This window comes from Primulina eburnea, chromosome 16, assembly GCF_022965805.1.
Source record: "Primulina eburnea isolate SZY01 chromosome 16, ASM2296580v1, whole genome shotgun sequence".
Taxonomy (NCBI): domain Eukaryota; kingdom Viridiplantae; phylum Streptophyta; class Magnoliopsida; order Lamiales; family Gesneriaceae; genus Primulina; species Primulina eburnea.
The window spans coordinates 28,594,608-28,666,696 of record NC_133116.1 but is presented as its reverse complement, the minus strand read 5'-3'; the positions used below and the strand labels follow the sequence as shown (position 1 = coordinate 28,666,696).

At 40.1% G+C, this 72,089-nt stretch overlaps 4 protein-coding genes and 1 long non-coding RNA gene across 5 annotated transcripts; 1 reads left to right on the top strand and 4 right to left on the bottom strand.

Annotated features, from left to right (window-relative positions):
• The first annotated feature begins 30,123 nt into the window (after nt 1-30,123).
• LOC140817567 (uncharacterized) lies at nt 30,124-31,354 on the top strand. The gene is made up of 2 exons (XR_012114805.1): nt 30,124-30,444; nt 31,138-31,354. It is a non-coding gene; the product is annotated as an uncharacterized lncRNA (long non-coding RNA).
• On the bottom strand, nt 30,908-38,654 carry LOC140817565 (histone-lysine N-methyltransferase ATX4-like). The gene is made up of 23 exons (XM_073177321.1): nt 36,968-38,654; nt 36,766-36,821; nt 36,456-36,669; nt 36,150-36,272; nt 35,983-36,051; nt 35,808-35,876; nt 35,613-35,701; nt 35,414-35,509; nt 35,174-35,309; nt 34,867-34,972; nt 34,652-34,751; nt 34,178-34,302; nt 33,880-34,025; nt 33,531-33,635; nt 33,211-33,275; nt 32,926-33,133; nt 32,685-32,768; nt 32,492-32,548; nt 32,316-32,405; nt 31,715-31,801; nt 31,489-31,563; nt 31,292-31,392; nt 30,908-31,206 (listed from the first exon to the last, which is right to left on the bottom strand). Exons 1-23 carry the CDS (start codon nt 37,865-37,867, stop codon nt 31,116-31,118), a joined length of 3,192 nt encoding a protein of 1,063 aa, XP_073033422.1. The 5' UTR covers nt 37,868-38,654; the 3' UTR covers nt 30,908-31,115.
• A 1,836-nt stretch (nt 38,655-40,490) lies between these two features.
• LOC140817566 (uncharacterized) lies at nt 40,491-43,867 on the bottom strand. The gene is made up of 4 exons (XM_073177322.1): nt 43,627-43,867; nt 41,394-41,903; nt 40,963-41,109; nt 40,491-40,875 (listed from the first exon to the last, which is right to left on the bottom strand). The coding sequence occupies exons 1-4, from the start codon at nt 43,729-43,731 to the stop codon at nt 40,807-40,809; spliced, it is 831 nt and encodes a 276-aa protein (XP_073033423.1). The 5' UTR covers nt 43,732-43,867; the 3' UTR covers nt 40,491-40,806.
• Nucleotides 43,868-47,592: 3,725 nt separating this feature from the next.
• On the bottom strand, nt 47,593-48,814 carry LOC140816150 (uncharacterized). The gene is made up of 2 exons (XM_073175227.1): nt 48,324-48,814; nt 47,593-48,157 (listed from the first exon to the last, which is right to left on the bottom strand). Exons 1-2 carry the CDS (start codon nt 48,812-48,814, stop codon nt 47,593-47,595), a joined length of 1,056 nt encoding a protein of 351 aa, XP_073031328.1.
• Nucleotides 48,815-53,087: 4,273 nt separating this feature from the next.
• On the bottom strand, nt 53,088-56,297 carry LOC140816887 (protein BOBBER 1-like). Its single transcript, XM_073176378.1, has 6 exons — nt 55,707-56,297; nt 54,438-54,610; nt 54,301-54,349; nt 53,809-53,975; nt 53,539-53,622; nt 53,088-53,449 (listed from the first exon to the last, which is right to left on the bottom strand). Exons 1-6 carry the CDS (start codon nt 56,116-56,118, stop codon nt 53,411-53,413), a joined length of 924 nt encoding a protein of 307 aa, XP_073032479.1. The 5' UTR covers nt 56,119-56,297; the 3' UTR covers nt 53,088-53,410.
• Between the last annotated feature and the right edge of the window lie 15,792 nt (nt 56,298-72,089).

Below are 72,089 nucleotides of genomic sequence, written 5' to 3'. Positions count from 1 at the left end.
GTTTCTCGTTCGAGCATAAAATACTGCTAAAAGCCCTACATCATGCAATCTTAATGAATCAAGACATAAAAACACATATTCATGTCACAATCATGCATTTAATGTATTAAAATAATTAAACACTCATTTAAAAAAAAAACCCTAGATTTTCATGCAGTCGGGTTACGTCGTTCGAATTTCTAGACCTTACAATAGAACTCTTATTATATCAAAAGAAGAAAGTCAAAATTGGGCAAAAACATCTAACTTATGAAAAAAATTGTCAATCTTATCAATAAGGTCTCAAGAAATAAGTAACATGATGACAACCATAAAAAGGGTTGGTCTTAATAATCTTCAAGATCTTGAAGAATTTTTTATAAATCTCAAAGTCGTGTATCTAATAATGAACACAACTCAAGATGATCGATCTCTAGTTACCACTAGAACATTTATCAAGAAACATCGAGAGGAGAAAGTGTGGGATCCCATGAATAAACATAGGAGAGAACCACACCGATTTCCATGTTGGAAGGGAATCACATCCAGCATGAATACGGTCAAGAAAGAATCAAATTTCCTTGCACCAAACATCATATGGGAAGACTATTTTATAACCAATATATCCTTATGAGTTTATTTTTAACCTCGATGTGATGAATTTAAAAAACGGAAAAGAGCTCATAGATGATTGAACATCAGTTATGAGAATCACAACAATAACAGTTGATCTTAACAAAGAATGATTTATTAAACTTTCAGAAATGATTTTTATATTATCAGTCAAAATCACTTGGGACATGACATCGGCATAAACAAAAGAATCAATTCTAATTAGAGAATCTCTTCGAAATTGCATGAAGAATGGCTACCCTAGTTAAAGTATAATTCATATGGGTTGACTATTTTAATAGTCATGATACGGAGAATAAAAAAAGTATAATCAATTTTTGTATAGACTTCAATTACATGATATTTGTTTAATAGATCAATACATTATGTTATTCGTTAAATATAATTTAAATAAAGGAGTTGAAAAAAATATAACAATTCAACTTTTCGTCGCCAAAATGTCAATTCCTTTTAGGGAAATGCTAATAAGAAAATACATCCCAGCAATCCATATTCTCAGACTAGAAGAGCATCTTTTCTTAAAGGAATCCACAAAGACAGAAGATGAAAAATTTTAGATCTCAACCTTATGCCAGAAGTGAAAGAAATTTTTGGAAACCATGAATAGTATGGGCTACACATAAAGGTAGTGGTGTCAATTCGAGTGGGTTGGTAGGTTGAGCAATAGTACTATTCAAAAATTGATCAACCCGAACCCAACCCGAACCTGTGCCAACCCAAAAATTCTCAACCCGAACTTGAACCCGAATCAACTCGATCAACCCATAAACTCGTATAAGCCGATTTTGAATTTTTTAAAGAAAAGATAAATAAAATTAAAAAAAATAATAATAATATTTTAATTTAAACACATAATAACAAAAGCTCCCTCATATATATGATTTAAATTTGAAAATCTAATCGTAAAAAAATAAAGTATATTTACTAAATCAAATAAATAATTATTAAAAAATAAAATTTTTCAAAATAAATATTAAATTATGAAAATTTATGATATTAATATACAATAAAAAAATTAAATTTTCGGGTCAATCCAGGTTAACCCGAACCCAACCCGATCATTTTTTTCGGGTCAGCTATCGAGTCCAACCCAATTTGACCCGAACTCGAAAACCTCAAACCCAAACCTTATTTTTTCAGGTTGAACCGTTTCGGGTTGGTGGGTCATGTCGGATTTTGGCACCCCTACATAAAGCCAAATCTTATAAATCTGGGCAAAAAAGTGTACCATCACGAAATAGAATGTTGTCCAGGCATCGAACTCATCTCGAATCACGAGACAAACACCGACAATAAAAACTTTCAGAAGAGCTCACACCAAAGTTAAAGGAAAGTTTTAAAGATTGTAATAGTTGGATATGTGCAGCAAGATGTCACAATTCGACCAAATGTCTAGAAAACAATAGAAAGGGAATAAAGTTGATGCGAACACGGATGGTCAAGCCCCAAGGAAAGCGTGGGACCCTTTAGAGTTGCCGGAAGGACCAATCACGAAGGGACGACTAACGAGATTCAAGGAAGCATTGTAGGGGCTTATGAGCAAGGAGGAAGGACTTACAAGCGAGGTGCAAAGTGCTGAAGGGTTTTTTATGCATGGGAGTGAGTTTGGGAGTCACAAGAACATTATTCAAGTGATAGATGAAGATGAGTCCAGAAGCATCGGCGCCCGAGCGGCCAAAGATTACCACCCGAGCGCCACACTTACTGTCCAAGGCGGAAATTTTCCAGAAAGCCTCGCGCCCGAGCGGTCATAAACTACCGCCCGAGCGCGAATAGTACAGAAGCCTCGCGCCCGAGCGGTCAAATTCTACCGCCCGAGCGCGAGTCAGTTGCGGGAAAATCCTAGTTTCCTTGTTAGAGTTTTGATTATTTTGGTAACTAGATTTGCAATCTTTATTTAATATGTAAGGATATTTGCACGAAATTTTGAACACTTTTCAGATTTCATTATTGATTTTTATCAAGGTTTTTGAGTTTCTCTCAAACTTTTGCAAAGCTTCGCTTTGTGTTCATCAAAAATCAAACTTATCAAGATTCGTTCTTGTGGCGTTTGTCGGTTGATTTCATACGGATTGTCAATGGCAAGTTCTTTGAAGGTTCGTTTGTTTCTCAATTGTTTAATCGTGAATATTTGTTGCTAAGTTTTATAATTTAGAGGTGAATATCACACTCCAAAACTTGATTCAAAAGATCGGGACATCAACGATTCTTTGTTCGTTAGTTACTGAATTGAGGGCGCGATTCGATTTTAATCGTGTTTGCTATTCGTTTGTACAAAGATTCACATCATTTGGTATCAGAGCCTAGGTTCATTGAATTCAAGTAAGTATCTTGTTATTCAATTTTCAGATCTGTTATTTCTTCGTCGTTTCCAGATCTTTTTTCGTTTATCGTTCTTCGCCTCTTCGTGAATCTGTGATTCTCGAAGAAAAGTTGCTTTTTTTATTTTTTTTTTTTGGTGATTTTCGAGCAAGTACTCAGCCAAAAAAAAGTACAAAAATTCCGAAAATTCACCATTATTTCTTTTTGATATCTTGTTCTACTTCCTTTAGAGAGTCATAATCAATTTCCTCTCACAGTAAAAAAAAAATTAATTATGATTATTTATCTTCAAATTGCTCGTCTACGCAGTCCAAGTGAGTCGGTCACAATCATTCACAAGTTGAAACTTGATTGTTTGATACACAACTACAAAGCTTGAGCACCTTGAGAGAGCTCTCGAATTTGAGTGACATTACTTGAGTGCGAGTGAATTTCTTGGAGTGAACGGTGAGTATTTGTTGTGTGCAAAAAAAAATTGAGAGAAAAGACGAGTGAATTTCTATGGAGTGATCGTGAGCATTCGGGTGAGGATTATTTTGTTTCTACTAAAGTTTTCTTGCAGGTACAAATTTGAAATTAAATGGAGAGGGAGGTAGGAGATAGTTCGAACCCGGGGTTGTCTAAGGTTCAAATGGAGGCGTTGTTTGGGCATTTTAGTAGGATGATGACGACTCAAATGGAGTCGTTACATGAAAGGTTGGATAAGCTTGAAGTTGGTACTAGTGGGGGTAAGGCTAAGTCTAAAGATTTGGGTAGAGGAGAAGAAGAGGAGGAATATGATTTGGAAGGAGAATAGGGGAGTCAAAATGAAAATTGGGATAGGAATGGAAGAGGTAGAGGATTCGGTAGAGGAAAAAGAGAAGCCGTGCGGGGTAGATATGATGGGAATAGGGAAGATGGTAACATGGGTAGCATTAAGATGAAAATTTCATCGTTCCATGGGAAGTCTGACCCGGAGGCGTACTTAGAGTGGGAAAAAGGGGGTAGAGTTTGTGTTTGAGTGTCACCATTACTCCGAACAAAAGAAAGTGAGGTTGGCGGTGGTATAATTCTTAGACTATGCTCTCATTTGGTGGGATCAATTAGTGACCACTAGGAGGAGGTATAATGAGAGACCCATTGAATCTTGGGATGAGATGAAGAGGGTCATGAGGAAGAAGTTTGTGCCCAATCACTACTATAGGGAGATGTTTAAGAGGCTACAAACTTTGAGGCAAGGGTTGAAGAGTATTGAGGACTACTATAAGGAGATGGAAGTAGTCATAATTAGGGCCAATGTGGAGGAAGATAGTGAGGCGACCATGGCTCGTTTTCTTTGTGGTTTGAACAGGGAAATTCAAGATCAAGTGGAGCTTCGGCACTACTTGGATCTAGACGAGATGGTGCAAATGGCCATAAAAGTGGAGCAACAACTCAAAAGGCGTGGAGTTGGCCGCACCAATCAAACTGGAGGATCATCATATTCTTGGCGGTCAAATGGGGTGAAACGTGAGGAGAATAAGTTGGTGGCCAAGCCCAAATTTGAGACCAAACAAGAGGCGCCTAAGCAAGGAGTGCAAGGTAAATCTAAAACTCCTCTTACTCGTTCTAGAGATACTAGATGCTTTAGGTGTCAAGGGTTAGGACATATTGCTAGTGAGTGCCCTAATAAAAGAGTAATGATTTTGAATGAATTTGGTGAGTATGAGTCTCAAAGTGAGGGGGAAGACGATGATGATGAGATGCCTGCGTTAGAAGATCCTGATGAGGGATATGGGGCGGTTGTAGGTGAAGCACTAGTGACTAGGCGTATCATGAGTGCCCAAGTCAAGGAGGAGGAGATTAACCAAAGGGAAAACTTGTTCCATACTGGGTGTTTTGTAAATCAAAAGGTTTGCAATTTAATCATAGATGGGGGGGAGTTGTACCAATGTAGCTAGTATTGAGATGGTTGAAAAATCGGATTTACCTACATTAAAGCATCTCCAACCATATAGGCTTCAATGATTGAACGATTGTGCGGAGGTGAAGGTGAACAAGCAAGTTTTGGTGTCTTTTTCTATTGGGAAGTATATGGATGAGGTCTTGTGTGATATGGTACCTATGCATGCATGTCATATCTTGTTGGGTAGACCTTGGCAATATGATAGGCGGGTAACACATGATGGGTTCAAGAATAGGTACTCATTTGTATTGAAGAAGGAAACCATTGTTTTACTTCCTTTGTCCCCAAAGCAAGTGTTGGAGGACCATTTGAAGAAAAAGAAGAGAGATGAGGCCGAAAAAAAGAGTGAACTAAAAAGTGAGATGGCCTTTGAAAACAAAAATGAGATGGCTGAAAAAAGAGTGATAAAAAGAGTGAGATAGCCATACAAAAGAAAAATGAGAGGAAAGAAAATGAGAGGAAAGAGGCAAAAAAAAATCATATATGGCCCAAAAAGGTGAGTTAAAACACTTGTTGCACACACATGAACCACTTGTGTTGATTCTTTATAAAGAGATCTTCTTTAACACAAGTGATATAGTCGGGTCCCTTCCGAGCATTGTTATTTCACTATTGCAGGAATTTGATGATATATTTCTGGAGGAGCTACCTCAAAGACTACCACCATTGAGGGGGATTGAGCACCAAATTGATTTGGTGCCCGGGAGTGCATTACCAAATCGTCCAGCTTATAGGAGCAATCCGGAGGAGACTAAGGAGCTTCAACGGCAGGTAAGTGAGTTGTTAGATAGGGGTTTTGTGCGTGAGTCCATGTCACCTTGTGCGGTACCTGTTTTATTAGTTCCTAAGAAAGATGGGTCATGGTGTATGTGTGTAGATTGTAGGGCAATCAATAACATAACCATTAAGTATAGGCATCCCATACCTAGGCTAGATGATATGTTAGATGAATTGCATGGTGCTTGTATCTTTAGCAAAATTGATTTGAAGAGTGGTTATCACCAAATTAGGATGAGGGAAGGTGATGAGTGGAAAATGACTTTTAAAACCAAGTATGGGTTATATGAGTGGATGGTCATACCTTTTGGCTTAACTAACGCTCCTAGCACTTTTATGAGGTTAATGAACCATGTCTTGCGTGCATACATAGGAAAATTTGTTGTTGTTTAATTTGATGATATCCTAGTATATAGCAAAGACTTGGATGAGCATGTTAATCACTTGAGACTTGTGCTAATCACACTAAGGGCTGAAAATTTATATGCTAACCTAAAGAAATGTGATTTTTGTACAAGCAAACTTGTCTTTCTTGGTTTTGTGGTAAGCTCGCAGGGGATACACATGGATGAAGACAAGGTAAGTGCTATTCGAGATTGGCCGACGCCTACTACTGTTGGTCAAGTCCGAAGTTTCCATGGACTTGCAAGCTTCTATAGGAGGTTTGTAAAGGATTTTAGTACATTGGCAGCACCGATGACGACGCTGATCAAGAAGAACGTTCCATTCCAATGGGGCGAGGAGCAAGAGAAGGCCTTTAATATTATCAAGCAAAAATTAATTAATGCTCCTTTACTTGTTTTGCCTGATTTTTCTAACACATTTGAAATTGAATGTGATGTGTCAGGTGTAGGTATTGGCGGAGTTTTGATGCAAGGAGGACGGCCAGTGGCGTACTTTAGCGAGAAGCTGAATGGAGCAGCCTTGAACTACCCCACGTATGATAAGGAGTTCTACGCACTTGTGAGGACTCTAGAGACGTGGCAGCACTACTTGATGCCTAAGGAGTTTGTGATTCACACGGATCATGAATCTCTAAAGCACCTTAAGGGTCAACAAAAGCTGAACAAGAGGCATGCCAAGTGGGTGGCATTCATAGAGACATTCCCCTACATCATCAAGTACAAACAAGGTAAGGAAAATGTAGTGGCCGACGTACTATCACGGAGGTACTTACTAATCTCTACTTTGGAGTCTAAAGTTTTGGGATTTGAGCATGTGAAAGAGTTGTATGTGCTAGATGATGATTTTAAGAATGTATTTGAAACATGTATGCATGGTCCGCATGACAAATTCTATTTGCATAATGGTTTCTTGTTTAAAGAAGATAGGTTGTGCATCCCTAGATCATCTATTCGTGAATTACTTGTTAGGGAAGCGCATGGGGGTGGCTTAATGGGACATTTTGGTGTGGCTAAAACTTTAAGTGCATTGCATGAACATTTCTATTAGCCACACATGAAATGTGACGTTGAGCGTGTTTGTGATAAGTGCATTACTTGTAGGCAAGCTAAATCTAAAACACAACCACATGACTTGTATACACCACTTCCCGTCCCTAGTGAACCTTGGGTTGATATTTATGTGGACTTTGTTTTGGGATTGCCTAGGACAAAGAAGGGGAGGGATTCTATATTTGTTGTTGTGGATAGGTTTTCTAAGATGGCACATTTTATTGCTTGTCACAAAACTGATGATGCATCTCACATTGCGGATCTATTCTTTAGAGAAGTCGTTAGGTTGCATGGCATGCCTAGGACTATTGTTTCTGATCGCGATGTCAAATTCTTGAGTTATTTTTGGAAAACGTTATGGGCTAAACTTGGCACAAAATTGTTGTTTTCTACTAAATGTCATCCACAAACGGATGGACAAACTGAAGTTGTCAATAGAACTTTAGGAACACTTTTGCGTGCTATTCTTAAAAAGAATTTAAAGAGTTGGGAAGATTGTTTGTCATTTGTTGAGTTTGCGTATAATCGTTGCATGCATTCAACTAGGGGTGTTCAAACATCGGATAAAACCGAAAATCCAAACTGAAAAAACCGAACACTAAACCGAACTGAAAACCGAATTTTATAATTCAGATATAAATGTTAAAACCGAAATTAATTTGGTTCGGTTTCGGATTATAAATGTCAAAACCGAACCGACCGAAAAAACCGAAATTTAATTAAATTAATAATTTTATTTTTATTTTATATTATTTATTGAGATGATATTAGTGAATGAAGAATTATTTTGAATAATACTTAGTTGATTATTGTTTATGTAATTCATTTGTACTTTATATTTAAATATTTTACTAAGAAATCATTTAAAAAGATAACATATTATATTTTATAATATATTTATATTGTTAATTTAAATAATTGTATCAAAACCGAATAACCGACCGAAATAACCGAACCATTTCGGTAAAAAAACCGAACCGAACCGAAGAAAAATGGTTCGGATATCGGATTATATATTTGTAAAACCGAAAACCGAAATAAAAAACCGAAAACCGAACCGAACCGACCGATGAACACCCCTACATTCAACTACGAATTACTCGCCATTTGAGATTGTTTATGGTTTTAATCCTTTGAATCCGTTGGATTTGATGTCTTTACCTGTGAGTGAAAGGTTAAGCATGGATGGCAAAAAGAAAGCTGAATTTGTTAGGAGTTTGCATGAAAAGGTCAAGGCTAATATTGAAAAGAAGAATGAGTAAAATGCCAAGGAAGCCAACAAGGGAAAGAAGAAGGTGATATTTGAGAAGGGAGATTGGGTGTGGTTACACTTGAGGAAGAAAAGGTTTCCCGAGAAGAGACGTTCAAAACTATTACCTAGGGGCAATGGACCATTTCAAGTCCTTGAAAGGATCAATGACAATGCCTACAAACTCGATCTACCAGGTGAGTATAACGTGAGTTCTACTTTTAATGTTAGTGACTTGTCGTTGTTTGATGTAGGTGATGAGCTAGATTTGAGGACAAATCCTTTTCAAGGTGGGGAGGCTGATGCGAACACGGATGGTCAAGCCCCAAGGAAAGCGTGGGACCCTTTAGAGTTGCCGGAGGGACCAATCACGAGGGGACGACTAAAGAGATTCAAGGAAGCATTGCAGGGGCTTATGAGCAAGGAGGAAGGACTTACAAGCGAGGTGCAAAGTGCTGGAGGGTTTTTGATGCATGAGAGTGAGTTTGAGAGTCACAAGAACATTATTCAAGTGATAGATGAGGATGAGTCCAGAAGCATCGGCGCCCGAGCAGCCAAAGATTACCGCCCGAGCGCCACACTTACTGTCCAAGGCGGAAATTTTCCAGAAAGCCTCGCGCCTGAGCGGTCATAAACTACCGCCCGAGCGCGAATAGTACAGAAGCCTCGCGCCCGAGCGGTCAAATTCTACCGCCCGAGCGCGAGTCAGTTGCGGGAAAATCCTAGTTTCCTAGTTAGAGTTTTGATTATTTTGGTAACTAGATTTGCAATCTTTCTTTAATATGTAAGGATATTTGCACGAAATTTTGAACACTTTTCAGATTTCATTATTGATTTTTATCAAGGTTTTTGAGTTTCTCTCAAACTTTTGCAAAGCTTCGCTTTGTGTTCATCAAAAATCAAACTTATCAAAATTCGTTCTTGTGGCGTTTTTCGGTTGATTTCATACGGTTTGTCAAGGGTAAGTTCTTTGAAGGTTCGTTTGTTTCTCAATTGTTTAATCGTGAATATTTGTTGCTAAGTTTTATAATTTAGAGGTGAATATCACACTCCAAAACTTGATTCAAAAGATCGGGACATCAACGATTCTTTGTTCGTTACTGAATTGACGGCACGATTCGATTTTAATCGTATTTGCTATTCGTTCGTACAAAGATTCACATCAAAAGTGATTTAAATCAACTTTGGATATCAAATAAGCGGTTTATTATCAAGTTCTGATTCAAATATACCAGTTTGAGGATATTCTTATGACAAAATTATATATTAAGTAGAAGAAGTTTTGAGACAATAAGAGTAAGATGGAAAGATAGAATCATAATCCGACTGAAAGACGGAATGTTTCGACACAAAAATATATGAAGATTTTTTTTGGTTTCTTTATCCACACAACTTTATCTCATAACATGCTCAAAAAGAATATGAGAGAAAATATTAGCTCACATAGATGTCAAGAATTAACTATAAAACATGTAAAAAAGTTCTTAAGAAATCTTGATCTAAGAAACAGAAAGCATCATCTAATCAATAATGTTTCCATAAGAAAAATGAAAATCCAATGGAAATTATGGAAAACCATATGGATATGCAATTAATTCTTTTTGAAGAAATAAAAAAAGAAACAAAAACTCAAACCAGAAGTAGAATGAACCATATTTTGGATTCATATTGAAGCAGTTCATATCATGTTAAAACCTAGAATAGATTCACTCATTGATATTGCTATATGTGTAAACGAACATTGAAGATTCGATACTGGGAACTACTTTAGAGAATCTATGTTGCAAGAAAAATTGTATGAGTAGTTTACCCAAAATTTGTTACAACCTGGCAAATCAATATTTCAGCCGAGCCTTGACTTTGCATAAAAAATTAGAGGAAAAATATTGATGAAAGAAGGTAATAGACCATATTTTAATACAAATCATATTTAATATGTTTTTTCTAATACGCATCATTTAGAATTGTCTATTAGAAATTATTTTACCGAAATACCTTAAAATTTGGATTAATGAGTGTGAAATTGCGATCTACAATTGAGAGTGTGCTAGGAGTTTCAATTAAACAATAGATAAATCATACAATTAAATGTGTATTTTTGAAGTATTTTATGTATCCTTCAAATACCAAAATATTACATACTAAATGTTTGAAAAAATCCTTCAACCAATTTTTTTCTTAACTCATTTAACTTGCATATATTTTAAATGCTTTACAATTTATTTATTCGATTTCTACAAAAAAATTTATTGAGTATCTTCCGCTTGGCTTGAAAACTAAACTCGATTTAATTCATCGGTGTTCAGCATTTCAAGAAACGAACTATTGTAACTCAACGATTATCCCACAATCGTTCAGATCACACGGTTTGGTTTAGTTTGGAATTTTGTAAAACATATTAAATATGGTTTGGTTCGAATATATCTAAATCCGAACCAACCGTAGGTTTTTCAAACAAAACCATATCATAGTCGAACACTCCTATATGCACGTATTAAATTAATTATAATAAAAAAATTAAAATATAGTAATTATATACAGACAATATGTAAATCTCCCAGATAGCTTAACAAGGTGTTAGATAAAAATACCTTACAATAAAACTTTTGGTGTGAAAATGAGTTCAAGGTATACTAACCATAAAACTTGTTGCTCTCATGAGCAAAAATCTGCTTTAAAAAATATATCAGATTCAGATTATCCGTCATCTACCACTTTATCAATGATACCCCATGGATGGGCCCGCTACCCCTGGCCCATCCCAAGCCCAAATGAAAGACAAGCCCATCAAGGGCCCAAGTAATCTCTTATAAATACCAGGTTTGAGTGTTCAGTTCAGGCATTCAATATATTGTTTTCAGCAGCACCCTTAGCTGCTCCCCTCATATATCCTCAGTCACTGACTTGAGCGTCGGAGGGGCTACGCCAGGACACCCTCCTGGCCCCCTCCTAACGATCTTATTTGTGATTTCAGGCTCAGGGTAATTTCAAAACCTGCGTCTGGACTAGTGACACTTGCTGGGAGCGGACCCTAAATTTCCTGTGAGTATCACTTGGCGCCGTCTGTGGGAAGATTTGAGTTGAGACGTAGAGATGGTAGGGAAGAGAAGCTACCTCAGCATCATCGCGTCCTCAGAGGGGACCCGAACAGTCTCATGCTGAGGCAAGGCAGGAACAACCCCATCAGGAGGCGAGAACAGAACAGCCTCGTCAAGAGAACAGGGTTGAGCAACCCCGTCCTAATGAAAATGTGGGGAACTTGACCCTGGAGCAGTTGGGCCACTTTATCACTCGGACAGTGGATGAGGCTATGAAGAGGAACAAAGAATCTATCTTTGCTGAAGAGCAAGCCACTCGCAAAGAGCAAGAGAAAAATGCTGAGGGCCACCAGAGCAGGGTTGAAGAGACACAGCCCCACCAAAGTGGAGAGATTGGTGAGATGACAGAAATGTGGAAAGAAATACAGATGTTGAGGCAGCAGTTGGGAAGCAGAGCGCCGACACTCAAGAGAGGAAGTCCCTTTTCACTAGCCATTTTAGAAGAAGGACTTCCTCCAAATTTTCGACAGTCGAATGTTGGAGAATATGATGGACATACCGACCCAGAAGAGCATTTGGGAAGATTTGAGAATGCGGCTCTGTTGCACCTGAAAGCGACCGGTTACGATGGCCGGAAGCGCAACGGAAGTCAAAAATTTTTATTTTCATGCTAGAAAATTCGGTCACCTCATTTTGTGCAACATTTACAATAAAAACACATTCATAGAGTGTTTAAGAATATTACCTATCAACCTCTTGAGGTTGATGTTTGGCTCCCACTTTGTTGTGAACAACAAAGCTCTTCAAAGGAAGACAAGTCTACAAGCTACCTCATTTTCTTCAAAATCAAGCCCACCACTTGCAAGGTAAACCCCCTCAAATATTGCACTAGAAATATTTGAGGATTTATCAAATAGAAGTCTTTTATTCTCCAACACTTGAAGAACAAAAGAGAGAAGAAAAATTTGAGAGAAAAATGGTATGGAATTTCGGCCAATTGGTGAGTGAAAATGAGGGAGTGAAGTGTAGTCTTGGTAGTGCAAAAAGGTGATCCACATGTCTTGCATTATTTTATTCAAAAATAATGTACACCCCTTCACCTCCCAAGCATGCAAACCCTAGTGGGCTTGCAACTTTTACAAGGCCCATGGACTCCTTTTAATTGTCTCAAACATTTTGAGCCCAATTATACTTTACTTGATTTTACTCAAGCCCACTAGTCAAATAATTATTTTCAATTGGGCTCTACAAGGCCCAATGTTATTTAATTAATCCAACACTTGAATTAATTTAATTATTTGGACTCTACTAGCCCACTAGTGTTTAATTAATGCAACACTTGAATTAATTTAATTTAGTCCATAATAATGTTTATGAAAATCACAATTTTCAAATACATTATTCACTTGGCCAAATTTTAATCTAAGAACACTTCCATAAATTAAAATTTATATTTCTCTCAGAGAAGTCATACTTCTATTTTTCTTTACGCTTATAAACACATTTATAAGCCGTTCAACACATTGAACTATTTTACTTCCCATCGGGATTTACAAAGCTAGTACTTGTGTGGCCCTCAATGGTTCATTGATACAACTAGCCGTGGGTTCACATCTCCATGTGATTCGGACTAAACATGTCCTTATTCGAGCATACCCCAATTGCTCCATTCTTACTTATCAACTCCTTGATAGTAAGAACGTCAGAACTCAAGTCTGATAGTACCCAACCAATCACGTTAAACGCCTAGCAGCATCGCTTACGTGATTCCCTAGGTATCACATGATAGTGCCTGCAAGAACCATTCAATTACGGTTAGCGTACAGTACGGTCCCTTCAACTCATATATCCCGACCGATTCGACAACTATTGGTTTATCGAGAGTTGTCAATGAATCGATACTATGTGTCATGTTGTGGTTGCATCGATGGTGTAATCTATGAAACCCCTTTCATAATTACCACCATACTCTGATCAGAGATTTCAACCCACATATACATGAGAACACATAGGATATCCATACCCGAAGGTAAGCGGTGAATCCCCGACTACAATGCATCGACTCCTATATGTTTCGCCGTAACACCCAACCTTGCCACCTGATGACCCCATAAGAGTCGGTAAACAAGTCAAAGTGAAACTCTAGCACATATAGTCTCAATTTTGTCCCGGGTCATAAGGACTAATGGTGTACAACCATAAACTAGGACTTTTCCACTCGATAAGTGAGAACCACTTGGAAAGTCCTTTATAGAGGGTTGTTCAGTGCACTCTACAAGGAGCACCTATCTGGATGTTCGGACATCACAATGTCCCCTACCAATGAAACATGGTACTCTTATCGCAGATACTAGTCTCTAACTCGAGCGGCCTATATCCTTCTTAGTGGCGGCTGAATCGACTAGGAACCGTTTAGAATATACAGTATTCCAAATATGAGTTTCATGATACTCATCATATGAGCATCTCATATTCTTTCTATTATTTGTATATTCAAGGGCTTTATCTATGCAACTAGCATGGGTATACAGATAAAGATGTGCCAAAATAATAATTTCAAATATTACTAAAATAAAGATTGCTTATACATAGATTTTCATTGTGAACACTCGGCCAACACTTGGCTCGACGGGCACCTACTCCAACAATCTCCTACTTGCACTAGAGCCAACTACCCAAATGCTTCAAACCCATTGATTCGCGATGCATCTCGAATAATGGTCTAGGTAAAGGCTTAGCTAGTGGATCAACAACATTATCTGCGGAGCCGACAATGTCAAAAGACACTTCTCCTCTTTCCACAATCTCTCCGAGGATGTGGTATTTTCTCAATACGTGTTTGGACTTGTGATGAGACCTGGGCTCCTTCGCTTGAGCTACAGCTCCCGTGTTTTCACAAAACACCGGGACAGGAGCAACTCCATTAGGAATGACGCCCAACTCTTGGACGAAATTCCTTATCCAAACAGCCTCTTTTGTTGCATCTGATGCAGCAATGTATTCGGCCTCTGTGCTGGAATCCGCAGTATTGTCTTGCTTGGAACTCTTCCAAGAGACAGCAGCACCATTGAGCATGAATACAAACCTAGAGGTTGACTTCGAGTCATCGATATCGCTTTGGAAGCTAGAGTCGGTATAGCCTTCCAATTTCAGTTCTCCACCCCATAGACCAAAAACAATTTATTGGTCCTTCTCAACTACTTGAGGATGTCTTTCACAGCTTTCAGTGTGGAAGACCAGGGTTCGATTAATATCTACTCACTACACTTAGTGCGAAAGCCACGTCAGGACGTGTAGATATCATCTCATACATGATGCTACCAATCGCAGATGCATAAGGAATGCTTGTCATCGCCGCTATCTCTGCATCAGTCTTGGGAGACATAGACTTGGATAGGGACACGCCATGACACATTGGTAGATGTCCTCTCTTGGACTCATCCATCGAGAACCGCTTCACGATGGTATCAATGTATGTGGACTGGGTGAAACCAAGCAATCTTCTTGATCTATCTCTATAGATCTGTATTCCCAATACAAAAGATGCTTCACCCAAGTCCTATATCGAGAACTCACTTGCTAACTATATTTTAGTTGATTGCAACATTCATACATCATTCCCAATGATTAGAATGTCATCAACATAAAACACCAGGAATGTCACTACACTCCCACTGACCTTCTTATACATACAGGGTTCCTCATGATTCTTAGCAAAATCAAACTCTTTGATTGTTCTGTCGAATCTGAGGTTCCAACTCCTAGATGCCTGCTTTAGACCATAAATAGAACTTTAAGTTTGCATACCATATGCTCACTTCCGATAGATGTAAACCATCCAGGTTTGAGACATGTAAATCTCTTCCTTAATATCCCCATTAAGAAAGGCTTTCTTGACATCCATCTGCCATATCTCATAGTCATACCATGCAGCTATGGCTAGCAATATCCTAATAGACTTGAACATTGCAACTGGTGAAAAGGTTTCCTCATAGTCAACTCCTTGTCTTTGAGTATATCCTTTTGCCACCAATCGCGCCTTGAAGGTCAATACCTTCCCATCCGCCCCAAGTTTCCTCTAGTAAATCCATTTACACCCTATAGGAACAATTCCTTCAGGTGGATTCACGAGATTCCACACTTGGTTGGAATGCATGGAATTCATCTCAGATTCCATTGCTTCAAGCCACTTGGATGAATCAGCATCAGATAACGCTTCCTTGAAGGTCCTTGGATCACATTCAAGGTTAGGCTCATCATGGCCCTCTTCAAGAAGCAGAACATACCTCATAGGTGGTCTCGAGTCTCTCTCGGATCTTCTAGGAGATTGTATCTCCTCTCTTGGCTCTTCGGGTGTGGGTTCTACAATTGTGGGTGTCTCTCGAACCTCTTCGAGTTATATCATCTCCTCTTTTCTATCCAATAGAAAATTCTTTTTCCAAAAAGGTTGCATTCCTAGAAACAAACACCTTTGTTTCTTGGGGATGATAGAAATAATATCCAACAAAATTCTTTGGATATTCCACAAAGAAACATAAAATGGATCGACTATCCAATTCATCTCCCACTACGTGCTTCATATAAGCAGGGCTCCCCATATTCTAAGATAAGAATATTTGGGAGGCTTACCCATCCATATCTCATATGGTGTCTGCCTTTGAATGGACATTTAATGGAATATCTTTCAATTTTAAGTTATAGAGATCGTTTTCAAGTTCACCAGTACCAATCAAACATTCATTCATGTAAATGTTGCAAACACTTTTGCAAAATAAACAAGAATATCCATTTTTATCAGCATAGAAATGGAAACAATGTTTTTCACAAAATTAGGTACAAACAAAACATCTCATAAAAATAACTTAAAACTATTGTTCAACAATAAGTAAACATCTTCAACAGCCTTGGCAGCAACTCTTGCTCCATTGCTCATCTTCTAGAAGGTCACACCTTCCTTAATCTTTCTACTTCTTCCCATCACCTATAACTCATTACAGAGATGTGAGTCACAACCGGTATCTAATACCCAAGAAGTAGAGTTAATTGAAATGTTTACTTCAATTTAGAACATACCGTTTTCAGAACTCTTCTGGGCCAGATATTCCTTGCAATTTCGCTTCCAATGTCCAGGCTTCTTGCAGTGATGACATACATCATCAGTCTTGTCAGCCTTAACTGGTCTGGCTGCCTCAACGGGATTCGGAGATTGCCTCAACAAGGGCACGTTCTTCTTGGGACGTTGGAAAGAACTCTTCTTTCCTTCCCATGTGGATCAATCTTCGTACCAGATGAAGAACCCACATAAAGAACCAACTTCTCTTTCTTGATGGTTGATTCAAACGTAACAAGCATATTCACCAACTCCTCAAGGGTGGGCTCCATCTTGTTCATGTTGAAGTTCACCACAAAAGGATCAAATGAGCTAGGCAATGATAACAGCAACACGTCGGTGGTCAACTCCGAAGGCAAGATCATATTCATGCCAACGAGCTTATCCACGAGCCCAATCAACTTCAGGCCATGCTCATAGACCGAGGCCCCATCTCGCATGCGCATAGTGATCAGCTCCTTGACGGTAGCATGCCTAAGAGGCCGTGTTTGCTCACCAAAGAGCTCCTTGAGATGCAAAAGAATGTCAGCAGCACTCTTTGCATCCCCAAAACGCCTCTACAGCTCATCATTCATAGAAGTCAGCATATAACACCTGGCTATCAAGTCATGGTCACACCATTCTTTGTAAGTCTGCAATTCCTCAGGAGTGCAGTCAGTCGGAGCCTCAACAGGGGCGACTCAGTCAGTGTATATGCTACCCTTTCCGAATTCAAGACGATTTTCAGGTTTCTTAGCCAAGTGAGGTAATTAGGTCCAGTTAATATGTGTTTGTCGAGTATTACGGATATCGGATTGCGAATCGAAGACATTGTCAATTTGTACTGAAAAGTAAAAACAGATAAATGTTGATGATTATTTTAAAATATTTAGTAAGATATGAAGTTTGGACTTTTACTTCATAAATATTTGCTCTCACTGTTTTGACATCTTTCACTACCCTCTAGTGAAAACGGGAAACTCCTTTCCTCAGTAGGTACGTAAGGTCCAATTAGCGAATTATGATCCCGAATAATATCAGCCAATCACAATTCCTAAAAGGTAGTTTCCCATTGCATCACAATGCAACCCTCTACGTAAACTTTTGTCTCACGTTTGATTATGACCCAATAATATGACGTCGTTCATCTTCACGTGTCAAGCCTTACCCATCGATGTTGAACCTTAATGGACGGTCGCCATGAGTTCCCCAAATAATATGAGCCAAAATCATGGGAGTTCCACGTAGTTCACATCACCATGTCAATGGATGTCACAGCTTTCCGGCACCCAAAGCTCCCCCAATAATATGAGCCGAGCCCCGAGTACGGGTAGCGTTCATCATGCACCCATTGTCGATGGAAGACATGGAAATTATAAACAAATTTATAATTCTCCTTTTCGGGCTTGATATTAATTTTGAATCTTATTCAAAATGAGGGTTTTTAATTTTGAAAGGTCTCATCATTAATTTTATTTTAAAAGCTCGCCATGTTTGATCGTATGTTTGCCGGATTCATGCAACTTTGTTATTATTATAATAATAACGCACATACTCATTATTTATAACATATCATGCATATATTATAAACAGTAAACAAAACAAGGATGATCAATCGCCCCAATACTAACGGACCGTGTGAGCTAAACACGGGCCTAGGTCCAATCCTAGGGAAATACATGGGATGCAAATGCAACTATTACATAAGCTTCCAATATTTACATGTCTTCGATCTTCATAATCATCAAGGCCACCATCTTCCAATCTTGATCATCCACTATACTAATATTTACAAATAAATATCCATGGCAAATAGAGATACATCTCATGGGGTGGGAACGTGCCACAAACCAAGCCCACTTTATAAATTGATAATTATTACAATCATTCAACACAAAATATCCTAGCATACACCTAGCAAATTGGGCTTGGGCTTTTGATCATTCTTCATGCATAATATCACATATCATACACCATCAATTAATTATCACAATAATTAATTGATCCACTATTATATATCTTGATCAAATCACTAACCGCCACGATTATAAACTAAATTAACAAAGTATACAAACACCTTTGTCTACTTTCCAATTAATTTATTTATAACCGAATTTCTTGTAAATCACCATTTACTATAAATAAAGTCCAACTTAAAATATTTATTTCATGAGAAAATGTTTGCAACTTTTGTAATTTTAAACTTAAGGGCCCAAAAATTCATTTTTCACCAAAACATTTTGGCCCATTTAAAATTCACAAATATGTTAACCATCTAATGGCCCAACAACATCAAGGCCCATGACACTTTGATTATCCAAAACACTTTTGGAAACCCTAGTCGTCATCGCCGTCGCCGGAGCTCCGTACGCCGGATTCCGGCTACAAATTTTTTTTTATATTAAAGTGTAGGGATGGGGCCTGGCCCTTGCTGCCCATTTCGGGCAGCCCCTCGGGCTGCCCAAGATGCCCGAAATGGGCAGCAACTTGCTGCCCAAACCCGCCCCAATCCGGCCTTGAATTCGTTGCAAAATTTTGTTCTCATGCGGTTAGAAATCAATCTCAACATAATATCTTGTAATTGCTACACAAAATCGTAACCATAGCTCTGATACCACTTGAAAGCGGACTGGTTATGGTGGCCGGAAGCGCAACGGAAGTCAAAAATTTTTATTTTCATGCTAGAAAATTCGGCCACCTCATTTTGTGCAACATTTACAATAAAAACACATTCATAGAGTGTTTAAGAATATTACCTATCAACCTCTTGAGGTTGATGTTTGGCTCCAACTTTGTTGTGAACAACAAAGCTCTTCAAAGGAAGACAAGTCTACAAGCTACCTCCTTTTCTTCAAAATCAAGCCCACCACTTGTAAGGTAAACCCCCTCAAATATTGCACTAGAAATATTTGAGGATTTATCAAAGAGAAGTCTTTTATTCTCCAACACTTGAAGAACAAAAGAGAGAAGAAAAATTTGAGAGAAAAATGGTATGGAATTTCGGCCAAGAGGTGAGTGAAAATGAGGGAGTGAAGTGTAGTCTTGGTAGTGCAAAAAGGTGATCCACATGTCTTGCATTATTTTATTCAAAAATAATGTACACCCCTTCACCTCCCAAGCATGCAAACCCTAGTGGGCTTGCAACTTTTACAAGGCCCATGGACTCCTTTTAATTGTCTCAAACATTTTGAGCCCAATTATACTTTACTTGATTTTACTCAAGCCCACTAGTCAAATAATTATTTTCAATTGGGCTCTACAAGGCCCAATGTTATTTAATTAATCCAACACTTGAATTAATTTAATTATTTGGACTCTACTAGCCCACTAGTGTTTAATTAATGCAACACTTGAATTAATTTAATTTAGTCCATAATAATGTTTATGAAAATCACAATTTTCAAATACATTATTCACTTGGCCAAATTTTAATCTAAGAACACTTCCATAAATTAAAATTTATATTTCTCTCAGAGAAGTCATACTTCTATTTTTCTTTACGCTTATAAACACATTTATAAGCCGTTCAACACATTGAACTATTTTACTTCCCATCGGGATTTACAAAGCTAGTACTTGTGTGGCCCTCAATGGTTCATTGATACAACTAGCCGTGGGTTCACATCTCCATGTGATTCGGACTAAACATGTCCTTATTCGAGCATACCCCAATTGCTCCATTCTTACTTATCAACTCCTTGATAGTAAGAACGTCAGAACTCAAGTCTGATAGTACCCAACCAATCACGTTAAACGCCTAGCAGCATCGCTTACGTGATTCCCTAGGTATCACATGATAGTGCCTGCAAGAACCATTCAATTACGGTTAGCGTACAGTACGGTCCCTTCAACTCATATATCCCGACCGATTCGACAACTATTGGTTTATCGAGAGTTGTCAATGAATCGATACTATGTGTCATGTTGTGGTTGCATCGATGGTGTAATCTATGAAACCCCTTTCATAATTACCACCATAGTTTGATCAGAGATTTCAACCCACATATACATGAGAACACATAGGATATCCATACCCGAAGGTAAGCGGTGAATCCCCGACTACAATGCATCGACTCCTATATGTTTCGCCGTAACACCCAACCTTGCCACCTGATGACCCCATAAGAGTCGGTAAACAAGTCAAAGTGAAACGCTAGCACATAGAGTCTCAATGTTGTCCCGGGTCATAAGGACTAATGGTGTACAATCATAAACTAGGACTTTTCCACTCGATAAGTGAGAACCACTTGGAAAGTCATTTATGGAGGGTTGTTCAGTGCACTCTACAAGGAGCACCTATCTGCATGTTCGGACATCACAATGTCCCCTACCAATGAAACATGGTACTCACATCGCAGATACTAGTCTCTAACTCGAGCGGCCTATATCCTTCTTAGTGGTGGTTGAATGGACTAGGAACCGTTTAGAATATACAGTATTCCAAATATGAGTTTCATGATACTCATCATATGAGCATCTCATATTCTTTCTACTATTTGTATATTCAAGGGCTTTATCTATGCAACTAGCATGTGTATACAGATAAAGATGTGCCAAAATAATAATTTCAAATATTACTAAAATAAAGATTGCTTATACATAGAGTTTCATTGTGAACACTCGGCCAACACTTGGCTCGACGGGCACCTACTCCAACAGCACCAATATTCAGATGGAGTCAGGTGTAGGGTTTTTCTGGGCACGTTAGTGAGGTCAGCCCAGCAGTGGTTTAACACTTTGCAGCCCAACTCTATACGTTCTTTTGAGGACTTCTCAGCTGCCTTCTTGCACCGATTTGCTAGCAGCAAGAGGCACCAGAAAAATTATTTGAACCTGTTCGTGATGAAACAACAAGAGAATGAAACTTTACGAGAATTTGTCCAGCATTTCAACAGTGCAGCGCTGGAAATACCAGCTGCTACTGCTGACATCATGATAAGTGCCTTCACACAAGGATTGAGGTGAGGGGAGTTTTTCAAGTCACTGGTCAAGAAGCCCCCGTCAAGCTATGATGAACTATTGGCTCGAGCTGAGAAATATGTAAACTTGGAAGATGCCCAACGGTACAGAAGGATGGAGAACCGGCACGGAGGAAGTAGAGTTGAGGGAGTGGAGAAAGGAAGAAGGAAGAGGGGGTGGGGGCGAGAGAGAGGATGATAAGGCTAGGGACAAAAGACAATTCTCATCACATGTTCCTCTGAATAGGAGTCGTGACGAGGTGATGGAGGTGAGGGAGCCCGAGGAGAGGTGGGAGAAGTCGCGAAGGGCGAAGAGCAGTGCTAGGTTGCCTTCGCCGGACAGACGAGAAGGATCTGCATCCGGGAGTCGACCGAGGTCTCGCCCATCCCCTAGGCGTGGTCAAGGCCCTCCATGGATAAATCAGAGAGTCGGGGAGCAGAAAGATGAAGGTCGAGGTCAAGGTGTTCCTCAGGAACTCGTCGAACCGAGGAGAGGAATGAATGAGGATAACCACCCTACTAGAGGAATGATTCATATGATCTCGGGGGGTGTTACTGATGGAGACTCTGGGCAAGCTCGGAAGGCACATGGGAGAAGGTTGGAGAACTTTGAGATATCTAAGGGTGCTGTAGTGACCCGTTCCAGAATCACCTACTAATCAAGAACTAAGCATGCGATTAACTTAATTAATAATAATCAGAGATAATTGCGGAAAAGGCCAACAAACGATAGTTATACAACCCAATCGAAAATCCAGAACAACTCAACTAAACTGAAATATACGGTACAACCATATCGAAATAGAATAGTACTGAAAACTAAACCAACCAGCTACTCAACGTCCTCCTCCTCCTCCTCCTGAGCTGTCCAACCTGAGGCCTGCCCCGTGGGAATGGGGTGTCCAAGATAAACAAAACCGAGGACGTGAGCGATAAGAACGCCCAGTACAAAAGCATGAGTATACAAGCCTATATGAAATGCACATGCTATGATATGATACCAGGGTAGTCAAGAAACAGGAGTAACAAAGGATCTCAAAATGCTCAGTCTAGAGGCGCCAAGTGGATAGTGCCGCGCGGTACTCCTCTGGGTCACTGCATCCACTACAAGAACAGACGTGGACCTAAAATGTCCCGGATCACCGAAGCCCTCCCGACCCGTCGGCCACTGTGTACTCTCGGTGTCCATGCGTCCACAAGACAAGACAGGGCTGAGCGGCCCCACAAGATATAGCTTATCTCGAAAGAGATACAGCTCAACAGTAAAGGCTATCTCGAAGGAGATACGGCTCAACATGCAGTAATAAACGTGACATAATAGCATGCATCATATGACATATATCAATGCACCACATAATCATGCAACACATATAAGAATGTATACTCAACCAGGATATCTCGGATAGTACTTTCGTACCTCTATCACAGCAAGCCTAGCCTTACGCAACACCGCTAATCAGGTCTAGAACAAGCCTACGCATCAAAAGCATACCCAATGAACAATACTACCATGCTCAACTAGCAAAACCAGTACTACCAAAGGTTTAGGGTTTACCTTCGTCCGTCGACAGCCCTTTGATGTCGATTGCCTCGTAACTCAGGCGTCGCTACACTACCAATCCTGGCAGCTCTTGGCTATCGCTCGACCGACAACTAACCCTAGAAACCTTCCAAACCTCTCAAAATGAGACACAACTTCAAGAACTTGCCATCCAAAATGAGGAATTCCGAGCACTATTTATAGGCTATGTTCGGATCCACCGAACCCACTTCGGAACGTCCGAACTCCTACGTGTCCATCAGCTCTTGACACCTCACGATCGGATCCACCGAACCTACACTTCGGAACGTCCGAACTCCCACGTGTCCATCGGCTCTTGACACCTCATGATCGGATCCACCGAACTCACTTCGGATCGTCCGAACTCGTCGGTGCTACCGAACCATCTTCGGTCCGTCCGATCATGACCACGGTCAAAATTACACATTAAACCTTCTTAATCACCATTAATCCGTTAATTACCCAATTTGGAATTCGGGCTACTACATTCTCTCCCCCTTAAAAAGATTTCGTCCTCGAAATCAGGCTTAGAGGATGAACAAAACGAAATAACAACATCGTTATTACATCTCAATTGTTGTTGAACACAACTGATCTAGAAAATCCCGAAAGACTCGATTCATCAGATCCATGAACACTGCTGGCGCATTCGTCAATCCAAATGGCATAACTAGAAACTCGTAATGCCCATATCGAGTACGAAATGCAGTCTTGGAAATATCATCATCTCTGACTCTCATCTGATGATAACCCGATCGCAAGTCAATCTTGGAGTAAACAGAGGTACCCTGAAGCTGATCGAACAAATCATCGATACGAGGTAATGGATACTTGTTTTTAATCGTCACACGATTCAGCTGGCGATAATCAATGCACAATCGCATCGACCCATCTTTCTTCTTGACAAACAATACTGGAGCTCCCCAAGGTGAAACACTCGGGCGAATATAACCTTTATCAAGAAGATCCTGTAATTGCTGCTTCAATTCTCTCATTTCTGACGGAGCAAGACGATAGGGGCACGAGAAATCGGTGCAGTCCCTGGCATTAACTCAATGCCAAATTCCACCTCTCTAACTGGAGGAAAACCAGGAATCTCATCTGGGAAAAACATCAGGAAATTCACAAACCACTGGAATATCATCTATACCAACACTACCTGTGGAGGAATCAATCGCATAGATGAGGTAGCCTTCCCCGCCCGCCTCTAAAGCACGACAGGCTTTCAGAGCAGATACCACTGGCATCGGAGGTCGCGCTCCCTCACCATAGAAAAACCAACTAGAGCTCTCAGTCGTACGAAACTGAACAAGCTTCTGGTAACAATCCACGGTAGCTGGTAGGTAGTCAATAGGTCTATACCTAGAATACAATCAAAATCTTCCATCTCCAAGATCATAAGATTCGCAATCAATTCGTTACCCTCAAAATCTAAGTGACAACCCATCACTAGACGCTTTGCTAACACCGAATGACCCATCGGGGTAGAAACGGAAAGAATGACGTCTAGAGAAACATACGGTAACTTATGACGCTTACGATCGTCCTGGTCACCCCAACGACCTACACTTCCCTGACTACTCTCATCACCAAAGTGGTCAGCCATCGCTACAAGATAGAATGGGGAAAATGGTAAAATGGTCCACGAAAAATCCCAAAACAGAATCTATATCCCAAAATCGTAAGCATGCTCTGATACCATAAATGTAGTGACCCGTTCCAGAATCACCTACTAATCAAGAACTAAGCATGCGATTAACTTAATTAATAATAATCAGAGATAATTGCGGAAAAGGCCAACAAACGATAGTTATACAACCCAATCGAAAATCCAGAACAACTCAACTAAACTGAAATATACGGTACAACCATATCGAAATAGAATAGTACTGAAAACTAAACCAACCAGCTACTCAACGTCCTCCTCCTCCTCCTCCTGAGCTGTCCAACCTGAGGCCTGCCCCGTGGGAATGGGGTGTCCAAGATAAACAAAACCGAGGACGTGAGCGATAAGAACGCCCAGTACAAAAGCATGAGTATACAAGCCTATATGAAATGCACATGCTATGATATGATACCAGGGTAGTCAAGAAACAGGAGTAACAAAGGATCTCAAAATGCTCAGTCTAGAGGCGCCAAGTGGATAGTGCCGCGCGGTACTCCTCTGGGTCACTGCATCCACTACAAGAACAGACGTGGACCTAAAATGTCCCGGATCACCGAAGCCCTCCCGACCCGTCGGCCACTGTGTACTCTCGGTGTCCATGCGTCCACAAGACAAGACAGGGCTGAGCGGCCCCACAAGATATAGCTTATCTCGAAAGAGATACAGCTCAACAGTAAAGGCTATCTCGAAGGAGATACGGCTCAACATGCAGTAATAAACGTGACATAATAGCATGCATCATATGACATATATCAATGCACCACATAATCATGCAACACATATAAGAATGTATACTCAACCAGGATATCTCGGATAGTACTTTCGTACCTCTATCACAGCAAGCCTAGCCTTACGCAACACCGCTAATCAGGTCTAGAACAAGCCTACGCATCAAAAGCATACCCAATGAACAATACTACCATGCTCAACTAGCAAAACCAGTACTACCAAAGGTTTAGGGTTTACCTTCGTCCGTCGACAGCCCTTTGATGTCGATTGCCTCGTAACTCAGGCGTCGCTACACTACCAATCCTGGCAGCTCTTGGCTATCGCTCGACCGACAACTAACCCTAGAAACCTTCCAAACCTCTCAAAATGAGACACAACTTCAAGAACTTGCCATCCAAAATGAGGAATTCCGAGCACTATTTATAGGCTATGTTCGGATCCACCGAACCCACTTCGGAACGTCCGAACTTCTACGTGTCCATCAGCTCTTGACACCTCACGATCGGATCCACCGAACCTACACTTCGGAACGTCCGAACTCCCACGTGTCCATCGGCTCTTGACACCTCATGATCGGATCCACCGAACTCACTTCGGATCGTCCGAACTCGTCGGTGCTACCGAACCATCTTCGGTCCGTCCGATCATGACCACGGTCAAAATTACACATTAAACCTTCTTAATCACCATTAATCCGTTAATTACCCAATTTGGAATTCGGGCTACTACAGTGCAGACTTACCACAAGACCCTGTCATCAGCTTTGGGGTAGAAGACCTTCGAGGCATTGTGACTCCACATAACGATGCCTTGGTGGTAACGACCACAATTGCCAATTATGGTGTGGCGATGATATTTATTGATAATGGAAGCTCCGTGAACGCATTGTTCAAAAGCACGTTGGATCAAATGAAAAGGGAAGGATTTGAGTTTGAGCCGGTATCCACCCCGCTGTATGGATTGGAAGGACATCTCATCCCGTCGCTCGGTCAGATTGTCCTTCCTCTATCTTTGGGACATGAGCCTCAGCGGGTAACAAAAATGACAACATTTACTGTGGTGGACACCCCATCTGCTTACAATGGAATTCTGGGGCGACCAGCCCTAAAGGATTTCAGAGCTGTAGCGTCCACGTACCATCAGAAGTTGAAGTTTCCTGTAGGGAAGGAGGTTGGAGTTTTATGCGGGGATCAGAGGGGCGCGCATCGATGTTATGAAGGGGCAGTGGAGGAGGAAGGGAAAAGAGCGTGTTTGGATGTTAACATGATTAGGAAAGGAAGAACTGTGTAACTTTGTCCTGGGGAGGTACAAGAGGAGCAGAGATAAAAGTTGGAGAATGCGTCGGGCAATGGTCTAAAGAGGCTGAGGAACGCTTGACACCTTAGAGAATATTAATCTTGACTAAAATTTTGCTGTATTTTGTTTCTGAATTTATCTTATGTTATCAGTTGAAAGTCAATAAAATCAGGTTCTTCATTTTAATTCATAAATGTCGTTGTATTGGAAGGAGGAAAAAAAAATTCCTACTAAGGCATCGCCTAGTAGAGGAGCAGAGTTGGGGCGGGGAGAAATTTATTTTTTCCTACTAAGGCATCGCCTAGTAGAGGAGCAGCGTGAGAAATTAAATATGCCTGCTAAAGTATCACCTAGCAGAGGAGTTAGAGGGTGAGAGTGTTGAATTTTTATTTTCCTGCTAAGGTGTCACCTAGCAGAGGAGTTAGATGGTGAGGAGGTTGAATTTCTATTTTCCTGCTGAGTTATCACCTAGCAGAGGAGTTAGAGGGTGGGGGTATTGAGTTTTTATTTTCCTGCTCAGGTATCACCTAGCAGAGGAGTTAGAGGGTGGGGCGTAGAATTCTATTTTCCTGCTAAGGCATCGCCTAGCAGAGGAGTTAGAGGGTGGGCGCATTGAATTTTATTTTCCTGTTAAGGCCCGGCTTAGCAGAGGAGTTATGAAATGATGAGGTGAGAGTTTGATTTTTCCTGCTAGGGCCCGGCTTAGCAGAGAAGTTAGATGGTGAGGATGTTGAATTTTTATTTTCCTGCTATGATATCACCTAGCAGAGGAGTTAGAGGGTGGAGGTGTTGAATTTTTATTTTCCTGCTAAGGTGTCGCCTAGCAGAGGAGTTAGATGGTGAGGAGGTTGAATTTCTATTTTCCTGCTGAAGTATCACTAGCAGAGGAGTTAGAGGGTGGGGGTATTGAGTTTTTATTTTCCTGCTCAGGTATCACCTAGCAGAGGAGTTAGAGGGTGGGGCGTTGAATTCTATTTTCCTGCTAAGGCATCGCCTAGCAGAGGAGTTAGAAGGTGGAGGTGTTGAATTTTATTTTTCCTGCTAAGGCCCGGCTTAGCAGAGGAGTTATGAGATGATGAGGTGAGAGTTTGATTTTTCCTGCTAGGGCCCGGCTTAGCAGAGGAGTTAGATGGTAAGGAGGTTGAATTTCTATTTTCCTGCTAAGCCCTGCTGAGCAGAGGAGTTATGAGATGATGAGGTGAGAGTTTGATTTTTCCTGCGAAGGCCCGGCTCAGCAGAGGAGTTATGAGATGATGAGGTGAGAGTTTGATTTTTCCTGCGAAGGCCCGGCTCAGCAGAGGAGTTAGAGGGTGGAGGTGTTGAATTTAAATTTTCCTTCTAAGGTATCACCTAGCAGAGGAGTTAGATGGATGAGTTGAATTTTATTATCCTGCTAAGGCATCGCCTAACAGAGGAGTTAGAGGGTGGAGGTGTTGAATTCTATCTTCCTGCTATGGCGTCACCTAGCAGAGGAGTTAGAGGGTGGAGATGTTGAGTTTTTATTTTCCTGCTAAGACCCGGCTTAGCAGAGGAGTTAGAGGGTGGAGGTCGTGAATTTTTATTTTTTTGCTAAGGCATCGTCTAGCAGAGGAGCAGAGTTTGGGAGGAGAAAAAGGTTATTTTCCTGCTATGGCGTCGCATAGCAGAGGAGCATAGTGGATGAGGAGAATTAAATTTATTTTTCCTGCTAAGGTGTCACCTAGTAGAGGAGCAGAGTTTGGGAGGAGAAAAATTTATTTGGTTAGTCGATAACAAAAGATGTTTACGAGGAGCAGAGTTTACGGGGAGCAGAGTTTACGGGATTGACCTGCCCGGTCAGGTCGCGGGCGTGCCTTGGGCGAGAGCATGTTTGGGCGTCGGGGCGAGCTGGCGGATGAAGGGCGAGTGGATGTGGGCTGAGTGGGCGCGGGGGGCCGGGCGAGCGTGAAGCAGGGCGCCGAGGGCGCGCGGGGGCGGAGCTGGCTTCTTGGGGCGAGCTGGGTGGCGCTGGGCGAGCGTGCCGCGAGGACGGCTAAGCATGGGCGAGCTGGGTGCCTTGGGCGAGCTGTGGCACTGGGCGAGCGTGCCCGAGGACGGCTGGTGCTTGGGCGAGCTGGTTGCTTGGGCGAGCTAGTGGCGCTGGGGCGAGCGTGCGCGAGGACGGCTAGGTTGCCTTGGCGAGCTGGTTTGCTAGCTGTGGCGCTGGGCGAGCGTGCCGTTTATGAACGGCTGTTGCTTGCTTGGGCGAGCTGGTTGCTTGGGCGAGCTGGTGGCGCTTGGCGAGCGTGCCCGAGGACGGCTGGTGCTTGGGCAAGATGGTTGCTTGGGCGAGCTGGTGGCGTGGGCGAGCTGGTGGCGAGGGGCGAGCAGAGCACTCGTGGGCGAGCGTGGGGAGGGGGCAACGTTGCGACGGGCGAGGAGCGAGTGCCGAGGACGGCTGTTAGGGGCGACGCTGCGAGGGGGCGAGCGGCGAGGGCGGCTGTTAGGGGCGAGAGGCGAGGTCGGCGAGGATGAACTGAGCGAGAGTGCGAGGGGATGAGCAAGCGAGTAGGTGGGAGCGTGCGGTTGTTTAGACGAGGGTGTGCTCGGGCTTGAGGGCGAGGCTGAGCGGCTGTTGGGAGAGGGCTAAGGGGCGAGAGAAGGGAGGCGAAGGCTAGGAGTGTGCACGGAGGGGCGAGGCGCTGGGCGTGCAGGCGCGCGTGGAAGGGGCGAGGCGAGCATGCTCGACAGTGAAGGGCGAGGGGCAAGACTCTGCAGTGAGGGGCGAGGGGTTGTATCGAAGATGGCGGCAAGGCTGGGTAGAGTGGCGATGCTGTGATAGTAGAGGCGAGGGGCGATACTCTGTATATGGAGCAGACGAAAAACGCTCAACTCACACCTTGCAAACCAATGACAACACAATTAATCGAACTTCGAACCTGCGATTCAGTTCGACTCGGGAGGGGGAGACTGGTGATACCCCATGGATGGGCCCGCTACCCCTGGCCCATCCCAAGCCCAAATGAAAGACAAGCCCATCAAGGGCCCAAGTAATCTCCTATAAATACCATGTTTGAGTGTTCAGTTCAGGCATTCAATATATTGTTTTCAGCAGCGCCCTTAGCTGCTCCCCTCATATATCCTCAGTCACTGACTTGAGTGTCGGAGGGGCTACGCCAGGACACCCTCCTGGCCCCCTCCTAACGATCTTATTTGTGATTTCAGGCTCAGGGTAATTTCAAAACCTGGGTCTGGACTAGTGACACTTGCTGGGAACGGACCCTAAATTTCCTGTGAGTATCAATCAAAAATTATACTCGATAGAAGTACGACTTTAATCTTATAAATTACATTACAGCACACATATCACGTGTCAATTATATTGTACCATATCAAAATATATGTTATTTTGGAAAATATTTCTCCTTTTTTAACAATAATCAATTCAATATAAATCATTAAATAATATAATTTATGAATCACCAAAAAAAAAAAAAAAATCAGATTCCTCAGTAAATTGATACCAACCAATATATAAAGAGGAAAATGAGCTCTGCAATTGTAAAAGAGCAGCAAAACGACCTTCTTCATCTCTGCTGCTAAAACACCAAAAAATACTTATTCTGGTACGATTTATTTCATTTTTAGTCATTAATTATTTATTTATTTTGGATAGATCTAAGTTGTGGATCTTTGGGTTATATACGCAATTATTTGGGTGATGATAGATGCGTGAAGCCCAAAAAATTCGAAAGAATTGGACTAGGCGGCGGCGGGAATTCACGGCTACCGTCGTACTAAGAACATACAGGTGAAATGAAAGCCTTTTATCATATTAATGCTGCAATTGTGAATTTGCTCATTTCTTACTCCAGGGCAGTTCGTGCAAGAATATTATTTTAAACCAATAATATTTGATTTTTTGGGGGGTGAAATGCAAAATTGTAAAGATAATATTTTTCGATTCTAACGTAGCTTTACGATTATCGAACTTCTGGTTTGATACAGATTCCCGTACTGTGTGTAATATGATTATGCAAAACAATTTAATCGAATCTTCTTTTTTTTTTTTCATTGGTCACTTTTACGAATATAATTCACTGATTATTATTTCAATAATAAAAATAATTTTTTTATGATACGAAAATTCTACCACAGTTTTTTACTTGTCAAGCAGTTGCCTGCGAACATTTATATTTCTTAAAAATTAATTAATTGAATTGGTGACGAGCATATGCGGCGTATTTGAGTGACATTATAGAAAAAGAAAAAGAAATCAAGAAAGGAATGCTTGGAAAGAATGCCATTTTGAAGTCAAATTATATGCTAGAACTAGTGTTGCCTTTTATTATTTAACTATTATAAATATTCTTCATTGAAAAAATTAAATTTTCCTACGAATCAAGAAAAAATAAATAACAAAGTTATCTTAGAGAAGGAAAATGGTTAGGATCCCTTTCAATTATAATACTATGTTGTAACCTAATTCATGAACTTTCGGCAGCTTGAAGCTTTACACATGCAAGGGACTTTAAACTCGTCGGGTTCGTCGGGATCGAACAAATAGTCGTACCTGTCACAATGACCAAGAAATACGTAAGATGGTGAATTATAGTAATTAGAATGTGCTATTGCCTCCTAGAGAGAGGAAGATGTACGTTAATTCGTCACCAGCAGGCACATCTGCCTTGGCGATAAGTACAATCCGGCTTTCATCATCACCTACACTCATGATCCTCGCATAGCAATTAGGCATACACTGCAAGAAATGGCAGTGGTGTCAACTAGAATCAAGTCAGACAACGCGTGAAGAAAAGGGACGGATAGATGGGTGAAATCTTGGGAGGGAACTTACCGAATGGTTGATCAACCGAGCGATATTTCCCGAGTCAGTGGCATCAACTACTACTTCTTCACTAATTTTGAATAACTGGAGCAAAAATAAAAGAATTTTAACTTGACAATGTTGGTTTGAAGAAATGAGGTTGGGTGGGAAAGAAAACAGCGGTAGAACCAGTAAGGAATATAGAGGATGGCCTATTGAATATCAATTTTTTATCACTAAATTTTCCAAAACTCACGTAGCAGTCTTTGCCCTCTGCTCGATAGAGGGCTTCCCTAAGATCTGCAACGCTGCGCCGGACCTGTTCACCGCGATATTCCACAACCTGGACATAGAAGCACAAAATTTTATATAAAAAATACATATGCAGAACAATTTGGAAATCTAAAGAAGGAATGGCTTCAAAAGTTGGAAGAATTCAAGGAAAATGATGTTTTTAGATCATTTGCCAAGCTATAACTCAATTAGTTTTGCATGCATTCCGTCACTGAAGGCAAGAGCCTTTGACCAAATGTTTGCAGTTCTAATCCAACAGCAACTGTAATTGTCATGTTTCTATCCCTTCTAAATTTATTGTGAAATACCTTTTAATAACCATGCTTGCCACAAAAGAAACAGATTTCTAGTTTTATACCATTTAATATGGTTAGTATACGTTCCACATTTACCATTTGAGAAACATGTGAGAGAGTAGGACAGTAACCGAACACTGAGTTATTAAACATGACGCAAGTACTAAGAATCACAATAAAGAGATGAAATCTATGTGATTAACCCCAACTTTGGGATCTATTCGATGTTCGCTAGTTATAGATCATATAAGAAGTCAGCAAAGATACCATTTCTCCTTCAAGGATATTTCTTCGCGCAAAGAGGCCCCATCCATGGATTTCAGATCTACCAAAGCATACTCTATCATTTTCTGTTCTCTGGAGTTATAGATGAACATTTCAAAACGTTAACATAAGCTCCAACAGCAACAACCACAAAACTCTAAAAACTATATAATACCAACCTGTAAATGGTGAAGCCGTTCTCTGAATGTAGAAAAGGTCTTTGGCTTCTCTTTTTTCTGTACCAGATAAGAAAGGGTACATGGATTAATTTTCAGTTTTTCCATTCTCTTTCATCAGTAAATTTTCCTATTCTAGTTTCACTCTGACTAGATGAAGCACACATCGAAAAGAAACAAAAAACAATATATTTACTCGGTTAATATTCAAGCTCAATATTGCACTTATAGAATGATGATGAGCTCCCATGATTCGATGGACAACTGCCTCCTTCCTCGCCTGATAATAGAAAAGAAATGGTAAAACATGAAGTAGCTGCTACTTCAAAATCTCGAGTTACCATAAAAACTATTGGCTAAAATCTTTTACTTTTACATTTTCTTTTGAGCTCGAGTTTGTATTAATATGTAACGTACTAATATTTCATTGCATATACCTTTTTGCAAGTTCTTTTGAATACACGGCATCTTGCTGCGGAGAATGGGTCGACCTCTTCATTCTCAACTGAAGTGGATTCCTCAACTTTCAATCGGCTAGTTGAGAATAGCCTCGATCCTGTTAGCCTTTTGTTATGGAGCAGGCTTTTAGTCGAGAAAGTCCCCTTTGGAGTCTCCACAATTAGAACCGTGTCTGGATTTGGAACCCTGCACAAATGACACCTCTTGTGAGACCCCATACGCAATTAACAATTTAAACACCAATTTAATATAGAGAGCAGTACCGATGATAGGCGCAATACGAAACCATTTTTGTCACTTGTTTCCCATTCTTTTCCAGAGAATGCAACTACATTTTTCGCCACATATTAGATGAAATGCTATGTCAGCACATACTTAGCATAGTTATGTATATATAAAAACACAGAAGTCGTGAATCCATGTTAACCAGCAACTTGATAACTCGAAAATAACCAATCATAAATCAAATCAGATCATGAATACTAGAATCTAAAGCATTGAAATATATATGTCTCCGTAGCATATACAAACTATTTCAGATAATAACGCAAAAAAATATATATAGTTAATTAAGTCATCTCACCTCCATGCGAAACCCTGCCCTTGATGCACACATTGCATGATAATACGTGGAACACTTGCAACATTGTGTGCAGGAACCATGAATTTGCTTGCAAACTACACAAATCTGAAATGTAAAAAATCAGAGGAAACCGCATGTTTCAGTCAAAAATTTCTTCCAGATATATCTCAACATGTGGAGCCCATAAGCACTCAATCAAGTACATGAATTGAACAATTAATGACACCATTTTCTTAAGGATCAAGGCCAGTCTCCATAAAAGAAATACAGCAAACTAGAATAATCAAACATATAACCAGTCATGAAGTGTATAAAAGTAAACCACGTCGTGAATGTGAATAAAAAGTACCTTCACAAAAGAGCTTGAAGGAATTCTCAAGATTCCAAGTGCAGGTTCCATCTTTTCGTCGCTGGCAAAGGAGACTTCTGGTTGAAACCAAGCACAAGTAACATGAACCCATAATGGGGCAACATCTGTAGGCTTCAGAGCACCCCCTGAATTCCCAAACAAATATCAACGCCAAGGACAATGTTATACACATGTTGCATGTAAAAATTTACGAGTCCATAATTTCGACACGAGAATGATAAATAGTCAGTTTATCATATTAAAAAGGTTATGGTGCTAGAACTATCTAGATGCATGCCTTTAACAGGACAGAGGCAACACTCCCGCTCAATATCAGGTGTCTCGCAGGCCCGACAGACCCATGAAGTAAAATCACGAACATTTCTCGCTCCATAACATTCTTGATGAACAGCTATCTGACACCTGAAACAACAAAGAAGCATCATATAATTTTTCTTTAAACAAATTTAGTAGTGCATTTCGTAAGTTGGCATATCAGTCCAAGTAGTCCAACACCTATTCTACCTCAAATAACATAAGAGGGAATGGAAGATTTTCTAAAGTAAATCAGTCAAGGAGACGTGAACTCCCAAGGTTGCAAAAGAACAAATTAACATCCCAGTCACACAATACTACCAGAAACCATACACGAGCATTGCGAACATATGTCATTGGATGGTAACAAATGCAATTTAAGTTCTTCATATAAGCACTAAATTTCCAGAACTTATCTTCAAACGATGACGGTTAAGAAGCTCAAATTTGACCATACCTGATGCATATAATTATCTTGTTGTAATCCCAATCTTCGACCCAACGACATACTGCACATCTCTCTGTTGTCCAGTTTGCAGGAACAGGTTCATAATTTTCTATCCAATCAAAGAACTGAAAAGTTAATCCCTCAATTCATGCTACAGCCAAATGTATAGGTGGATAGAATGAAGCAACTCATCAAATTTTACAAGTCAGGGATAGGATGAGAACCTTGTAAGAAATTAAGCAACTTCTCTCTCCGTACTTTAATAGAAGGACGCTTGAGGGGTTTGGCAGGTATAAGATTTCGCTCATGATACTCTGCCATCTGTAACATCTGTCAGGACAAAAAAATATGTTCTTGATTAAAATTAATCATAAGAAATAATAAATTGTGAAAAAGGCAAGTAATCATCCGAGTAAAACAACCACGATCAGTAAACAATGGATACTCAGAGAAGAAAACGCAAGTACTCATTGACACGTGCAAATTGAAGTAAAGACGATATCAAAATATAAAGCCGCTTCAGGAACAAACCCATTGTTCGAGAGGTATCAAGGAACCTTTCACCCTGACACTAGACTTCCAGTTTTTGGTTTTAGAACCCGTGTGCCTTTCCCATTCATTAAGTTGCAGCTTCTCTATTCCACAATAGCCGCACTTGCAGACAACTCTGTAACATTAAAAAAGATAGCATTGTCGCTACTGGTACATGAAACGCCTCTAAGGAGATGAAATTTCGAGGGCCGTGTAAATAAAAAGGCGACCGAGACTTACAAATGAAGGCTAGGAAAATATACTCCCTCCACACCTGAGCACACAACAGCAACCTTACTAGGTAAAATGGAGTTCGAGTTGCTCTTTTTGTTATAGCTGCGTCAAGAATTATATATTTATCAGCTATCTGGAAGCACAAATAAATTTTCGAAAATTACATATTTGAAAACTTTTTAGCTGAATGTGTACCAGCACTTACCTATGCTTAACCTGTAAAATTTCTGAATCGGATAGCTCAAAACTAAACCGAGCTTTGCATTCAGGGCAGTAATAATCAGTTCCTAGATCCTAGAGCCACGGTAAATAAAAGAGATCACAAAAACAAAACAGCAATTTCTATAAATAAATCAGCAGTCATATGGGATAGAATAAGTAAACATGCTTGAAAGAATACCTTGAAATTGTTTTTTGGAAATTTGTCACATTCTGCATGGACCCAAACTTTACAGCCATTACACCGCACCTTAATCATGTCATAAAAAGAAATGTTAAGAGAATAAAACAATCACATATTCAGAGGAAATAGTTAGAAAATAACAGCATTAACGAAATCATAAAAATTGTCCCACCCAAGTTCCATTGTCTGTTTGATTCCAAATCTTCTTGCATATGCCACAATAGTGCTTTCTTTTTTTCAACTGAAACAAGAGTAAGTAGTCATTAATACAGACAAGCTGCATAGTGGGATAATTTTGAGGAAGACTTTATTACATCCAACATAAAGAAAACGACAAACCTTGGCACAGGAAATACACAATCGATTGGTCACAACAGCTGAATCCTTTGATTTCCTTGAGTTCGGAATGATGCTCATGCCACAGGCTTCACAAGATTTTGTTTCTCTCTTCATAAATGGATCCTGATAAACAAAATAAAAATTGAACTTCTTTCATACAAGAGGGCATTCAATTGTTTCTACTGTGTTGGTTTCCATAGAAAATCAGATACATAAATATTAGCGGTCAAGAAAACTTTCCAATAAGTATAAAGAATCTTAATGCTCCAACGAGAACAATATCGAGTAAGCAACAGTGGAGCTTACCCGTTTTGCCAAGTTGCAACCTTGATTATGATTAGCATCTGAAGTCTCACAGACTCCTCCAGTAACAGATCGAAGATAATCTGTGTTGCCAGAAGCTGCATTTAGTTCGATCGTCAACATCTCATTGAAGCCATTTTCAGCCAGAAATGCCTCCTCTATGGCAGACCGAAGATTACCCTGATTTCTATCATTCAAATCAGTCTGCCCCTGAAACCTAAATCAACAAATTCACAGTGGAATTGACAAACATCAAAGACACAGGCAGTAATGAAAATTAAAAGAAAGAATAAATGAGACAACTACTAAGCACCTGTCTACATAATCGACAAATGGAAATATCATCCCAGGTTTAATCCAAGCATATTCCTGCACATAAAAGATTGGATTAGATTCATAATATTCATAACTGCAATCCCGTTTATTGTACACCAACTTGATAGAACAAAGAATAGATTACTGTAACAAAAACGTAACGCTAGGTATTAAAGGATAAAAAGTAAAATATAGTTTACCCGTTGTGTCCCATTCCCTGAATAACCAAAAAACATCACACAAACTGCACCAGCAACTCGAAAATTCAAAACTTGTTGGGGAACTTGTGAGAAGAGATTAAGAACAATAGCTGGCCAGGAAGGGCACTTCTTCCCGGATATTGCCCACACTATGTCACCCTCTTCAAAATCCTCGAAACAGTAAGATCTATCGATGCCATATAATTCCATCAACTCCTCCAATTCCTCCTCGTCCTCCAACCCCTCGTGCATCGAGGTCATCGAACTCCTTGAGATTGAATACTTCCTAAAATTATAACTCCTCAATCCGTCAGACCTCAGCTCTTCTATCTCATTCTCTGACAAAGGTGAAAACTTGCGGCATTGGTTGGCAATCTTATCCTCTTTCCGCTTCTTATTAACCGCAGCATGGCCACGGATTTTCGGGGTCTTGAGGATGAATTTATTATCCTTCTCTTTAATTGGTAAATATTCAGAGTCCCCAGCAGAATCTTTCGCCTCATTCTTACCGTTGCTTTTCTCTTTCTTCCAGTTAGCAAGAACTGAATCATTAAATCGAGACGGCAGTACCTGAACCCTCCCACGAGAAGTTCTCACCAGCGGCGGCCGCGGATTTTCCTGCGATTTCGGAGCCTGAGCACACCATGATATTTCCGTCGCTCCTCCGCAGTCGTCGGCAGCGGAGGAGGACGATGAAGACAGAATTTTATGCAAACCATAGCCATTAAACGGGATTATTCCGGCGGCAACGTCGCCGAGAAGACGCATAGAATAATAACCATTGGCAAGTTTGCGTTTCTTCCGATTGGCCGAAGATTCATCGTCGTCACCCGCCAAGTCTCCGACCCGGTATCGTTTCAATCTCGGCATTACTGTTTTCAAGCTCTTCTTTATTATCATCCTACTCGGAAACTCCTAAATTCCCCTAATCACGCAATCCAAAACCCTAATCTTGTTCACACACTCCCCCGGCAACGCAAGAAAACTCCACACTCAGTCAAAACCCATTAAAATTATTCATCCCAATTAGCTAAAATCGATTGAAATAAACAAAATTCAAGGAATTTAATCGTTCCCACGAAAAAAAAATAATCAACCCTTTCCCTTGAAGTTCGACTAGAGACACAAAAATAGGGGATCTCTGTTTCAACACACAGACTCTCTCTCTCTCTCTCTCTTTCTAACTGCTCTGCGTATCGATGAGAGAGATAAATACACAGTAATACAAATTTATATTATATTCGACATTTAGATACGGAGTGCGTGTGTATATATATATGCGTGTGAATCAATACAGATTGATATACATTATTTTATTAAATCAAGAAAAAAATTTGGATGCCGCAAGTTTCCTAAATAACATTGGTCTGGTTATATATATGTATATATATATATATATATGCATGGACTGAGAAGGAGATTTGGGAAGAGAAGTTTCGACGTAACGAACGTGAATGCAAGAGCGGAGATTCTAACTTGCGCCGTGCGTTTTGAGCGCCCATGAAGAACCAAAATTGAGATTTGTAGGCATGGTGGGTACCTCCTATGGACATGGCTCGTTTTCTGAATTTGGGTTTCCTTAAATATTTCTACTTTTTTTTTTGTTTGCTGAGGTCGAATGAAAAGAAGAGTGGATTCGAAGAAACTAGATGCAAACAAGTGTTATGGATAATTGGATATATATATATATATATATATATATATATATATATATATATGTGTGTGTGTGTGTGTGTGTGTGTGTGTGTGTGTGTGTGTGTGTTTAAAAAATTATGATGATGAATTCATTCTCGAATATTTTTTTTTTTTTTGGGTGGGTTGGGGGTTGAGGATTTGGTCACTTGAGAGTTGAGATTTTAGTATAAGATTGTGGGGTACGTAGATTCTTGAAATTATTATTAATGTAAAATTTATGTTCAATTAAATTTCGCCCTCACGATTTTGGTTTCGATTCATAACGAGTAGGGTGAAATTTGGCATGAATTCCTATGGAAGATTATCAGGATGTCCAGAGTTTGTTTATTTATTTATTTATTTGTATCGGCCAGAGATTCAGAATGAATGAAATGAGAAATTTGAAGAGTGGAATTTACCTTTTTGTTGATTTCTTGGCGATGGAACGAGATTTGGTCGGGATCTTTGAAGGCAACAATCGTATATAATTTCAATATGTCGGTGTAGGTGACAAATTTTAAATTAAAAAAAAAGGTCAAATCGGGAGATGGAGAAGTTGAGGAGAACAACCCATCTCGACCACCATCGTGGCGGTGACAAGTTGGCGGTGGAGGAGGAGAAGTGGCAGGCACCACCTTGTGTCTTGTGGTGGCTATGGCGGAGGAGGCTCAAAGGAGTTTCATTTGTATTGGCCATGGTTGAAAAAATTCTCTGTCTTCGTTGCCCTTCTTATAATATAATATATATATATATATATATATATCTCGAAGAAGACTGTGTAATGAATCGTGGTGTTACCATTTCTGTGAATTTGGGAAATAAGTTTTAGATTGTTTAAATCAATGAATTCGAAGTCAAAGGGTGAGACCCGGATATAAAATATAGAAAATCATATAAAAAATGATATGATTTTATAATATATATTTTGCTAAATTTATATATTAATGAATCAGAGAAGGAGAGTAGAAGAATTGTACCTCTTCGAATTTTGGTGGAGCAAGAAAATTGTGGTCTTGTCTCAGTCTACGCATGGATCTTTTAGTGGCAAAAGTTGAATATAATTTTGATGCAATTTGTGGGCATAGCTGCTGCATAGGCGTCTGAATCTCATGGCCGACGGACAACCCGACGGACAACCACCAGTCCACCGCCACCGTGGACTGGTGGTGGTGGTGGTGGTGGAGGAGAAGAATGGAGTGGCAGTGGAACCACAGCGCTCACTTTAATTTGTGGGTCGATTTTGTTATTTCTTGGGTTTTTGTTGGCTCTTTTGATGATGTGAATGGAGTTTCTAAAGAAGGTCATACTAGGTGAGAATTAATTAATGGCTATTTCACTATTTTGTGACGATAACTGTGGAAAAAGGTGTCATGAATAAATGGTAATTATTATTATTTAGATCGTTTTATATTATAAATTTTTAATAATAATATTTTTAGATATAGTAAAATCTGGAAAATTGAGAAAGCTAAAAGACAATGAAGGTGAGAAAATAACAAGTTTGTCCAGAATCTACGAGTCTTTTTTTTATGTTGGGCGATGGAGTTGCCAGGTGTCAGTTTAGGTAAATATTTTAAGGCATGAATTGAGAACCATATGTAAATTATCCAAGAAAAATAAAATTTAAGAGAAATATATTCATTTAGGCAATAATTTACATATACTTATTTTACTTCCGACCATTAAATAAAAAAATATCAAAAAAATTTAAATATTTATTTTCAAGTGAGAAGATAGTTCTTCTGATCAAAATAAAAAATCAGAAGATCTATGTAATATTGACTCATCCTCTGCATGTTCGAATCATAATTCTGGAGTACGATAAACAGACGATTGAATATTATCGAAGCATTTATCATCTTCTAAAGCCTATATATAATATTAATAAGATTAAGTGTATTCAAACAGTTTTTACATAATACTCCGTGCAGATCTCTCTTATTCAGCTGTACAAAAAAATATGTACATGTTTTCTATGCCATTTGATCTACATCACAGGTTATTCTAGCAGTATTCAAGAAACATAGCAGTTAGCAAGCAGATCCATCCTTGAGCTTCAACTCTGCCATCTAAAGTTACCACAATTTCGTTTTCTTTCCCGCGTCATGTCTACGATCTATGATACCATGCCTTTAATGTTTACTTGTGTTTACTGCTTTTTCTAGTTATTCAATCTTTGCAAATCGTCCGCGGATTCTTGGCTGGCTGTCGGCCAAAGCTTTCCTGCAAGCATACTGAAACAAAAAACAAGAAATGAGTTCTGTAAATATGTTGTCCTTAACGCAATTTCTTTCCAGGTTGAAGTGTGGTTTTGAACTCGCCTTGACTTTTCGGCCAAAGTTTCTTCTGGACTTCTTACTCCTGTATCTAGAGAGCTTTTCCTTGCGATCTTCGGAAGGGCAACTGCTGGTACTTGTTGGTTGCCCCAGAGGAGATTTCCCCAGGTTCATATTTCCATCATCGGTAGTCTGTCATAAAAATGTAGAATCGATAACCGTTCCCTGTCCTGTTGAAGTGGGCATGAACATCTATGCATGCGTTTCGCAGAACAGGCTTAGACACAAAACTAATGGATGAGAATTCAAAACAGGATGTTCCTTGATATTTAGATGGTATAATTTAAAAGTTTCTAGAGATATTGAAAACTAAATGGGTTTAATCGAAGTGTGTAAGAAAAACTGGAAGTTGAGAATTATGTATTATAGGTCAAAATGCCAAGAAAGATATATTAGAGCAATAAGCAAATTCAAACCTTCAAGTCTCCTTCGCTGAACGATCTTCGAATCCCATTAAGATCCCCAAAATCCATAACATGAAAATCAAGAAAACAAGGCTTCGATGGAGCCTCTTGCACATTTTCCAATGAACTCAGACAACTTGAACTAATACTCTTTTGGAACGAAATCTCTTCAAGCAATTTTTTATCCGCGTTATTGTTTTCACCGGTCATGACAGTAGGACTCCTGGTTCTGAGGACTTCAGATAGATGCGTTTCATCTCCTTCCTTAGCCAAAATATCCTTCTGGCACTCATAGAATACCTCATTGAGAAGGGTTTCACTCTCAATTGATGATCCGATATCTAACTCAGTCAATGGTTGTTGGGAGATGCCATTTTCTCCACAAAAAATGGCAGCGGCCACTGGATCAATTCCAATTACTTGTTCTTCGATTACAGGATCTGGAGCCTTGAAAAGATCCCCGTCTTCTTGAAGGTAGTATTCAGATACAGTGGATGTCGGAATCAGGTTGCCTTGTACATCCTACGTTAACAATCAAAAACACAATTTTGTATAAGTTCAAAAATTTCCAACTTGGAGAAGTGGACACACTGATCATCAAAATTAAACTAAACAAGTGAATCCGCAATCGCATCTTCATCCATTTTAACAAGTTCCACTCTATTGAGATTAGTCACTGGGATCAACGTACACAAGTCGAATAATACATAAATGCCAGTATTTAACGTCGGAAACCAGGGAAATCAAATTGAGGAGACAAAAGGCATTCACCCCTTCTAAATGATAAAGATCTAAAAATTTTGTATGCAACTGAATTAATAACAGCAATAAGTTTTTCTGCTAAAAGACCTTTAACCGTCCCTGAGTGAAAATTTCCAAGCCCACCTCTATTAGAACCTCAGCTAGTACGTCCAAAAGATAAAGACGGTGAAGATTATTTTGAACCACTACTAAAGCAGAGGTTATCTTGTGATAAACTTAATGTGACATTCTCCACTATAGGATCTAGATATCTATCTATTCAAGATACCTTGACACAGATCTTTGTATTACTGATAAATCATCGGACATGTGGCTGATAGGTCTTTCCTTCATTTTTTTTTATCAGTATAGGTCTTTCATATCATGGAACATGGATGAAGTTCTAATGAAAGTTGGTAAGCTGGCTCACAAACACAAAGAAGCAGTAAAAATGTGGTCCAAATGGGCATGGAAAATACTATAAAATAGTTCCAAATGCATGAAGAAAACCGTACAGGTCACATATATAAAATTTAATTGTAAAACAAGGTGGCCTTCCAGAAAATTCAGACAAAAGAAGCCAAAAAGCGTGAACAAAGTTACTGGTCACTAGACGTTATCGTCACCTACTTGAGATTTTATATAAACCCTGAAATACTAACGATATTATAGGTCACTACACGTTGCCACTTTCTAGAAATGTTGGGTAAGAACCAACTCAAACACAAAAGATTGAACTGTGAATTAAACCCTCTAGCAAATGAAAAAGAAGGAAAGGTAAATATACAAAAAGCTTCTCCAAGAAATGGAGATCCCCCCAGAAAAATGGAAAATCATTCACAATAATTGACAACCATGAAAAGTAGATTAGCTTGCTTGGCATCGGTGTTAACAAATTTTACAAAGTGGAATTATGTGAAATAAAAAGATGAGACATGGCATATTTCTTTCATTTTTCAATGGAGAGAAGAATATATAAATGCAAGTGCTTTCCATTTTCGCCCAGTTTGATCGCAATTTAAGAAAAAAATTAAAAAAAAAGGTCGAATCTTTAAACAAAGGTAACTTTCTTTTCTTCGCTTCTTTTCCAGTTTTCTTCTTCTCATGGTAGCATCTTTCTTTTTCCCTCGTTAGAATTTGAGGATACGTATACACAAATTCAATGTAACATCAAACCACCAAATAAATAAGGAAAAACAAATATTTGCAATGCCCGTTTACTTCTCCCCTTGATTTATCCATCAATAAGGCAACAGAAGTAAGAAGTTGGTGCATGGCAAATTAACCCAACTTTAACTTCAAAAAAAGAAAAACAAAAACAAACACACATTAATTATTCCCCAGAACAAGATATTTAGCATTACACCACGAATCAAAAACACCCACCCCAAATAAACATCATTAATTAAAACACACACACAAACACACACAACAAAAGAAGTTCTTTTTTTTTTTTGAAAAAAAAAAAAAGAAAGAGAGAGAGGGAGGGAGGGAGATCATTTACCAACGAAGCATTGGGCTTTTGCGAGCAGCAAAACTCGTCAAACTGATGTACTTGTTGAGGGAAGTCTTGAAAGTGCTGGAACATGAGCTCTTTTTCTGCATACATTCACTTAACAGTACTAGTATTTTTCTTGTTTCCCTCTGTGAAAAAAACTAAAATAAATAGAGACCCAAAAAAAAGACACACACAGCGTGAATCAGATGTATGGGTAGCATTAATGGTGGAGAGGTGTATGTGTTTATTTATTATGGGCACCAAACAGAGTCGCTGCTCAAAATTGAAGGAGAAATTTGATTTTACTTGCTGCCTCATTCTCTACATTAAGTTATATTATATTATTATTATTAAAGGAGAAATTTGGTGAAAATAGTTTTTAAAGTTAAATCATTTGTTTGGTTTTTAGTGGCGATGCTGAAGAGTCATCTTCTTGAGCTTATTTAATATCATTTTTTACTTGTCGATGTGTTCAATATTTACAAGAAATATATATTTATATAAACTTGTTTAGAAAACAACTATATGGAAAAAAAAAAGTTAATCTTATATATTATTTTGATTTAGGAAAAGTTAGGGTCATAAAAATTTAGGAGTATCTATCCTATAAGACTGTCTTACGAATTTTTTACCCGCAATAAAAAGTGATAGTCTTAGCATAAAAATAATATATTTTCATGAATGACCCAAATAAGATATATATACGTCTTACAAAATAGGACCCATGAGACCGTCTCACACAAATTTTTGTTAAAATTTAGATCATAAATCATTTTTTGATGTTTTGAAATAAGGATATATTTTTAAAAAAATTGAGAATGAAGTTTGTTATAATTAAGTATTGAGTCTCGAATATGAGAATGATGTTTTCGGGTGAGCTATTATAAGTAATCGAAAAGTAATATAATTTTTAATCGAGTAAAATATTTAAATTTTGTTTATTTTTTATATAATAAAGCTGAAACTGAAATATTAAATGTAACATTTTTCAACTTTTTTTAAAAAAAAATTCATAACGCAAATCAATAAAACCTTATTCTTTTATTAAAAAAAAATTATATTACATAAGTTTCTACATGGAAAAATACTTTAATTTGCTTTAGAAGCTACAAAAGAAGTATTTGTTTCTTTATTTCCTTTTTAAATAAAATAAAGAAATGTTTTTTAGTTATCGTCATTGTTGAGAAGTTACGAGTCTTCCTAAAAGAAAAACGAAGAACTTACGAGTCAGCAGTACTAAATATACTAAAATATTATGTGAAATTTGTACGCACGATTGTGATGGAAATTATAAAATAATTACTTTTTCTAGATTTTTTAAATATAATAATCGTCAATTATAAATAGGTGATTAATATCTCAATGACAAGGACAATTTTTTTCATAGAACAAGGAATATTTGTTAAGATAAAAAAAATATAGTTGTTAGTCAAGGTGATACTCACAAGAAATTTAGGGTCCGCTCACAGCAAGTGTCACTAATACAGACGTAGGGTTTTGAAATGGTCCCGAGCCTGAAATCACGAAAAAGACCGGTAAGAAGGGGCCAGGAGGTTGTCCTGGCGTAGCCCCTCCGACGCTCAAGTCAGTGACTGAGGATATATGGAGGGAGCAGCTAAGGGTGGTGCTGAAAACAATATAGTTAATGAAATATCGTACGCTCAAACCTGGTATTAATAGGAGAATATCTGGGCTTGTCATGGGCCCTTCACCTGTGAGCTACCTGTGGGCCTTAGATATGGACCGAGGGTTTGGGTCAGATCTTGATGGGCTCATCCATGGGGTATCACCAGTCTCCCCCTCCCGAGTCGAACTGAATCGTAGGTTCAAAGTTTGTTTAATTGTGTTGTCCTTGGTTTATCGGCGATGAGGATGTATCGTAACAGAAAAATTAATTTCGTTTGCCGTTAACGAACAATGTTCACGGCTGCGAAAATTACGGGGATCGACCTGCCCGGTCAGGTCGTGGGGGTGTGGGAGCAACGCCCCCATAATTTTTTCAGAAATAAGCAGTCGGAAGGGTGAGGCCGTGCGGAAATTTGAAAATAAATCAAATCGCAATCTTCTCCACTTCTACGCTCGCCGCCCGTGTCTGCTCGCCTTCGCCGAGCTCGCCCACCAGCCCCACGCCTCGCCCTCGCTCGCCTTCGCCGAGCTCGCCCACCAGCCCCACGCCTCGCACTCACCCTCGCCCTCGCCCTCGCCCAGATAGCCTCGCCCACGCTCGCCGCCCCTGCCTGCTCGCCTTCGCCGAGCTCTCCCACTAGCCCAACGCCTCGCCCCTCCTCGCCCAAGCCTAGACAGCCTCGCCCATGCTCGCTGCCCATGCCTGCTCGCCCAAGCCCAGACATCCTCGCCCATGCTCGCCCACCAGCCCAACGCCTCGCCCAAGCCTAGACAGCCTCGCCCATGCTCGCTGCCCCTGCCTGCTCGCCCCTCGCCACGCCCCACCCTTTAACTCCTCTGTTAGATGATATTTTGGCAGGAAAATTCAATTTTTCACGCAGCTCTTCTACTAAGCGATGCCTTAGTAGGAAAATAAAGATTCAACACCTCTACCCTCTAACTCCTCTGCTAGGTGATACCTTAGCAGGAAAATAAAGATTCAACACATCCACCCTCTAACTCCTCTGCTAGGTGATACCTTAGCAGGAAAATAAAAATTCAACCACTCCCCACACTCTAACTCCTCTGATATGTGATACCTTAGCAGGAGAATAAAATTTCTCCTCTCCATCCTCTAACTCATCTGCTAGGTGATCTCTTAGCAGGAAAATAAAATTTATCCTCTTCTTCCAAACTATGCTCCTCTACTAGGCGATGCATTAGTAGGAAAACAATAATTCTCCACCTTCACCCTCTAACTCCTCTGCTAAGCGACGCCATAGCAGGAAAATAAAATTCAACATCTCCACCCTCTAGCTCCTCTGCTAGGCGATACCTTAGCAGGAAAATAAAGATTCAACACCTCCACACTCTAACTCCTATGCTAGGTGATACCTTAGCAGGAAAATAAAAATTTCACCTTGTCACTCTCTAGCTCCTCTGCTAGGCGACGCCTTAGCAGGAAAATAAAAATTCAACCTCCTCACCCTCTAACTCCTCTGCTAGGTGACACCTTTGCAGGAAAATAAAAATTCAATCTCCTCACCCTCTAACTCCTCTGCTAGGTGACACCTTTGCAGGAAAATAAAAATTCAATCTCATCACCCTCTAACTCCTCTGCTAGGTGATACCTAAGCAGGAAAATAAAAATTCCACATCTCTACCATCTAACTCCTCTGCTAGGTGATACCTTAGCAGAAAAATGAAATTTCACCTCGTCACCCTCTAACTCCTTTGCTAGACGACGCCTTAGCAGGAAAATAAAATCTCTCTTCCATCCCAACTCTGCTCCTCTGCTAGGCGATGTATTAGCAGGAAAATAAAATTTTTCTTCCACCCCAATTCTGCTCCTCTGCTAGGCGATGCCTTAGCAGGAAAATAAAATTTTTCTTCTCCCCACCTCTGCTGCTCTGCTAGGCGATGCCTTAGCAGGAAAATAAAAATTTTCTTCTCTTCACCTCTGCACCTCTGCTAGGCGATGCCTTAGCAGAAAAATAAAATTTTTCTCCTCCCCAACTCTGCTCCTATGCTAGACGGTGCCTTAGCAGGAAAATAAAGTTTTTCTTCCACCCCAACTCTGCTAGGCGATGCCTTAGCAGAAAAATAAAATTTATTTCATCCTCGCAATACAACAACATCAACGAACTTAATATAAGAACTTGGCTTTATTAAATTTCAACTGAGAACATAAGACAAATTCAGAAATGAAATACAGCAAAATTCAAGTCAAGATTAATATTCTCTAAGGTGATAAGTGCTCCCGGGCCTCTTTAGAGCCTTCCCCGGCGCATTTTCTAACTTTTTTCTCTGCTCTTCTTGCACCTCCACAGGACAAAGTTACCCACTTAGAAGCTTATGCGAATGACTCTACAACTGTAAGACTGAGCTCAAGCTTCCATGCGAATGCTCGCGACCTCTCTTTTCTTCTTCCTTCACGATTCTTTCATAACAACGACGTGCGACTTTTTGGTCCCCGCACAAGACTGCAACTCCTTTTCCCATAGGAAACTTAAGCTTCTGATGATAAGTGGAAGCTACGACTCTAAAATCCTTTAAGGCTGGCTGCCCCAGGATTCCATTATACGATGAGGGAGTATTCACTACGGTAAATGTTATCATCTTTGTCACCCGCCGAGAGTCATGTCCCAAAGATAGGGGAAGAGTAATCTGACCCAGCGGCGGGATGGCATGTCCTGCAAACCCATACAGCGGGGTGGAGACCGGCTCAAACTCAAATTCTTCCACCTTTATTTGATCCAACGTGCTCTTGAACAAGACGTTCACGGAGCTTCCATTATCAATAAATATCCTTGCCACATCATAATTGGCAATGGTGGCCGTCACCACCAAGGCATCGTTATGTGGAGTCACAATGCCTCGGAGGTCTTCCGACCCAAAGCTGATGACGGGGTCTTGTGGTAAGTCTGCACCACTATATATCTCAAAGTTCTTCAATCATCTCCCAGGTGCTTTCCAAGCTCGCCAATAGCCTCCATCAGTAGCACCGACCGAGATCATATGAATCATTCCTCTCGTAGGGTGGTTATCCTCATTCGTTCCACTCCTCGGTTCGACAGGCTCCTAAAAGACATCTTGACCTCGACCTTCCCCTCTCTACGGATCCTTCTCGTCTGTCCCGCGAAGGAAATCTAGCACTGCACTCAACCATTCGTGACTTCTCCCACCTCCTCGCGGGCTCCCTCACCTCCATCACCTCGTCACGACTCCTATCCAGGAGAACATGTGATGAGAATTGTCCTCTACTTCTAGTTCTGTCCTCCTCTCTTTCCCCTGCACCCCTCTTCCTTCCTCCTTTCTCCACTCCCTCAACTCTACTTCCTCCGTGCCGGTTCTCCATCCTTCTGTACCGTTGGGCATCTTTCAAGTTTACATATTTCTCAGCTCGAGCCAACAGATCATCATAGCTTGACGGGGGCTTCTTGACCAGCGACTTGAAAAACTCCCCTCCCCTCAATCCTTGTCTGAAGGCACTTATCATGATGTCAGGAGTAGCCGCTGGTATTTCCAGCGCTGCACTGTTGAAACGCTGGACAAATTCTCGTAAAGTTTCATTCTCTTGCTGTTTCATCATGAACATGCTCAAATAATTTTTTTGGTGCCTCTTGCTGCTAGCAAATCGGTGCAAGAAGGCAACTGAGAAGTCCTCAAAAGAACGTATAGAGTTGGGCTGCAAAGTGTTAAACCACTGCTGGGCTGAGCTCACCAACGTGCCCAGAAAAACCCTACACCTGACTCCATCTGAATATTGGTGCAACAGAGCAGCATTCTCAAATCTCTCCAAGTGTTCTTCGGGGTCTGTATGTCCGCCATATTCTCCAACGTTCGATTGTCGGAAATTTGGGGGAAGCCCTTCTTCCAAGATGGATAGTGAAAAAGGGTTTTTTTCTTGGGTACCGGCTCCCTGCTTCCTACCTGCTCTCTCAACCTCCGTATCTCCTTCCACGTCTCCCCCATCTCACTAATCTCCCCACTTTGGAGGGGATGCGTCTGTTCAACCCTGCTCTGGTGGACTTCAACATTTTCTTCACGCTCCTGACAGGCGACCTGTTCCTCTACAAACATAGACTCTTGATTCCTCTTCATGGCATCATCCACTGTCCGGGTGATAAATTGACCCAACTGCTCCAGTTCCCCACATTTTCATTAGGACGGGGTTTCTCGACCCTGTTCTCTTGACGAGGCTGTTGTGTTCTCGTCTCCTGATGGGGTTGTTCCTGCCTTGCCTCAGCATGAGACTATTCGGGTCCCCTCTGAGGACGCGATGATGCTGAGGTAGCTCTTCTACTCCCTCTCTTTCCTACCATCTCTACGTCTCAACTCAAATTTTCCCACAGACGGCGCCAAGTGATACTCACGAAAAATTTAGGGTCTGCTCCCAGCAAGTGTCATTAATACAGACGCAGAGTTTTGAAATGGTCTCGATCCTGAAATCACGAAAAAGACCGTTAAGAGGGGGCCAGGAGGGTGTCCTGGAGTAGCCCCTCCGACGCTCAAGTCAGCGACTGAGGATATATGGGGGGAGCAGCTAAGGGTGCTGCTGAAAACAATATAGTGAATGAATATCGTACGCTCAAACCTGATATTTATAGGAGAATACCTGGGCTTGTCAAGGGCCCTTCACCTGTGGGCTACCTGTGGGCCTTAGATATGGGCCGAGGGTTTGGGCCAGATCTTGATGGGCTCATCCATGAGGTATCACAAGGTATAATTTATTTTTTTAATATGTGGTGTACACACATACAAAACGAATATAAGATATTGCACCTACTTGGGTGTCAGTGGATCGATTTGTTAAGCAAATGTGTCCGAGAATGACGTGACTCACTGTTGGTGTTATTTCATATCCCTTCGAAATCAGTCTTACCATTTTTAACGTAGGTTATATCCCAAACATAGAAAATATTACTTGTTCAGATTTGACATCTCTCTTTTACGACTCACTTAATCAAACATATCAAATGGTGTAATGTCATCAACTTAAGAGCTTTTCAGAGGTCAATTATCTCAATAATCATATCACCCATAAACATTAAACCCAACACAAATCATGATATATTCCTAAATATTCACCATAATGTTTGTATTCTTATTCCATATTTTTCATCAACATACTAATATCAAATTTTGATGTTATGTATCTAACAATTGAACCCAACATATATAAGCATAAAATTGCTTTTGATTTGAATCATCTTGAATTTTCTACTGATTAATAAATGGAAAACTCAACTACAAGATTTTGAATTATACAATCATACCGTACAATTGCACCAAGGTCAAAAGTTAAAGTCAGTTCGCAGCATTTTTTTAAAACCAAAATAATGCATAGTTTTGGACATTGACAAATATCAAAGAATAATAAGAACATTAATAGAAAACAAAAAAAGTATATGCATCATTTAAATAATTATGCACAAAATTCCAATCACTGATAAATCATATAATATCACATACTATGATTCAAATAGAAAATTTTTATTTTTCGGCAAAATTTCAAGTAATTTAAAAATTACGATACATTACACTAACATTTCAGGAATTTGTGCATATTGTATTCGATAAATCGTCAATTTGTCATGATAATAATAATAGCATACATGATTTAATTAATACAATAAATGCTACTAAGCTTGATTATAGAGGTGATCATGAGATAGATTTAAGACGAACGACTGGAATCATTCCTGAAGCAAGTCAATCCATCCATAATGAAACTACACAGAATCAAGCCGCTAAAGAAATTGAGCCAATGATTGATCACCAACCAGAAATACCTCAAGAGGAGAATCTTGGAGATACCAATAAAGAACCAGAGATCCAACAACAAGATCCAAATATATTTGGACCAAGACTCTAATAGAATAAAAAACATCTTCTCGAGCTGGTCATCGATAACCCAAACGTCCCTCTTAGAACTAAAAATCAAATGATTGATGAGTTCATGTATATTGTCTTTGTCTCTCAACTTGAACCTGAGAAGATAGATGAGGTCTTAGGAGATTCAATACAGGAATGTCTAAATCAGTTGAAGAGAAATTAATGTTTAACATCTAGTTCCAGACCATCTAATCAACATGTTATTGGAACAAAATGAGTGTTTAGGAATAAAATGGATGCGAGTGGATCAATAGTATGCTATAAAGTCGGGCTCGTAGTTTAAGGATATAGATAGGAAGAAGACATAGATTTTGATGAATCATTTGCTCATGTAGCTAATTTTGTGAAACCATTTAACAAATTAACAAAAAAATTCATAATAAACTTATTCTTTTGTCAGATATTCGATAAATTTTTCAACCGAAAACAAATCAAAATAATTTTATCTAGATTATTAATAAATAACATATCATGTTTATTCAAGATAATTAACAACAAATATATGATTCTAATTTGATATCAAGCCAATATTATCTAAGAATACCGGTATATATTAGATCATATTTAAACAACAAATATCCTGAATATTTGATAAGTGCAAGAATTATACTTAATTTATATGAGAATCTATTCGAATTATGTTAGTTACAGACATAATTACGCTTGGTATTTGTTGTTTTTGTGTCGTGCAGGATATGTACAACTATCGGATGGTTTATGACAATTAGAGGTGTTTTTGATCGTAAACTGTTGGTGAACAAAAGCCGCAACACCAAGGATCAAGCGTTGTAGCACTAGGGCTTGAAGGACCAGAACAAGCGCCTAGGCGCTGACCAGCAGTGCCGCGACGCTTTAATTGCTGAGAGATGAGCGTCTAGACGCTGACCATCAGCACCGCAGCGCAAGACTGCCGAACAATATGCGCTAACCAACTTTGAAATATCTTAGATCTTAAATCATAGATATAATATTCTTTAGAAATATAAACAATCATTTATATTTTAAATTATAGATATCGCTAGATTAACAATTTTAACATCAATTTGTTTCAAAAATATCGATAGATTTTAGATCATATTAAATTTTCATAAAAAATTGTGTTATGCTATTTCAAGAATATCAACATAAAATTATGTTACTTTAGGAGAATCCAGTAATTTAATATAAAATAAAATATTTAACAATAAGTTGTGCTTTTGAGGAAACAAGTTAAAACCAAAAAATATTTGTGTTGATAACATATTATAAAAGTAATAAGAAAATATAAAAAAATAAAGAAAGAAAAGAGAGTTGGGAGATTGACTCCAAATTATTTTATTTATAACTGAGAATCCATATTTATAGACTATAATTACATGAAAAAAATATGTAAATAGATAAAATGAGCTATCTATATTAACCTGAAAATCTATCTTGATAACTATCTATATTTAAATCCATATCATAACATCATTTTCCCGCAAATTTAATTCTTTACATTGCCATTTAAATAAATTTGAACTTATAGCATGCACTATATTTATTGCGTATATAAAATAATTCAGTGATCACTGTTGGTCCAAATTTTTTCATGTTCGACAAAACAAAAACCCACGTACTCATTGAATCTATAAGAAGACTATAACATCTCAATCAAATCGGCCAAGTAGTATTTTAAACTCTTGTAAAAAGCAAACAACCACATATCCTCTTTATAAAATTAAGCTGTGGCCTCCACCTCAAGTTTTTTCATTACCATCGTTCATTTCTTTTTCGAAATGAAAGTCCTCAATGAGAATTTACATATTAGTTGATAATTTTCATTCAGCGCGCACACAAGATTTAGCTCAAGTAAAACTTTAGCTGCGAGAAGTCTTGCTCTGAGTGCAGAATCAAGAATTTCACGCAGTCCAAACAAAAAAAAGCCTCTAGAAGATAGAACAAAAAATAGCACTAGTGGATGACAAGGAGCTTGACACCACATCTAACAATAATCCACTTGACTAATATCATCAGTATCATAGTTTTTCATGATAAAAGCCTCCAGCTAGCTGATCACAAAGGTTCTTAACATGAATACAGTAACTACCCCGCTTCAGGCCATGTTCAATATTGAGGCACTGACGCTTACTTGTGGTCACATGTTCATTAACTTCCATCAAAGTAAGCAATGCCTTTCTTGAAATTTGAGAAAGATGAAATCATATACATACAGGTTTTTTCGCATTTGATACGTAGAAATATAGAAGTCTGTAAGAGGGAAGAGTCCGCCACAACCAAGACATACCCACGTCTGGCGATGTAAGACTTAGCTAAACTTGGCCTTTGAGAAATCCATTTCTGGATGCTGCAAATCAAAAACTACCCATCAGCAAATGCGAGAAATTTTTTAAAGAAAAAGATCAATGTTGGCGTAGAAGATTAGTTTGTTATCACCTCAGCCATGAACTTCTTCATTATCTCTTGTTTTTGCATTTCATCACTTGAGGGAAGGCCCATTTGCTTCTGTCGTTGGTCGAACTGAGAAGAATAGGTCAAGTGTTAACAACATTATATGAAGCAATAAAGACGATGGAAAGATGAGGTGACATGCACATTGGTACTGTGGATAAAAACTCCTAAAATGGTCAAATGACAAACGAGGACTTCGATTTTATGACCATTAAAGCAGATGTAAAGCACATAACAAAGTCATTAAACGTCTACCATCATTTTTTCGACAGTGGACCGTGTTTCAGGATCAAGATCCGACAATTTGCTGTTCTCAGGTTCAACTTTCTGGGTATCAATCTCAGGTTCTCCCTTCACCAAGAACTTCCACCATTCCATCTGGTTTTGCTTTGTTAAGAGAATGGAGATGGATTTCTGGTCCTCTGCAAGAAGTTGAATGATTATTGGCTACTAGCGACTGGGTTTCAATAAATGCTGAAATTTTTAAAAAATCAGCAGACATATGGTAAACTTTTCCATAGATTAATATGACGATAAATAAATCAGTTTTGTAAATGGCAGTAGGTGGTGGCAGGGCGGTGAGTGACCGCCTAGACAGTGTATTAATAAATGATGTTTATGCATAAATGAGCTTCATAAAATTCAACACAATACAATACAATTATACATGATGCAAATAGATATATAAGTGTATTAATAATTTATACAAGATGCAAATAAATATATAACCGTATCAATTTTACCTACCTAAACTCCAGAAGCAGTCATCAACCTTGACAGACTGAAAAAGCTCTCCCTGCAAATTAATAAAGCTCAAAAGAACATTTAAGCAATGAGCAGCGAAGAGGATAAATGTGAATTACAGAACAGCAAGACACACTTACTTCAACCACCGGCGGTTGACCTTTGAGCCCAACTTTAAGATATTTTTTCTTTATTTCGCAAGTAATGAATCTTGACTTTGTTCCAGGAGGTACAGGAACATTAATGTTAACCTCCTGCAAAGATTGACCCCAAGTGTATTTCTCCATGTCGAGGCCATTCCCTTTGTTAGGTGCTGCTCAGGAACAAATAACAATCACCAATAAAGAGGTGGTATGTGCAATAACTAATGTAAGAATCGAATAGAGACAGCTAAAGAATGCACAAGTGATAAAATTGTATTGTGTTGCGAAACATTACCTGGTTAAAACATATATAAAAAATAATAAAACCAGATACAAAATGGTTGTGGAATCATGTACAAAGACAACAAATACATATTAGAAGTGCCGCTCAGGAACAAATAACAACCTCTGGTAAAATTGTACTGCGTTGCGAAACATTACATGGTTAAAACATATATAAAAAATAATAAAACCAGATACAAAATGGCTGTGGAATCATGTATAAAGACAACAGATACATATTAGAACTCAGAAATTATTAATGAGTATTTTTTCATCCTGAGATACATATGCAGTCAATATATAGTTCAGTTTCCTCCTCCCGTTGAGGAATCCGTGATCCTGAGGTGTATAAAATGATTATCTTTAATGTAAAAACATGTATATCAAAGCAGTCCAGCACCTTCTAATAAATTCTCTACACCTAAATGCTCGACATCTCATCCTCGGGTGCAAAACAGATTTCTATTTAGCATGCATATTATGGGGTGTCAAGAAGTTGGGAATTCATAAATAAATTTTGTTCCACATAAAAATAACCATTTCCACTCATAACATGCAAATGCCAAAAAGAGAACATTAATCCTGAGAACTCTATCCATATACAAAAGCAGCTTTGGATGATGCCATGGCAAATGTAACCAATGTCTAAAGTCACGGTAGACATGTATACATCAATTCCAAAAACAACAAAAATGACTTCAGAATGAAGATTGAAAACAATTTTAAGTAGCGTAGGATCAAGGAATTATGATGAACATGGAACTTGCACAATCGATGCAAACAAGTAGAACAGTTCATCCTCATCGAGTTATCAACTTTTCTTGCCCAAGTGTAGGTAAAATTTCAAAAAAGAGAAACAGCACTACCATATCACGAAAACATCAAGCCATCTCAAAACAAAGTAAACGACAGAGTTTTTTCTACTCAATGAAGTAGCAGAAACACGATTAAGTATACAATAACGTCGAGGAAAAAAAGGCATACCTCGAAGCCCATTCTTCTCAATTTCAACTTGAGTCTCACTTCCTTGCTCTACCTTTACCTCCTCCGTCTTCACAGCCGTCGACGTCGAAGGCTGAGGCGGAACCTCCTCCTTAACACTTTTCTCAACTTTTCTATCTACTTCCACCTTCGCTTCTCTACTCTTCTTCTTCTTCTTCTCCTCCTCCTCCGACTCCACTTTATCTTTCACCATCTTCAACACCGCATTCACATCACTCACCAACGAATCGCTCCTAAACAAGTCGCTCTCTCTCGCGACGAACTCGAACACCTTCTCCAAAAACCCAAACGGATCCGACGGATCGAGGGCAGCGTTGAACTGTTTCCTCGCTGGCGGAACCGATGTCGCCGGCTTCTTCTGGTCGTCTTCATCGTAGTCGGAGAGTATCGCCATGAGCACACTGATCCAAGATTGATGATAAAATGGAACTAATTTTGAAATTCGGGGACAATGTTGTTGTCAAAGCCGACCAAGAGTGAAGCAATTTGCAGCAGAAAACTGGGAAGCCGTAGGTTCAGGAGTGTTCTAGGTTATAATTACGGGAAATTAGAAAACGAACCCTAATGTTCGTTTCAAACACCAATTGCCCCAACCCAAAAAGTACTCCACGGTTGTTATTATATCCAGCTATTCTGCATACGCGACGATACGTGTGCATATAGTTTTTTTATCATTATCGATGGATTAAAGTGAATTTTGACATTATGGAGGGACTAATTGATATTTGAACTGTTGAAATATAAAAAATAAAAATAAAGTGTGTTGAAATTTTTAAAAACAAAAGTATAATATTAGTATTATATAAGGGTAAAATTGGAAAAAAAAATTGGTGTTTTTCTTAAGTAGTTAATATTATGTCCTCAACTTTAATAAAATAGAATAAATTTAAAAGGAAGGTTTAGTTCTATCAATATTTTATTGAACGAGTCTCTTACACAATTATCAATATTTTTTCAAACAAATTTGTTGAACAAAGTTTACTCAATATAATTTACTTGACTAACGTTTTTACATACTATTACGTTAACGATCAAGTTTACCTAATGTATAAAAATATAACAAACGAGTGTTTCACCATCTAAAAAAACGAAGGACATAGAAAGCATGAAGCATGGCGATGTATCAAATTCAAAATTTAAAATTTAGAAGTTTATGTGAAATTAGTATAAGATTAAGTGTGAATAAATATTTTAATTATATCAAGTTATTCAGTATAACGTATAAACATACAAATCTTAAATGTATAAATCTTAGTAATTATTCAACTATGAAGGGTAACAATTATTAAAGAATGTTTAGGTGTATATATATATTTTTAAATACATTTTATATTGTCAAATGCTTAATATTTAAAATTTAATTTTATAAAAAAAAAGTTGAATAAAAATTTAGTCTAAAATTCTTAGATATTTATTCTCGATTTTCGTGGTTTTTTCATGATCAACGTGGTCAATGACCTTAGGCTGAAAACTTTTTTCGTGTATTTACTTGAATCGATGATTTTTCTTTACGGTTGACGCTTAATCCATGCTTTTTAAAACATTTATAAAATCATGAAAAAATAGCAATTGATACACCAGCCATTTCTGAAGTTATGTCGTTGCACCGAGACCAAATTTTAATTGAAGCAGAAAATGAAGGTCTTAGAGGGGCAGTTAGAAGGCCGGGGCACCTCTCGGTGCAATTGCCAAGGGATGTCCATTTGCCGAAGTCATTGTCCGGGAACCTCTTCCCGAGAACTTAAAATCTGCCAAAGTAAAAGATTATGACGGCAATGCAGACCCCGAGGAGCACCTGGCCAAGTTTGAAAATATGGCCATGTTACACTGATCTAATCAAGTGTAAGGTGTTCCTGACAACGTTGGTGGATTCTGCTCAAAGATGGTTCGAGAGGTTGGCTCCTCAAAGTATTAGTTCTTTCAAAGACTTCTAGAAGGTGTTTTCACACCATTTTAGCAGCAGCAAGAAATATAAAGAGACTGTTTTTAATCTTTTTGAATTCAAACAGAGCCTGGAGGAGAGTTTAAGGGCTTACATCAGAAGATTTAATAGAGTGGCTTTGGATGTCCCCACCCGCGCCACTGGGACGAAAACTACTGCATTCACCCAAGCTTGAGGGAGGGTGAATTTTTCAAGTCATTGATCAAGAAAGCGCCCGGGGACTTCGAGGATTTATTATCCCGAGCAGAAAAATATATCAATATGGAGGAATCCCAGAAGAAGAAGAGGGAGGCCGTAAGGAAGGAGAGAGAGGACCGGCTGTCTAAGCCCGAGGAGAAAGGACAAATAAGGGGTAATCCAGGGCACTTTTCTCACCATGTGCCTCTAAAGATTGCCCGGGAGAGGGATGTCCAAGAATGCAGTAGAGATCTGGCCCCAGATTATCAACTATCCCGGCTTGAGAAGAGAGGATTTTGCACTCTCCACAAAGTATGTTATCACAACACTGAGGACTGCAAAACGTTGAAGGGAAACTATCCTTACCTTCCGTCCCAAGACCTAGTCAAGCCAACAAGAGACCGAGATTGCCTCCATGGACATCTCGGCAGCCAGGGTCCAGTGCCCGAGGATGAGGTGTATGAAGTAATCCGAGGAGAGAGCCCTAGAGAAGGAGAGAACTAGAGCTTGAGAGGAAGAAGACTTCGGCCCCTGCCATGGGGTTGATTAAAATGATACGAGGAGGCTCCACTGATGGAGATTCTCACCAGGCGAGGAAATCCAGGAGTAGGAGGGATTGCATGGAAGTGGAGGGGATGAGGAGGAATGATGCGGTAATCAATTTTGGCCCGGAGGATTTGAAGGGAGTAAATCTGCCCTAGTCATCCAAACTCGGATGGGCAACTAGGAGGGGGAGATTGTATTGCCATTAACTCTGGGCTCCCAGGATCTTAAAAAGACAGTGATGACCTCTTTCACTGTGGTGGACTCCCCCTCATCATATAACATAATTCTAAAGAGGCCGGCTATGAATGAATTGAGGGCAGTGACATCCACCTACCACCAAAAATCAAATTTCTTGTGGGAACCCGGGTAGGAGAAGCCCGGGGAGATCAACCTTCTTCTCAGAAATGCTATGTGGAAGTAGTTCGGGCTGATCAAAGCAAAACATGGAGGGAAGGGAAGAAAGCAAGAGTTGATAAAGTAGGAGGAAGAGTAGTGGAGAAACGGGAGGTACATTTCGTGGCCGAGGAAGAGCAGGAGGTTGTAGAAGTCGGACCAGGCCAGCAAATCCAGGTGGCTTAGGACCTCAGTGCATCCACCCGGGTTAGTTTGATTAACTGTTTAAAAACTAATATTAATGCTTTTACCTGGTCCCAACAGGAGTTGGCAGGGATCTCACCCATGATATCTGACAATCATTTGAACATTCTCCCGGGATCTTACGCGGTGAAGCAGAAGAAAAGATACTTTGGTCCGGAAAAGGACAATTATTGATGAACATGTGAGAGATCTTCTAAAATCCGGCCACATTCGGGAATTTCAATTTCCTACATGGCTTTCAAATTTGGTGTTGGTGCCTGAGTCCACCGAGAAGTGGAGGATGTGCGTGGACTTCCGTGATCTCAACAAAGATTGTCCCAAAGATCAATATCCCCTGCCCAGAATTGACCAACTGGTGGATTCCATATCGGGATTTGAGCTGCTAAGTTTCATGGATGCTTACCAGGGGTATCATCAAATCCCCATGGCAAAAAAGGATCAAGATAAAGCCAGTTTCATCACATCGGGAGGTGTATTTTATTATGTTGTAATGTCTTTCGGGCTGAAGAATGTAGGGGCCACTTACCAGTGTCTCATGAGCAAAGTCTTTGAAAAACAATTGGGCCGGAGTGTGGAAGTATATGTGGATGATATTTTGGACAAGTCTAAAGAGGTTGCGGACTTCATTGCTGACTTAGAAGAAACTTTTGCCACTCTAAGGTATTATGGGATCAATCTCAATTCTGCCAAATGTATCTTTGGCGTAAAGACTGGAAAGTTCTTGGGGTTCATAGTGACATACCAGGGGATTTAGATGAATCAGGAGAAAGTCAAATCTGTCTTATGCATGTCATCTCTCCGATCTGTCAAAGAAGTGCAGAAGCTGACCGGGAGGATTGCTTCTCTTTCTCGATTTATATCCCGATCAGCACACAGGAGTTATCCTTTCTTTCAGGTCCTAAGGAAGGCCCAACAATTTTGATGGGATGAGAAGTGTGAACAGGTCTTCCAGGATATGAAGATCCATCTTGCGGAGCTTCCTATATTGGTAAAGCCAGATCCCGGGGAGAAACTGCTTGTTTATCTATCTACTACGGAGTATGCTGTCAGCTCAGTCCTGATAAAAGAGGAAGGCTCTGATCAAAAGCCTATCTACTATGTCAGCCATGTTCTAAGAGGTCCCGTGTAAGGCTTGAGAATTGTCCGTGTCATCGATGTGAGACTTGAAGAGGAGAATGCACGACATGAAAAATGAGAGTTTGAGCAAGCATGGCCGAAGCCACACCGCCCCTGCGGTGCTAGGACTACCGCACCCGCGGTGTAGGTGACAGAAAGTTGAGGGAAATGTGCGAAGCAACACCGCACCCGCGGTGCGTGCAAGACCGCACCCGCGGTGGTGAGACCGCACCCGCGGTGATGCAAGTGCCGCACCCGCGGTGATCGAGATTCGGAAAATATTATGGCTGCCGAGAGCTCAGCGCACCCGCGCTCTTACGCTGCCGCACCCGCGGTGCTGCATGCGAAGTGCCACCTTTGTTTCTTGTCTTGACAATTGGCATGATATATATATATATGTTTGTAACATGACTCATCATCCTTATTCAGAAACCTCAGAACCGAGAGCTTGCAAGGGAGAGTTTTCATTCCTTTTGATCTTAAAGTTGTGATTGTGCGCGATTTAGCCATCCGATTTGTGTTCCGAGGTAAGATTTGTGATCCTTGCAACAAGAGCTAGCTAAGGATGTAAGTTTTGTTATGTTCCAGCATGTTTCGAAATTTATATGTTGGAGAAGTTATGATTTTGTTAGAAATATGTGTTTTTAGTATATTGAGTATTATAGAAATGCAATCGGATGGAATATCGGATACCGTATAGATGTTCTTGAATTTTCAGCATATGGTAGACCGAAGATATACAGATTTCAGAATATATGTTAATGTTTTGATGATAGTACGAGTTGTTGGTAATTGAGTATGATATTGTTGAGTTATCGGTATTAAGAAATCACGCCGTTACGCCGTCAAATTGTATTGAAACCGATTTCAGTTTTGTATATTGAGTTGCTTGAGATGTATATTGATAGAGTACACATTGGTTATGCCATTTCAGATTGGTAGTGGTTATTGTGAACTCAAGACTTCGACTACGACACAGACAGTGCGACAAGAAAGGTATAATTCATGTGGTCACGGGATTGCACAACTCGATTCAGATTTGATACGAGTTTCCCTAAATCACATACTAGATTGTTATTACATTTGATTATGTAATGCCTTGTTTATTGATTTATATTCGAGTCCTGAGATAGGAGATATTGGCAGACTTGCCAAAACTAGACGTTTCGGTGTATCGACGCATAGGAGCAGATTTGCTATATGTGCAGACCCTCGATACAGAGTTGACCGAAGTCTAGGAATAAGACGTACCGTTGCCCCGAGTGGTTGGGTAGGTGACAGACCGTCTTATTCACACCGGGATCCCTAGATTAGAAATGAGTCGAGTCAAGATTTAAATGTGAATACAGATTTGTATTCTTCTACATGTTTAGATTTTATTCATGTTAATTGATATATGCTATGCTTTTGTGCATGATTTATGACATTGCATGCATCCATGTTTTATACTGGGATATGTTCTTACCGGAGTTATCCGGCTGTTGTCGTGTCTGTATGTGTGCATGGCAACAGGTGGGGCAGGATCAGGGTCACGACGAGGAAGAGAGAGTTGATAGCGTGGAGATCTCGGGCATGGAAGATTTCTAGTGTTGTCTATTTAGACTTGTATCACCTATGTTTGTAATTGGTATGTAAACACTAGTGTATGGTTGTACTTAATAGACATGTATGTACATTATGTTGGTTATTTCTTATAAAGACAATGTTATGCTTTGACTATACATTTGAATTAATGTTAAAAGCAAATTTTTGACCCACATTTTCGATCAAAGATCCAATTAAATCCCAAAAGAATTGAGTTAGAGCCCGGGTCCCCACAACAGGTGGTATCAGAGCAGTAGGTTCTGTAGACTGAAATAGAATAGAATGAGCGGGGTAGATCGAGTCATCTTCCTTGCTTTTGAGATGCTAGCATGATTATTGCTTTCCCTATTATATGTTGTGTTGTATTATCTGAATTGATTTACAGCATTTCAAGCCTGAATCAGAACCGATTCTCGATCAGAGTCTATGATCAGAGGAGGGCTGAGACAGATGATATTAATTGTGTACTAATCAGTTTGGTAATCAGATTTATGCCGCCTAGACGAGTGCCACAGCCAGAGCAGGGTAGCACATCCGGTGCACAGATGGACGTCACCGCTACACCGATGGAGACCTTATTGAAGAGATTTCAGTCTTTCCATCCGCCTACCCTGAAGGGCACAGAGAGTGCAGTAGAGTGCGAGAGTTGGCTTGATGATATCGAGATGTTGTTTGAGTCTTTGGCATATACTGATGAGCGACGTGTGAAACTAATAGGGCATCAGATGCAGGAGGTTGCCAAGAGCTGGTGGTTGACTACGAAGAGAGCCTTGGAGCACCGAGGCATTGACATTACGTGGAAAGTCTTCAAGGATGAATTCTATCAGCGCTTCTTCCCCGTTTCCTACCGAAAAAATAAAGGAGCTGAATTTGCGAATCTGAAGCAGGGACAGTGGAATATCGAGGAGTATGTTGCTAAATTTTCTGCATTGCTACGATTTGCACCGCATGTGGCCGGGAACGACGAGGCAGTGGCCGATCAGTTCATCAACGGGCTGAACCCCGATGTCTTTACCTTGGTGAACACGGGCCGGCCTAGTACTTTTTCAGAGGCATTGAACCGAGCGAAGGGAGCAGAGGCTGGCTTGATCAGGCAGCGAGGGGCTTCCTACGGTGTTCAGGGGCAGAGACCGCCACAGCCTACTACCGTACAGTTTCCACCACCTCCTCCTCGTTTCGATAGTGGAGCTAGTGGTAGTGGCAAGAAGGAGTTTCTGAAGGCTAAAGGCAAACAGTTTAAGAAATCTGGGAGTAGTTCATCGAGTTCGAGTGGATCTCGACAGAGAGGTCAGGGGTCAGATTATAGTGGCGCATACTGTGGTTCGTGCGGAGGGCGACATACCACGGAGCAGTGTCAAGGAGTTCTGGGACGCTGCAACATCTGTAGGCAACAGGGACACTTCGCTAGAGTTTGTCCCCAGAGAGGTGCACAACGATTCCAGAGCACCGGATCATCAGCACCAGCGCCACAGATGGAGAGACAGGCATCTTCTGTTCACTCCTTTCAGACACCCTCCACACAGACTCAGCAGAGACTAGTAGGTAGTCAGACGGTGAGTCAGCCTCCCCGACAGCAGGCACGTGTTTTTGCCCTGACAGAGGAGCAGGCGCAGGAGGCGCCAGATGACGTCCTTGCAGGTAACTGTTTTCTTTGCGGTTATCCTGCATATGTGTTGATAGACACAGATGCATCTCATACATTTATATTTGAACATTTTGCATTGAGACATTCATTGCCTGTTGAGTCGTTGTCGACAGTAGTGTCTATAGCTTCTCCGTTGGGAAGTGGGTTGATATCTGTGACTACTGTTAGACACTGTATGCTTCAGTTTGAGGGGCATGAGATTGATCTTGATTGTGTAGTACTTGGTTTAGCTGATTTTGACTGTATAGTTGGTATAGACATGTTGACCAAGTACAGGGCCACTGTAGATTGTTTCCACAAGATTGTCAGATTCAGACCCGAGATGACAGATGAGTGGAAATTCTACGGCAAGGGTTCCAGATCTCGGATTCCCTTAGTATCTGCTCTGACTATGAGTAGATTGCTTCAGAGAGGAGCAGAGGGCTTTCTCGTATATTCAGTAGATTTACTGAAGTCGAGCCCAGCATTGGCAGATTTGCCAGTGGTTTGCGAGTTTGCAGATGTTTTTCCTGACGAAATTCCAGGGTTGCCTCCAGTTCGAGAGGTTGATTTCAGCATAGATCTTATGCCCGGTTCTGTTCCTATTTCGAGAGCTCCGTATAGGATGGCGCCGATAGAGCTGAAAGAGTTGAAAGCACAGTTGGAAGATCTTCTGTCCAAGGGATATATCAGACCCAGCGTATCTCCTTGGGGTGCTCCGGTGCTTTTCGTTAGAAAGAAAGATGGTTCGATTGCGACTGTGTATTGATTATAGGCAGTTGAACAAGGCAACAGTGAAGAACAAATATCCGTTGCCGCGCATCGACGATTTATTTGACCAGTTACAGGGATCTTCGGTATATTCGAAGATTGATTTGAGATCAGGGTATCATCAGCTCAGAGTTAGAGAAGTTGATATTCCGAAGACTGCATTCCGAACCAGGTATGGACATTACGAGTTTATTGTTATGCCTTTCGGTTTGACGAATGCACCAGCGGTTTTCATGAGTTTGATGAACCGTATTTTTCAGAGCTATTTAGATGAGTTTGTTATTGTTTTCATTGATGATATTTTGGTGTATTCGAAGAGTTTGACTGAGCATGCAGATCATCTGAGGATCGTATTGAAGACTTTAAGAAAAGAGCAGTTGTATGCCAAACTGTCCAAGTGTGAATTCTGGTTGCGACAGGTTGTCTTCTTGGGGCATATTATATCTGGAGAGGGTATTGCGATAGATCCGAGTAAAGTTGAGGCTGTGATCAGTTGGCCGAGACCGACTTCTGTGCCTGAGATACGCAGTTTCATGGGTCTAGCCGGGTATTATCGTCGTTTTATCCGAGATTTCTCCAGTATAGCGAAGCCGATTACCCAGTTGACACAGAAGAACATGCCATTTGTGTGGTCGGAAGATTGTGAGGCCAGTTTTGTAGAGTTGAAGAAGAGGCTGACTAGTGCGCCTGTCTTGACGATTCCTTCAGGTACAGGTGAGTTCGTTGTATATTGTGATGCATCTCACAGAGTGCTAGGGTGTGTTCTTATGCAGCGAGGGCACGTGATAGCGTACGCCTCTAGACAGCTGAAGTCACACGAGACCCGCTATCCGATTCATGATCTTGAGTTGGCAGCGATTGTATTTGCACTCAAGATCTGGCGTCATTATCTATATGGCGAGAAATTTGAGATTTATTCCGATCATAAGAGCTTGAAGTATCTCTTTTCTCAGTCAGAGTTGAATATGAGGCAGCGACGATGGCTTGATCTGCTGAAAGATTTTGATTGCGAGATCAAATACCATCCAGGAAAGTCGAATGCAGCGGCAGACGCCTTAAGTCGAAAGGTATGTTCTTTGTCCTTGTCGACTATAGGTGTATCGAGTTTAGTAGAAGATTGTTGCTTGTCTGGATTGACATTTGATACAGAGAGTAGACCATTACGACTTGCTGCGATTCAGATTGAGCCAGATCTGATTTCGAGGATCAAAGAAGCACAGAGAACTGATCCGAGCGTGCAGAGATCGATTGATATGGTCAGAGCTGGTCATATATCAGAGTATCAGGTTAGAGATTCTGTTCTGTATGTGAATAACCGCTTAGTAGTGCCAGAGATTTCAGATTTGAGACGACAGATCATGTCGGAGGCACACTGTAGTCGGTTCAGCATTCACCCTGGTGGCAGGAAGATGTACAATGATTTGAAGACACAATTCTGGTGGAAACAGATGAAGACAGACATTGCAGAATTCGTGTCTAGATGCCTGAATTGCCAGCAGGTGAAAGCAGAAAGAAAGAAGTCCCGGAGGTTTACTTCAGAGTTTGTCTGTTCCTGAATGGAAATGGGACCACATTTCCATGGACTTCGTGACGAAGTTACCTCGATCTTCGCGGGCTGTGACGCAATTTGGGTAGTGATAGACAGACTGACCAAATCAGCGTGCTTTATTCCATACAGAATGACATATCGACACGATCAGATGGCGGAATTATATGTCAGAGAGGTCGTCAGATTGCACGGTGTGCCGAAGTCGATCGTATCAGATCGTGATCCACGATTCACTTCTCACTTTTGGCACAGCTTGCAGCAGGCTTTGGGTACGACTTTACACCTGAGCACTGCTTATCATCCTCAGACGGACGGACAGTCAGAGCGGACTATCCAGACTTTAGAGGACATGCTGAGAGCTGTAGTACTAGACTTTGGTACTAATTGGCAAGATTCATTGTCGTTGTGTGAGTTTTCAGACAACAACAGCTATCAGACTAGCATTGAGATGGCACCGTTCGAAGCTTTATATGGAAAGAAGTGCAGATCTCCGTTGTACTGGGATGATATCTCTGAGGTACCAGAGTTAGGGCCTGATATGATTCGTGAGATGACCGAAAAAGTGAAGATCATTCAGAAACGGATGAAGACAGCACAGGATAGACAGGCGAAGTACGCCAATATCAGACGCAGACCGTTAGTATTCGAGCAGGGAGACAGAGTGTTTTTGAAGATTTCTCCTTTCAGAGGCATTGTCAGATTTGGCAAGCGAGGAAAGTTGTCTCCTAGATACGTCGGTCCGTATGAGATTCTTGAGAAGATTGGCGATCGAGCTTACAGACTTGCTCTTCCTCCTTCATTGTCCGGTATACATGACGTTTTTCATGTATCGATGTTGCGCAGATACATGCCGGATGATTCTCATGTCATTAAACCTGACGAAGCCGAGCTAGATCAGACTCTGAGCTATGTTGCAAGACCGATACAAATTCTTGATTGAAAGGTGAAACAACTTAGAACCAAGACTATTCCGCTTGTGAAGGTTCAGTGGAGTCGTCATGGCATCGAGGAAGCAACTTGGAAGATTGTCTTGACAATTGGCATGATATATATATATATGTTTGTAACATGACTCATCATCCTTATTCAGAAACCTCAGAACCGAGAGCTTGCAAGGGAGAGTTTTCATTCCTTTTGATCTTAAAGTTGTGATTGTGCGCGATTTAGCCATCCGATTTGTGTTCCGAGGTAAGATTTGTGATCCTTGCAACAAGAGCTAGCTAAGGATGTAAGTTTTGTTATGTTCCAGCATGTTTCGAAATTTATATGTTGGAGAAGTTATGATTTTGTTAGAAATATGTGTTTTTAGTATATTGAGTATTATAGAAATGCAATCGGATGGAATATCGGATACCGTATAGATGTTCTTGAATTTTCAGCATATGGTAGACCAAAGATATACAGATTTCAGAATATATGTTAATGTTTTGATGATAGTACGAGTTGTTGGTAATTGAGTATGATATTGTTGAGTTATCGGTATTAAGAAATCACGCCGTTACGCCGTCAAATTGTATTGAAACCGATTTCAGTTTTGTATATTGAGTTGCTTGAGATGTATATTGATAGAGTACACATTGGTTATGCCATTTCAGATTGGTAGTGGTTATTGTGAACTCAAGACTTCGACTACGACACAGACAGTGCGACAAGAAAGGTATAATTCATGTGGTCACGGGATTGCACAACTCGATTCAGATTTGATACGAGTTTCCCTAAATCACATACTAGATTGTTATTACATTTGATTATGTAATGCCTTGTTTATTGATTTATATTCGAGTCCTGAGATAGGAGATATTGGCAGACTTGCCAAAACTAGACGTTTCGGTGTATCGACGCATAGGAGCAGATTTGCTATATGTGCAGACCCTCGATACAGAGTTGACCGAAGTCTAGGAATGAGACGTACCGTTGCCCCGAGTGGTTGGGTAGGTGACAGACCGTCTTATTCACACCGGGATCCCTAGATTAGAAATGAGTCGAGTCAAGATTTAAATGTGAATACAGATTTGTATTCTTCTACATGTTTAGATTTTATTCATGTTAATTGATATATGCTATGCTTTTGTGCATGATTTATGACATTGCATGCATCCATGTTTTATACTGGGATATGTTCTTACCGGAGTTATCCGGCTGTTGTCGTGTCTGTATGTGTGCATGGCAACAGGTGGGGCAGGATCAGGGTCACGACGAGGAAGAGAGAGTTGATAGCGTGGAGATCTCGGGCATGGAAGATTTCTAGTGTTGTCTATTTAGACTTGTATCACCTATGTTTGTAATTGGTATGTAAACACTAGTGTATGGTTGTACTTAATAGACATGTATGTACATTATGTTGGTTATTTCTTATAAAGACAATGTTATGCTTTGACTATACATTTGAATTAATGTTAAAAGCAAATTTTTGACCCACATTTTCGAACAAAGATCCAATTAAATCCCAAAAGAATTGAGTTAGATCCCGGGTCCCCACATCCCGAGTTTCGATACAATGAAGTAGAGAAGATTGCTTTGGCCTTGATCATGACCGCCAGGAAGCTGCGACCTTAATTTCTGTCATATCAAATCGTTGTTCTCACCAATAGTCCTCTTGGGAGGATTATGACTCACTCAAAAGTGTCTGGGCGGATGATCAAATGGACAGTGGAATTGGGCGAGTATGACATTGAATATAAGCCCCGGGTGGACATCAAAGCACAGGCCTTGTCAGATTTTTTATTCGAGATGGTTCAGCCCGATGAAGAGGAAGTATGGATAGTTTTTGTGGATGGGGCGTCTAGCCTTGCTGGGTGTAGAGTATGGGTTGTGATAATATATCCCCCGGGAGAAAAGATTAAATTGGCCTTAAGGATTGATTCCCAGGTAACCAATAAATAGGCCGAGTATGAAGTTGTTCTTTTTGGTATCCGAGCTTCCGGGAGGTTGGAGCATCCCAGATTATTCTGTACTCTGATTCACAACTAATCACTCAGCAGATAAAGGGCGTTTATGAAGCTAAGGATGACAAGATGCTCAAGTATTTACAACTCATCCAAGCCCAAGCAGAAATCTTTGTGGATTGGAGTATTGAACAAATACCCCGGGAGGAAAATGGAGAGGCAGATGCTCTGGAAAAAATGGCCGCTTATTTGTCAGAAGTTAGCACCCGGGAAGTCTTGCATGTTTCCCGGTTGGTCCTTTCCGCCGAGGAAGAAATATTACCAGTGCCCGAAGAAGTGGGTTTTGAAGAGGAGCGTTTTGTTTGTTGAGTTTTTGGTTTTTTGGAAGGTTGGGTAATAGAACGATGAGGGGGGACGGAGAGGAATCGGAGCGCATCGCAGTGGACTTGTCACTAGGCGAGCCTCGCGCATTGGCGACGGAGGTGGAAGTAGTGGAATTAGACATGACTCGAAGGACAAAACTTACGAGTTTTTGAAGGAGAGGTTGATCGAGCAGTTGCAATTGTGGAAGAGCACCAGAGATAAGTGATTTTACACGGAGGAGCTTCGTAGAAATATTTTGTAAAGGCTTTGCCGAGGGTTTGAATTTGCCAATGATTTTTTGAAAATATGTGAGCTACTATATATAAGGAGAGGGAGTTAATCTCTACCGTTGATCTAAGCTGATCGGACGGTCGAGATGAATTTGGAAGTTGTGCGGACAGATGAAAGGACACATACGGTTATCGAGTCGTCATACTTATCCACTCCTCGGAATGCGGAACGTTTTTCGACGGGAATTTAATGCTAAAGCATGCGTCATAATGACACCCCTTGAACTGCCCGATAATACTAAACAACCAAATATCAAAGCCCGAGAGACATGAGGCATCGGCATCTTATTCAAAGCTAGGGCGATGTGAGGCCCCGACATATTATCTTGAGCTCGGGTGGTATTAGACCCCGGTGACTCATCCCATCTATGGGATATATGAAGCCCTCGATGATCTTACACATTCTAAATTATGTTTTTACGAATGTACAAGTATGATTGATCGGGACAGCAAGTAAGAATCTAGCCCGACTATTTTAGGGATGGGTGGTGATACCCCCATAAGGATCCGAGTCATCATTAACCTGGTTTATTACTTGGATAGCCCAGATCAGAGCCAAATGCCGGGTACTTTCCTCAATACCCGGGCAATTCTTCTCTTCCGGGGCAATCGAGAGCCCGGGCCCTCACACAATCACCTGGGTACCTTACCTCACGGGTCACCTCGAGAATTGCACCACACTCGAGTATGATTGATACAGGTAGGGGTGGGTACGGTACGGTATACCGTACCAAAATACGGTACCGTATATTGTACCGTAAATATCGGTATGGAATTTTTCCATACCGATACTGATACCCGAAATTCGGTATGCCGCACATTCGGTATACCGAATTTTCGATATGAAAAAAATTCATACCGGATATCGTACAGTTAGAAATTAAAGATGAAGATAAAAATAGAAAATTAGCTTCATTATCAAAGATGAACAACGATATTACTGATCATGAATTACAATCAAATCTTCCCCGTATTTATACACTACTGTGGCTCATAGATAACTAACTGGTAACAAACTAATATTCCTCCACAAAGGATAAAATCTATCCACTTAGTTCTTCTCGATTCTTCTTAGATTTGGACTAGATCATCATGGGCTAGCTGACATAGATTTGTCAATATTTGGGCTTTGCGCTAATTGGGATTCATCATTATCTTGCCCACTCAAGCTGTGCGGAGTTCTGGGAACAACCATCAGCTTGGAACGAAGACGAGTAAATATGATTGCTGTCAAAGATTTGGTCAAAACATCTGCTGTTTGATCAAAGGACGGAACATATTGAATATTAAGCGACCCTAAAGCAAACTTTTCCCGAACAAAATGAATATCTAAGTCAAGATGCTTTGTTTTTGAATGAAGAATAGGATTTTTACTCAACGCAATGGTGCTAATATTGTCACACCATATAATGGGAATGGCAGAACAGTGAACCCGAAGTTCTGTCAGAAGAGACTGAATCCATAACAATTCTGAAGTGGCATTAGCTAAGCTCCGATATTCTGCCTCTGTACTATATCTTGAAACAACAGTCTGCTTCTTCGAACTCCACGATATAGGAGAATTTCCCAAGAACCAACAAAAACCAGAAGTTGATCTCCGATCATCAATATCATTTCCCCAATCGGCGACACAATAACCATGAAGAGATAGGTGTGAGGACGCACTTAAACTGATACCATAATCCAATGTGCCAATGAGATATCGAAGTATGTGTTTCACGGCTTTCCAATGAGTTAAGAGCGGAGTTTGCATAAACTGACATACTCGATTTACACTATATGCAATATCAGGTCTGGTGATTGTAAGATACTGCAGTGCTCCCACAGTGCTTCTATAGAGTGTACCATCCTCAAAAGCCTCACCATCTTTAGAGGAAAGCTTAGCTCCAGTAGACATCAGAGTAGGTAAGGAATTGGCAAGATTCATTTTCGTTTTGACCAACAAGTCTGTAACATACTTGGTTTGTTTGAGCAGCAATGAGTAATCAGAATTTTTAACAACTTCAATACCCAAAAAAAATGATAAAATACCAAGATCCTTCAAAGAAAATTGCTTGTTGAGCTGCCAAACGATTTCGTTAACTCGATCTTGATCACTATCGGTGATGACAATATCATCAACATAAACAAGAATGTAAATAATAAACTTTGTGTCATGTTTAATAAATAAAGACGAGTCAGCCCTTGAATTCATGAATACTAGGAAATGAAGACTACTTCGAAGCTTATCAAACCACACTCTAAGTGCTTGCTTGAGCCCATAGGTTGCTTTGTGTAATTTACAGACAAGAGGTGTGGAACCAGATTGAACTTCGTACCCAGGTGGTTGCTTCATATACACAGTTTCAATGAGAGATCCATTCAAGAAGGCATTGTTAACATCAAGTTGCTTAAGAAGCCAACCTCTTGAAATAGTGATAATTAACACTATGTGATTTGTTGTCGGTTTTACAACTGGACTAAAGGTCTCGGTATAGTCCAAACCTGGTGTTTGAGAGTAACCTTTAGCCACTAGTCTCGCTTTGTGTTGAGCAACAGTCCCATTAGGATTCATTTTGAGCTTATAAACCCATTTTCAACCGATAACAGGTAAGTTAGAAAGTAAAGGAACCAATGACCAGGTATGATTATTAATCAATGCTGCATATTCTGAATTCATTGCGTTAACCCAGTCTTGACTTTGCTGAGCCTCCCCTACAGTCTGTGGCTCATGAAGAGTATATAATTGAGCAATAATAATTTTGGGCTTAAAAGATCCAGCTTTAGATCTAGTAATCATATGATGTTCATTTACAGGGACTACAGGAGAGTTGTCTTGCACAGTAGGAGCACTAGAATTGCTGGAGTATGTTCCAGAGGTAGAGCTGGAATTAGAAGAAGAAGAAGAAGAAACAGATGGAATGACAGAAGACACGGACCTA

Bases quoted from the DNA above. Each gene is read 5' to 3' on its own strand.
- LOC140817565 (XM_073177321.1), bottom strand. From the start codon at position 37,867: ATGATAATAAAGAAGAGCTTGAAAACAGTAATGCCGAGATTGAAACGA. The intron at 36,670-36,765 runs GTGCTTAGTAGT...TTGTTGATTTAG, and splicing joins TTTGTCGATTATGTAGACAG to GTTTCAGGGGCAGACTGATT. The intron at 34,973-35,173 runs GTTTGTTCCTGA...TTGTCCTGACAG, and splicing joins TGATACCTCTCGAACAATGG to ATGTTACAGATGGCAGAGTA.
- LOC140817566 (XM_073177322.1), bottom strand. From the start codon at position 43,731: ATGTATGCAGAAAAAGAGCTCATGTTCCAGCACTTTCAAGACTTCCCT. The intron at 41,110-41,393 runs GTTTGAATTTGC...TTTTTATGACAG, and splicing joins TCAGCGAAGGAGACTTGAAG to ACTACCGATGATGGAAATAT. The intron at 40,876-40,962 runs GCGAGTTCAAAA...TTTTTGTTTCAG, and splicing joins ACTTTGGCCGAAAAGTCAAG to TATGCTTGCAGGAAAGCTTT.
- LOC140816150 (XM_073175227.1), bottom strand. From the start codon at position 48,814: ATGAAACAGCAAGAGAATGAAACTTTACGAGAATTTGTCCAGCGTTTC. The intron at 48,158-48,323 runs GTCAAGATGTCT...TGAGATATATAG, and splicing joins GTAGAGAGGGGAAGGTCGAG to TGGTGCAGACTTACCACAAG.
- LOC140816887 (XM_073176378.1), bottom strand. From the start codon at position 56,118: ATGGCGATACTCTCCGACTACGATGAAGACGACCAGAAGAAGCCGGCG. The intron at 54,350-54,437 runs GTAAGTGTGTCT...ATTAATTTGCAG, and splicing joins GTCAACCGCCGGTGGTTGAA to GGAGAGCTTTTTCAGTCTGT. The intron at 53,450-53,538 runs GTGATAACAAAC...TTTGATTTGCAG, and splicing joins TGAAGAAGTTCATGGCTGAG to CATCCAGAAATGGATTTCTC.